Raw genomic sequence first — 72,089 nt, forward strand, 5'->3', positions numbered from 1 at the left:
TGGCTTCCAGTGTGTGGGCGTACAATGATTATAGCCAACAGACAGGTGAAACAATGTCCTTCGTCTGACCCAAATCTTGTCTGTCAGCTCTACCTTGAACACAGATTTCAGTACATATACACAATTCTTTAAATATCATCCATACTTACATCTAACAACGATTAGGAAGATGAGTATGATATAAGCTTTTATTAGATACCTTACATGATATTCTTTAGGGATAAATACAATGAAAGCAGTATGTTAGGTGTAATGAGTTTGGCAGGCCAGATAAGGGTTGCTGTTACAGAACAGTGAATATTTCACTAGTTGGCATTGAGGGGGTTCTTAGGGTCACACAGAGGTCTCCCTTCTTCATGTCAGGTGGCAGGGGTAGTGAATGTGGGGCTCTCACAACCTGGGCTCTAACCACTGAGTTAAAAATTATAAGGTATTGTGCCTGATCAAGTAGGCAGCTTCTGCACACTCATGCTGGATTGAGCCCTGCAGTTGCCCTTAACTGTGACATTCTCTGTCACCAACAATTTTTAAATCAAGACTGGATGTTTTTCTAAAAGATCTGCTCTAAGAATGATTTGGGGACCTTCCATGACCTGTGTTATACAGGAGGTCAGGTGATCACAATGGTCTCTTCAGGCCTGGAATCTATGAATATCTATGGCAATTTAGTATGGTAGGCTAATTTGCATCCTAATGCTCATTGAAGGCTCACATTCAATCTTAGGCTGGCAACAACAGTAGTGTGTGAAGGTAGATCAAATGCAACATCATATTAAGCTGCTCACAGTGAATTGCACAAACTCTTCTCCAGATGCTGCCCCACCCTATCATAAGTAAGGAAAAGCCCAAAGTCAAGGTGGGGCAACTGCCTTGCAGTCTTCTCTGTTAATCAGTAAATTTGGGGTTCTGGCAGACCTTTGTTGAAAGTGTCCTAATTACTCATATATTTGTAGATATTCACTCAACTCTTAGAATAAACTTGTGGCTTCTGATACTTCTTGAAAACCACACCCCTTTTTGTACCTGCTTAAATAAGAAATAAGTTGATCATCAGTATTCTCAAATGGAAAGAGGTTTGGGGGGGGGGGGGCGTTAATAATGTTCAACTTACTGTTACAGCACAGCTCTAGTCTAAAAAGTGACTAGGTAAAATATTAGGTGAGGTAATATCTTTTATTGGACCAACTTCTGTTGGTGAAAGAGACAAGCTTTCGAGCTTACACAGAGCTCTTCTTCAGGTCTGGAACAGGTACCCACAGTGCCACAGCTAAGTACAAGGTGAAAGATTGTTTAGCATAAGGAATTAACATGTTGTAAGAGATAACTCAAGGTGAACTGGGCAAACATCTCTGCAGTCATAGGCCAAAGGAGAGTTAGTGGGTTATAGATTGTGGTAATGAGCCATAAATCCAGTGTCTTCACTGAGTCCATGATTTTTAGTGTCTAACAAAGTTATGTATTTAAGTTCCTGGGATCATCTTTTGAAGGTGTTGTGCAGGTTTCCTTTGCAGGCGAGGACTGAGAGGTCAGCTATGGAGTGATCGTTCTGTGATAAGTTTTCACCCATGGGTGATATGGTGTTTTTATCTGTTGTCATTTTACTGTGTGAGTTCATTCGAGAGCTTAGTGACTGTCTAATTTCACCCACATAGTTATTGAGGCATTCAGTGCAGTGGGTGTGGTGCACCACATGTTGTAATAAGCATATCTAGGATATATGGATCTGGTTGGGAGGTATTGATTGCCATAGCAGTGGCGATAGGTCTACAGATTTTGCATCAGTTGTTATGGCAGGGTCTGGTGCCACTTTGAGTTGGTGTGTCCTGGTCTCTGGGGAGTTTGCTGTAGCTGATGAGCTGGATGAGGTTGGGGAGTTGTTTGAAGGCCAGAAGAAAGAGTTTGGGAAAGATTTCTTTCAGGATGTGGTCCGCATTGAGTATGGGTTGTAGTTCTTTAATAATATGCTGTGCAGGTTCCAGCGTGGGGTGGCAGGTGACAATTTGGGGTGTGTGGTCGGAAGTTTCCTTCCCCTCATATTGAAGCAGGTTCTTTTACGATATTTGGGTGGCTCATTCCATGATAAGATCTACTTCTCTGGTGATGTGTCCTTGTTCAGCGAAGGTGGTTTTTAAGTATGTGTATCCCAGACTTTCTCCTTGGAGCATATTCTGTAGTACCTGAGTATCTGGCTGTAGACCACAGATTTCTTGGTTTGTTTGGGGTGGTTACGGGCTCTGTGGTGATCTCTGGGTTTCTTGTATATAGTTTTCTGCAGGGATCTATTGTTGCTAATAAAATATGGGATCCTGGGATTCCATGTTTGTTTTTCAATCGCATCTGTATCTTATTTCCATCACTTCCACATAAACTGTAACTGGTGGCCCTGCAACAACCACCTGACGTCTGAAAGTCAAAATAATTCTTTTTTTTTTTGTAAACCTAAATCAAAGAATGCCTGTCTGAAGGTCTAGGCAGTTTCACACTTATTTACTAATGCAAACCACACATCAAAAATAAATCCAGCTGTCAGTCCTCACCAGTAACAAGAATGAATTAACCATCCAACTATAAATAGAAAAGATTGAAAATACCCCAACCATCTGACATCCCATTGTTTCAAAAGCTTTAGTGGGGGGCAGGAAGAGATGCGATTTTCCAGCACGCTCTGCAGGTCAACACATTCATGCTATTTTCTATACCAATACACAGTGAATTACCCAACAGCCCCTCATGGATAATGCCATGCCAACAGTCACATCACACTTAAAATGAAGTGGGGTTTCAGCATCTGTGCTGATCCCTCTCCTCACCTTTTCACTTCTGGCTAGCTTAGATGGCTCCCTGCTCAGCTTACTGGCTTCTGTGAATTCCTTTCTTAGACTGCTAACTCCCCCAGTACAATGCATGAGGAGCCTGGGCTCCTAACTTGGGACTGGGAGTTCCACTGGGCAGCAGGCCACCGAAAGTTAGGCACTGCAATACTCAGCACGGCAGTGCCTAAATTCCTCTGAGGATCTAGCTCATTGGGGTCTTCAGGTGTTTCATCCTCACCATTACGCAAAAGCACCAATTTGGAGTAACCCAGTCTTGCAAACTGGGAAAAAGATATAATGTGGAAGAACTGTCTGAACAAGGGCATCATTTCCCACTTTGTCCAGGATGAGGGCTTTGCCTCTTTTCTAACACTAAAGCAAAGCTCTAACCTGACACCCTCAGCAGAGTGGCAGTATTTACAACAAAAACACTTGCTAACTACAGATTGGTCCTAGGACTGTCAGAAGAATTGGGAATCTTGGAAATGCTTCATAAACTCCCCAGGCCCATGTCCACTATGTCTGCTTTACTAATGAAGAGGAACTGGACTGGTTTGGGGTTATTTGTGAAAGAGTGAGAAGGGGGTTATCACAGCCCTTAAAATGATCCTAGTGGCAAGGCATATTACAGAATATTAACAATGTTTCTGTGGAACTCTGGTTACATCTCATACAGCAAAAGATTCTATTCAACATATACCGGATGCCACAAAAGTTGTGCAAGATGCGGGCCTTGTCCTCTGATGTTGTTGGTGCTGTAAATAAGGGGAAAGGAACCCTGGTGCACATGCTATGGGACTGTCCAATAATCAGGGAAAAGAGGTGGACACAAGAGTGACAACAGTGCTTGGCTTCAGCAACCAAACCTCAGCTGAAAGTTATATCCTAGGTTATGTACCTGCTATGCTGGGTTGAACTCCACCACAAACACTTTGGTTCTTGAGGACCGCAATGATTACGAAGCAGATGGTTTTATAAATATGGAGTAGGCTTATACCCAGATTAGAGCAGTGGTATTTTGACCTGGCTGAATAGTGAAAGAAAGACTATAGGTGTATAAGAATAAGAAAGCTTATAGATGTAGAGAGCAATTATATGAAATTTGTCCCCCATTTCTAGATACATTTGGATAAAGAATACCGAGATAGCTCAAATAATATCAGACTTCCTTTCTACCTGACGTCTCCACTGTTCCCCTCCCATTTCCCACCTCCCCATTCCTCCCTATTTATGTACATCTTTTATTATTATTATTATAAACTCCACCATAACATCTTACATCTGTGTAACATTGTCTGATTTTGTATTGCAGCTTTGACAAGTTGTGAAGTTGTGTAACTGCATAATTCTATTGGCAATCCCGTGAAATGTGCAGTATTGGGTGATATAAATAAGCTGTAAGTCATTTACTATTCTGTATTTTTTATTATTCGTTTCTTTATGAAAATTAATGAAAAATTAATCACAAAAAAGTTATGTACAGGGGCAAGTTAACATACAATTCCCAAAAGCAAATGCTAGAATTCCAAAGAAAGGCAACAGAAAGCAAAAATTGCTGTCTTATTTGAAGTTATTTGTGCTAGTGGAGTCCTTCACCTCTAAAAACCATCACTACAATTAGCGTCCTGGTTTGCATTCTCAGCAGAGAGGCCAAGAATTGATTGAAGACGGAAAACAAACTACCCTGTCACCTTAGTGGTTGTCCCACCAAAACTGATTTGAGGCACATTGGCAGCAAGTTCTGGGGAAGTGTACTTTCCTGCCTGGGATGCACTTGTTCGGTTGATGAATAGGCTTTATTTCTAGTACAGTCAACCTAGCACCTTCACAAGCGAATAATTCAAAATGCAGCAAGAATATAGACTTCAACTTCATTCTGAGAGGGTAACAGTTCAATTCGCAGCACAGAATTTACCCTTAATTTCACTAATCTCCATTCTACCTGTGATTGGAACAGCAAAGGATCCACTGGGGATTTCATTCTGTGGTAGCACACCAAATATGGTTCCATGATATGCAAGCTAGGAATGTTAGTGCCAGTTTAAATGAACAAATTCTTAAATGATTCAAACAAACACCTGCTTTAGCGGAGGCTTTGTTTGCAAAAGATCAAAAACATTTTCCTTATGCATTGACAGTTAATCATTTGCGTTTTGTGCTCTGAGCCAAGGCCTGCAAATTGGCAGGCCCACCCCAAACGGTTCCAAAAATGTCCTTCTCCGCCCGCAAGGCAGCTTCTAGTTGTAGCTCTCTTCCTGCTGTGACCACCTTTTTCACAGCCTGAATCACTTCGGCCGGAGCCTTTGTATATTGATTTAGCCATGCTTGGGCTTCTTCTAAAGATCTGGTTTCATCTGAAGACGGCAAAGTTTCCTCAGCCAGCCCGAGATGCACTGCTCTCTCAGGATCCACTTTGAGAGCGCCACTTAGCAGCTTCAGGGCAGCGCCACTGCCAACGATTTGTACTAGCCTGGCAGCTCCACCCCAGCCTGGTACTAAACCCATTTGCTTGTGGACAAATCTAATCTCGCTTCCTGGAGTCATTAACCTATCAGTGAGAAAAAAATATTCAGTGTTAACCTCTACACCTGATTTATATGACCCACATTAGAGTTGAGCAATGTTTACTATTTTTTATCCCAAAAGTAAAGTGCAACTGGATAGCGTGCTTATTACATATATTGTCCAGCCGCTTAAGCATCTTGTACCTGGAATCTCCTAATGCCAGACAGGAACCTAACTAAACACCATGGGCTTGAGCTCCCACTGACTTCAGCTCGAGTTGTGAGGGCTCAGTAGGGCCGTCCTTAGACATACGCGGCTGCGTAGGGCACCCGAAAATTTGGGGCACACCTGGATCTTAGTGTCCACCCTCCTGCCTCTTCCTATCCCTGTTCTGACCCTTCCTTCAGGCTCCCACCACAGCTGGCTGCTGCAGCCTGGTAAGTCTTCCTCTGGAGGGGATCTAGTAACTTAAAAGTAAAAAAAAATCATTCCAGCCTGCCAGACCTATTCGTACAACATTGAAACGGTTAAAGTGGTAATGAAGCCATTTAACAGGCATTTGCCAACCCGCAGGTATATACTGTCGGTTTCTGAATTTACTGACAAAAAGAGTTGTGCATAACTGTAATATTTACTCAGAACATGTTAATCTACAGGACCCTCAGTTTAAAATTTGCTTTAAAAATATTTCATTGGTGTGTTGCTGAAGATTATAAAATCCCATCTCTAAAAAATCCTTGCATAGATTTTTAGATGCACAATCTGAGTATTCATCTTTAGCCTTAAATGCGTGGATCTTCAGACATATAGTTTTTTAGATATATCCTTCAAAAGACCACCCTTATCTAAAATGCACATTTTAATTACTATAGTACAAAAAACTTGCTTCCAAAGTCTTCCTGTCCATCCCTTTCTCCCTTCACCCACCTGTTGAAGAGAGCCCTTAAAGGGCAACACCCCTTTCCTTCCAGATATCTGGACAAACAAGTTTCCCTTTCTTTACTTCTGACTATTTGATGAACTAGTTTTAAGAGAATCCTCCAGCAAAGTCAGTACCTTAGTAAGATATAAAATCCATTGTTATGCCTAAAATCTTTGGAAACATATTTTTTAAAGTTGGTGAAATTTCATACACATATCTATTGTTTTGGAGATCACACAAAGTAAATTAGTGTTCCCTTTTTCTAAAAGCAATGAACATGGTTATAAACACACCAAACCTCTGTGATTGATTAATTTCAAACGTTTATTTCAGTGAGTTAAATATGTACTAATCTGGAATGATTACTTTATGAAGGCTTAAGAGTACATTTAAAATATAAAAATCAGCTTAGAAATACTGATTAAGAAAATGTAAAACAGAGAAGAGCTGCATGATGTATTCCATAATATGTAATTGCTGACTTGCCCTTACTACAAAGTTTTTGCAAATAAATCTCTGACAAACTTCAGGGTATAACAAAAAACCTGTGACTGACATTTTTTATTCCCAAATTTAGTGCTTTTAACTAGGTACTTTCTGCATGTCCAGTCTTCACCATCTGGCATGCAGTAGAAAACATGCTCCATTTTCTTTAGAAAAAAAACTGCAGAAAAGTGTTTTTTTCAAATGTCATTTGCTTCATTTGGATTCAGGGATTTGGCTGGAAGGGGGGTGATCAGGGAGGGGGAGGGAAGAGAGGAGGGAGACAGTGGGGAGAGGGCAGGGCCGGAATATGGGTGGGGCCACAGGCAGAAGAGGTGGGCTGGGGAGCTAGCCAAGCGGCAGCTTCACCCACCGCCCATGAGAGCAGGTAAGAGCGGGTCAGTTCCCACACACCCAGCGCGCACTGAAATCTCCTTAGGCAGGGGCCGTATTCACAGATCCGAACGCGCTGGCGCGGTGCATTCTGTGTGAGGGAGAGGATATGCGGGGAACTGTGACTCTCCGCCGCCATGAAACGGGCCAGATGGCTTGGTATCCTTTGCTACCTCGTCCCTTCCCCGCCCCCTGGCTTTGAGCCTGGGCTGCCATTGGTCATAGGGGCACCATTTTAATAATACTGCGTAGGGCCCCATAAATCCTAAGGACGGAACTGGCGCTCAGCACCTCTGAAATTTGGAAATCAGACCCTATATCCTTCGGCTGCTGTCACACAGCCCTGGTAAAACTCCCTTTGCTGGATACTCACTAGACTACTGTGTTCCGGTCCCCACCATACTCGGCCCGTGTGCCCTTATGCTTCCCATGATCTGACTAGGCTGCACGCCTGTCTCTTTTCTTGGCCTCTACGGCACACTTCCTGGTTACAGGCTCACTGTTATCCTTTCATGGAAATGGGACCACATGGCCCAATTGCCCAAGGCCAGTGCTGATCCCCCAGACTCCCCAGTAGCTTGAGTTCACCCTTTCCCAGAGCTCCAACCTCATGGCACTCTGGGTTTATAGGTCACCTCTTCAGGGACACACGATAGCATTCTTCAGACTTAGTTGAGGGTCCTCGAAGGAGCAGCATCCCCACTCCTGTTCAAAGCTTCTCCTCTCTTCCCCTGCTTTGCAACCTGTTTCCTTCCTCCTCCGCTGGCCCCAGAGATAAAAAGACCGCATGCTGCTCTCTTCCTCTGTCCTGCCCAAGTGTCTGTGAGCCCCTCTGAGAATCTCAGGGCAGGTCTATACTACAAATTTACATCAGCGCAGATGCACTGGTGCAGCTGTGCCGCGTCTGGTGAAGCCACTCTAAACAGATGGGAGACAACTCTCCCGCAGAGGCACCGACTTTCTAATATGCCGGGGGTGCTCCCCTGGCTCCGCCCCAGGCCCTGCCCCACCCCTTCCCCCAAGGCCCCACTCCACCCCACCCCTTCCCGCTCTGCCTCTTCCTGCCCCGTTCCACCCCCTCCCCGAAGTGTGGCCCACCCTCACTCCTTCCCCGCCCCCTCCAGCGCCTCCTGAACGCTGCTGAACAGCTGATCACCGGCATGCGGGAGGCACTTGGGGGGGGAGGGGCAGGCGCTGATCAGTGGGACTGCCAGCGGACGAGAGGTGCAGGGAGGCAGGGGAAGAGTTGATCAGGGGTCTGCCGGTGGGTGCTGAGCACCCACCATTTTTTTTTTCTGTGGGTGCTCCAGGGCTGGAGCTCTCCCATCTGCTTAATAACTCCACCTCCGTGAGAGGCAGTAGTTGTGTTGGTAGGAGAAGCCGGGGGTTAAGGCTGATATATGATATTACTACGTTGCTCAGGGGTGTTGATTTTTCACACCCCAAATGACATAGTTATACCAAAGTACATATGGGCGATCTACGCTACGCTTAAAAGTTGATCTAACTTACGTCGCTCAGGGGTGTGAAAAAGCCACCCCCCCAAGTGATGCAAGTTTCATGCTGTCCACACCAGTGCCACTCTCCCGCCGACATAGCTTATGCTTCTTACCGCGGTGAAGTAATTATGCTGATGGGAAGACGCTCTCCCATCAGCATAGTGCATCTTCACCAGATGCGCAGCTGCATCAGTGCAGGTGCCCCAATGTAACGCTGTAGCGTAGATTTGCCCTATGTGGGGTAGACCAAGCCTCAGGTTCTGTGGCTTTTAAGAACCAGGGTTAACACCTGAATTCTTTGTTCTCTCATTTGGGGATTTCCCCCTTTCCAAATTTCAGCTTTGTGTAGAAACCTGGCTGGTCTAGTTTTCCTATGCTTCAGTCATCCCATTGTCCCAAGGTGCTTTCACTTGAATTGGAGCCATTGTTCCTGGTCCGGGAAATACCTGAGACAACCCTGACAGCAGGTCATAATCACAAAGGTTAATCCAATTTGGAAGTGGATTAAGCTAAAGCAAAAAGTTGCCTCATGATGAGGAATAAGAGTGGCTACATGGAAAGCTCGTGTGGAATAGCTATTTCACTATAATTCCCTGTGAGGTTATGCCCTTATTGGAGTCAACATATCTTCCTTGCTGCAGGGGCACATGTCACACGTACAGGAGGGAAGAGGGCTGGAGTTGAAAACTTTCATACAAAGTCAGTCCTTTCCTCTACAGCGATGGCACTCCTCTTACTGCTCTGAGCATTGGCCAAGCGGGTTGGGATTATTCAAGAGCTGTGTGAGGTGTTTCTTTTGCCACAGGCTGAGTATTTTTCCTGGAGTATTCCCAGCCCCTGCCCATCCCAAATGGGAGTAGTCCAGCTAAGGACTAAATCTGACTCCCCTGCATCACAGCAAGATACTCTGAGGGCTGGTAATGCTTCCCTTGTCAAATAGCTGGCCCAGGGAATGATATACTCAGATTACTGGGGCCGTTTACTTACAAAAACAATTTAAAAACCCTCTGTGGTTACATTACCTAGAATGTTTTATATGAGATTTTACCTCAGGACAAGAAATTTATAATGCAGTGATTTTTGGAGTCTTTGATCAATTTTGACGTAGCGGTGTGCAGCGGGAAGCATGTTATACAGTAGAAATATGCAGTACTACACTAAAATAATTCATCTAGTCAGCAAAGCATTTGATCAGCAGCTTGCAACCTTCACTTTGATTTTAATGACAGAGGTCGAGATACTGTTAGAATTCAATCCTCCAGGGTAAGAGTCTCCTCTAAAAAGCAAATTGGGACTAATTATTCCTTTTACACCTGCATGTTGTTGTATTCCTTCAGTCTCTGTCTGCCCTACCTACACTTTCAATTCATTATCCTGGTATTCTGTAAAGAGATTATCTAATTATCCACAGATTTTTCTGAAATTTGACCATATAACCCTACACTCAATCTATCAAAATTGACCCTTCTTCTCACAACAGATAACTGCATGAGATTCATCCTAAAGAAAGTGAGTCACAATTTCACCTGCTTTTCAGTATTAATTGAATAATTAGTTAGGTTTCTAAAGGGATACAAAAGCCTTGATTATACATTCAAATTACACATTCAAATCAATCAACAGCTTCCAGTTATTAACATTTAGCAGGTTTTCAAACTATAGCAATACTATGGATGTCTCACAGACATGACTTCCCTGCTCTTTCCCACAAATGCTCAACTATATGAATAAACTCTCTCCCTTTTCTGGAGAGCCCTTTGTGTTTTTGCTCTGTGCAAAGAAGGAATAAGGAAATTATGCATTACAACAACTGCTGCTTCACCATTGGGGTTGACAGGAAGCAAAGCAGGTCCACTTTACTTGTAACACCAAGTGAGAATTCTACTGTGAAAATATTGTAATGTTGATATACAAAAGGTTTCTCCTACAGAGTTTTGCTGATTATCTAAGGAGAAGGCTGGTATTATTAAAAAAACAAAGCAAAACCAATTTTGCTCTTCTTGAAAATCTTCTGGTCACAAATATTCATTTGGCTGAAAATGATAATGGTAACCACTCAAAATCAAACTATGCCAAAAGTTTAATTTACAGAGATATATATTTTTAAAAGCCTTCAGCAAACCTACCCCTCACAAGGGGTATTTTTAGCTGCAAGCAGTTCTACAATCCCAAATTTTGGGTCAATGAACAGAAGGTTCTGCAAAGTCAGGTTCTCTCCTGCTTGCAATACACAACTCACAAAGGTGAGCAGCTGAAATCTAGAGTCTTGAAAAAAAGGAACAGGTCTCAGCTACTATTTTAATAAACCAACAGGACAGTGCAGTCCTCATAAATTCTTTCAGTGATTAAAATAATAGCCTCATTAGCAAGAGTTAAATAAGTTAAAATGATATCCAAGAACCCCCCCTTCCCCCCAAAAAAATGAAAAAAAGAAAAAAAAGAAAAAGAAAAAAGTTCTACCTGACAGTCCCTAGTACAGAATGTTTTGGGCACTTCTTCTAAACATCTGGGTCGAAGTGATAGGCTTACTGCCAATATGAGAAATCACACTCATGTTACACTTTAAGTTAACTGTTCTTACAACTCCTTTCCCATGGCCCTACAATGTTTCCAGTTGTTGAATTAATCCATAATATATTTTCTTTAAAGTCCCAAACAACATTTCAAGTTTAAAGTTTAACTTGAAATAATTTACATGAAATAAGCAATGGACTTGTTTCTCTCCCCGATCCCCCAGTAGGATCCTAATATGGAATGTGCAGATTAATAAGAATCAGGGACAAAATTTCCAGTGGCTCTTAATGCCAAACTTAACAAAAGATGCCCAGTTTTCAGAGGTGAGCAAACAGAGTCCAAGTCCATGATGAGGCAGCTACAGACAAGATCATAGCTTAACAATAAGGATTATTTAGAAGATGATTCTCATAGAAGTTGATTATATTTGGGGTGATGTGGTCACATTTCTTTGAACACGTGAGAAGGCAGGCAGCTGCATTCAGCACCTTCTGAAGTCTGGAGAATTGGGGTTTGTGGGACAATAGAGAAGGGAGTTGCAGTAGCTGAAGTAGGAAGAGCTGAAGGCATGGATGGAGGATTTCAGCAAAGGTGGAACTGAGGCAATGGTGTACACAACCAATATGGCAACTGCACTCATAGGCAGATTTTCAGACAAAGAAGATTATAGGAGGAGTCGGAGTTATGAATTCGTAGTCATTACAGCCGATTCATGCTGCCAAGTAAATCTCATTAGCTCCAACCTTGACTCTCTTTCTGAGGGAAAAGGAACTAGTACTAAGGTAAAGCCCTAGGAACAACCAAGCTTGGAAAGAAAATTTAGAATGAAGTTTATGTTTTGCTGTTATTTAAATCTTGATTAAAACCAAACTCTGAGAACTGAATATATTGGAATTCTAGACAATGTGTGTATAAATTGTTCCAAGCAAAATGGGCATTTAACCTGTTTACAACAAAATTAAATGAATACTGGTAGTTCAGGGGGAAAAAAATCCCATCCTTAACACTGTTGTGATTATTTAAGCAGCAGTCAAATGTACCAGACCAAGGAAAATAGCAGCATTTTGAGGGAAATGCTTCCTGGAACTCCGAAGAATCTGAAACTTCTAAAGCTATAAACTGGCTCTTTGAAAATTTGTCAGAAAATTGTACTAACAAACCTCCCAGGGTTTTTAACAAATGTGCTGTGATGCATGGATGTTCAGTGAAATTTTAAAATTGTGCACTGACTTTTTAGGAATATGTACATGGTTAAAATAAATCAGCTGACCTATGGAATATTAAACAAACAGCTAAAGTTACCAGAACCCATGCCTAGATTTAACCAACATTCCTTTTCCTGAAAACGTCCACTGACTTTTTGGATATTTTTGGCCCCCAACCCTCCCCCAGGAAACGTACTGCATCTGGTTAAAAGTACTTTGTCAGATTGGACTTCCAAAGAAGAGCTCATGAATATGCGAATGCCCTTTGTTAAATTCATGTCATGTTCTGCCTTGTGAAAAGAGCTACTATTTCAAATAAAAAGCATCTTGTTTACCTAAACACTGATTCTGATAGAAATACAAGCTGAAATCCTTACACAAAGCAAAAAGTTTTCAAAGAAGCTAATTTAGTGTGTTCTAACATTATGAAACCTACTCTTGGAAAAGCTTGCTTCAGAATACTAATGTCTTTATAGCTTTCTTAGGAGCAAAGAATTATGTTTTATGATTCACATTTTATACCATAAACAATAATACATTAAGCTACATATTTCACAAGAAATACAGGAATAAAAAACACCATATACATGGAACTTGGCTGATTTAACATTGTTAATAAGATATTAGCATTATATTTTTCCTGCTATGGGACAGATTCTGCCACTATCTCTCTCACAGAAGAGAAGGATCACTCAGCAAGTAAGTCCCTCTTTAAATCAATGGTAACATTTATGAGGCAAGGTACTGCTCACCCAAAGTAATGATACGACAACTGGGTTCCTTGTAATTTTAATTGTGCAATATGAATGTTACATTTAACAATTGTTTTAATTGTTTAATTTCCTTTATTTCTTTTATAAAATGAATAGAATTGAGTGGTGCCTAGTAATGTTTGCATTTAAATGATCCCAATTAGACTTTTACACCAAATTCAGGTCAATGTTATGAGGACAGGCGATTTCCCTCCTTTACTGTTGCTGTCATCTGGCTGAAGACAGTTTATCTGAGGTTGGATTAACAGGGCACTGGCACATCTATCCACATTGTGACTGCACGATCTTTGGGGGTGTGTGTGTTAGGGAAGGAGATAAGACAGAGGGCAAAATTTTCAAAAATGCCTAAGCCCTGGTCTATACTGGGGGTGGAGGGGTCAACCTAAGATACGCAACTTCAGCTATGCGAATAGCGTAGCTGAAGTTGGCGTAGCTTAGGTTGACTTACCTGGCCGTGAGGACGGCAGTGAGTCGACTGCTGCCGCTCCCCCGTCGACTCTGCTTCCGCCTCTCGCGAGCTGGAGTTCAGGAGTCGACGGGGAGCACATTTGGGAATCAATTTATCGCGTCTAGTTGAGATGCGATAAATTGATCCCCGATAGATCGACCACTACCCGCCAGTCCAGCGGGTAGTGAAGACCTGCCCTAAGTGACATAGGAACCCATTTTCAAAAGTGATTTAGGGCTAGATTTCCAAAGGTGTCTGGGTGCCTAAGGATGCAGATAGGTGGCAACTGGGATTTCCAAAAGTTCTTCAGCAGGTTAGTCTCCTAACTCCCACTGAAGTCAATGAAAGACAGGCACTATGGTGCTTACAAATTGCTACTCGCTGTTGCTGCCTAAGGCAGCAGTTATGTTCCTTGAGACTACTAATTTGCGCAAATCATCATGTCTTTACTATTAGCTTGTTCCTCACCTACCTCCATTTTGTCTGTTTATTCATCTGATGCATCGTGTCATAATCATAGATCGTTAGCTTTCAAGGGCCCCAATCCTGTAAAGATTTATGTTGTGCTTTACTTTATGAATAGGGCTTAAAATAAGCATATGCTTAAGTCTCTGCAGTCCTGGGGCAGGGAATTGTCTTCATTTTGCATATTTTTTGTAAAATGCATTGATCGGGGCTTTTAGGTGATTTGACAATAGATAATCATTCATGTTTTTCAATGAGTGCTACAATCTCATGTAAAATTGCAAATGCACATTGACTCAGGCAGGGTTTGGGAACAGCAACCTCCAGACCTGTCAAGTTGGCTGGGGAAAATGTGCAATAATGTCACAAAAAGTCCAGCTTCATTAGACTAAACTAAAAATCTTTGATGCCCAATGAGCACATGCATGCGCGCGCACACACACACACACATATATATTTGAGGTAATTCAGTTTAAAACAATAGTGAGGGGACACTAGAATTTTGTTTCTTATTACAGAGATAAAAGTATTTATTTTCCTCAGTTTCCATCACATAAAAAAGATGACGGGATTTTGTTCAAACTTCAGAAACCAACTTCAAGCCTGGTCTACAAACTATTTTTATTTGAATATAACTACGTTGGTTAGGGGTATGATTTTTTTTTTTAATTGAAACAGTTTTACCTGTACCAGCCCTAGTGTGGACATTGTTATACCAGCATAATGGTGCCTTATACTGGCATAGCTTCTTCCCCTTCTCTGCTAGAATAGGATATAGCAGTGTAAGCACCTTTCTAATGCTATAACTGCATCCACACTCGGGGGTTGTCCCACATTAACTATACGGGTATACTTAAAGTGGTACAACTTGTGTGTGTACACAAGGCCCCTGGATAGATAACATACAGAGAAAAATTTAGTTGAGTAGTGAATATTTCAGTAACTTTGAAAATGGAAACAGTTTTGCAGCTTCCAATTTTAGCTTGTACAATTGCCAAGTGCTATAACTTAAAAAAAAAGAAAAAAAAAAAAAAAGGAAGGAACAGATAGTTTACTTGAGAAAACGAATAAACCTCTTTGTTTTCAACGTCCTTAACCTCCTCTTTGACCCAGGTTTTGCCACGGACTTCAGTGAAGCCAGTATTTCACCCCCAATATCACAGAATCATGGAATCATAGAAAAATACGGCTGGAAGGGACCTGAGAAGTCATCTGCAGTAGATTCTGTTTCTCTCTCTAACCCCCTATCCCAATCAAGATCTTGCCTTTGTTATTCATTAAAATCCCACCTGGTGCTTCTGCATAGCTGTTATTTAGTTGTACTGGATTGGGGTGTTGGAAAGTGATGGAAGATGGATCCACAGCTACAGCTATTAGGAGAATTATGGCAGAATATGAAAGGAATTCCAGCTGCCCACTTCCTACAAACTACTTGACAGTGATTATAATTGCACAGTGTATCAAAACTGCATTGCTGCAGTAAGACTAGAGAATATTAAATTGTTTTTTAGAAAGCCAAAAGATGCATTCTGTACTACCAGATGGGACTTATTTATATTACATGTTGTTCAGAGTGTCAAATTAAGGTTAAGGATATTTAAAGCAGGTACATTTATAGATCCATTGATATAAGGAAAAAACTTATCTTAGGTCCTCTTAAGTGTATGCTCCTGTCAATGCGTTATATGTCAAATATTTAGAACTGGGGTCTCATTTTTCTAAGAGCTCTATAGATACTTATAAAGACATGGTTTAGTCTAGTTTCAAGTGGCTTAAGTGAAATGGCTTCCACCTTTTCCTCTGGGAGGCTATTCTAAATTCTCATAGAACTGATTGCCAGGAGGTACTTTCTGATATCCAGCATATACTTTCCTTTGCTCATTTTCATACCATTACCTTTGCTTATAAGTGCCTCTCTGGACTGTCCTAAGCCCCTCCATTTAGGCATTTATGTTTTTCCTCCTTTAGATGCACATGGATAATTCCCACTGATTTCAGAGGGAGCCACCTGCGTTATCCCTTTGCTCCTTGTGCCAGCAAACTGTTTTCACATCCCTGTTAAACATCATTTAACTTAATGACAAATATACAGTTATTTTAGTCTCTCGGTCCCCACTCTGCCTTCAGCCTCTTAATAATTAAAGCCCTGCTCCTTCAGACTGCTTCATGCTGACAAACCCCTGCGCAGCTTGCAGGACTGGAGCCTCGGTTGCTATCCCCTGAATTCCAACTATTGGCATCTTTCCAATATTGATGCACCAAAAACTGTATGCAGCTCCCCAGTACTACAGTCCAGGAAACAAGTGCTTAAAAAACGATCCTCGATGTAACCTTTCATATAACATTAAAAAGAAATGGGGACTTAGCAAATTTTTTTTACTTATGGCAACGGATTCCTCAGCTTGGGTATTTTAAGGGTACAAAAATTCAGCTGCTAGGTAGGGACGTAAGGTGATATGCAATGTATCATACTTACATATCAGGGAGGGGAAGTTTGAACTAACCCTTCTGTAATGTAGAGAATTAATAGTTAAAGTCACTGCAGCGGCGTATCTGAGGGTATTCACTGAGTAACAGACATAAACCAGAGCCCAGAGTGCAGATGAGAGAGGTCACGTGGCAGAAGAAGCACTAAAGGCTGAGCTCTTTTTACCCTAAAATGAAGACCTGTTTAGTTTAATTTATTTGTGTTGTAGTCTGTATAACACTGAGGTAGCATCCTGTTCACAGATATCTGATCCCATCAAGTGAATGAAGAGGTGCTCCCTTGTTTGCCCAGTGTGGGGTGCTTGGCTTGGCTTCATTGGTGGTTATGTTCTTTCCCCCCCATCAGGAGCTGCAGTCTGGAACTACTAGGTAAAGCATCTCTCCTGTTTCTAATGTCGGGAAACCCAAACCTCTCTTCCACACATGGTATACTTACACAGCAAGTGGGCAAAATTACAAATGTCCTGGGGTTCACGGATATGAGTCCTGGTGCATTCTAGGAATCCATATGCAGATATCATGGATTTATTAATTCCTCAGATTTCTATAATAACTGGTGGTTTTAGCGTATTAGTAGAAAGCCATTTCCCTACAGGTTGTAAGACAGTGATCAGCAGCGGAATATAATATCTTAAACATGACATGTCCCACAGAGACAACCATTCAGTCATTGTCACCTGTCTGGAGTCTATTCAACAAGATTTTAATCCTACCTGAAATCACATGCTGTGGTAAATTCTGCTCCACCTCCCAGAGCTTTTCCTTGAACTACTGCAACACTAATCAGAGGCAGCCTACACAAGAGAGAAAGACAGAGGATTTTTGTACCCAGAGTGTATATTTTTAATACCAATGTACAAATAATGAATGGACTCAAGCATTATATTTCTGCAGTAAATGCTCAGTAAACAGAAGTCATATCATTCAAATGCCTTCGATCTCTTGATCTGTGCATGTAAACAGAACAAAACTGATCCCTGCAATATTTATACCATGCTGGAACACCAAGAGAACAAAGCATCTAACGGAATAACTGATTTTTTAGACAAAAGAAATGCAGTAGATCTAATCTACCTGGAGTTCAGTAAGGCATTTGATACAGTGCCACATGGGAAATTTTTAGTGTATTATTGGAGATGATGATGATTAATATGAGAACTGAAAGGTGGATAAGGAACTGGTTAAAGGGGAGACTACAACGGGTCATACTGAAAGGTGAACTGTCAAGCTGGAGGGAGTTTACTAGTGGAGTTCCTCCAGGATTGGTCTTGGGACCAATCTTATTTAACATTTTCACTCACCACCTTGGTGCAAAAAGTAGGAGTGTGCTGATAAAATCTACGGATGACACAAAGTTGGGAGGTATTGCCAATAGTGAGGAGGACCGGAATATCATACAAGAAGAACTGGATGACCTTGTAAACTGGAGTAATAGAAATGGGATGATATTTAATATTTTATGCATTTAGGAACTAACAACAAGAATTTTTACTATAACCTGGGACGTATCAGTTGGAAGTGATAGAGGAGGAAAAAGACCTGCATGTATTGGTCGATCACAGGATGACTATGAGCTTGCAATGCAATGTGGACATGAAAAAGGATAAAGCAATCCTAGGATGCATCAGGTGAGGTATTTCCAGTAGAGACAGGAAAGTGTTAGTAGCATTATACAAGGCACTGGTAAGACCTCAGCTGGAATACAGTGTGCAATTCTGGTCTCCTGTGTTTAAGAAAGTTGAATTCAAACTGGAACATCTGCAGAGAAAGGCTACAAGGATGATCAGAAGAATGAAAAACCCATCTTACAAGAGGAGACTCAAGGAACTTGGCTTGTTTACCATAACCAAAAGAAGGCTTAGGGAAGATATGATTGAACTCTATAAATATATCAGAGGGATAAATACCAGGGAGGGAGAGAAGTTATTTAAATTAAGTGCCAGTGTTGACACAAGAACATATGGATATAAATTGGCCATCAACAAGTTTAGGCTTGAAATTAGACGAAGATTTCTAACCATCAGAGGGGTGAAGTTCTGGAACAGCCTTCCAAGGGAAGCAGTACGGACAAAAAACCCAACTTGTTTTACAACTGAGCTTGGTAAGTTTATGGAGGGGATGGTATGATGAGATTTGCCTTCAGTGGCACGGGGCCTTCTACAACTGCTAGTAGCAAATATCCCCAGTGGCTGGTGATAGGACACTAGATAGGGAGGGCTCTGAGTTACTATAGAGAATACTTTCCCAGGTGTCTGGTTGGTATGTCTTGCTGACATGCTCAGGGTCCAACTGGTAGCCATATTTGGGGTTGGGAAGAAATTTTCCCTCAGGTCAGATTAGCAGAGATCTTGGGGGGGATTTCGCCTTCCTCTGCAGCCTGGGGCATGGGTCATTTGCTGGCTTAAACTAAATACTCTGGAATCTGAAGTCTTTAAATCATGATTTGAGGACTTCAGTAACTCAGCCATAGGTTGTGGGTCTATTACAGGAGTGGGTGGGTGAGGTTCTGTGGCTTACAATGTGCAGGAGGTCAAACTAGATGTTCATGATGGTCCCTTCTGGCTTTAAAGTCTATGAGTGTCACCTTCATTAGTGAAACAATCCACTGTGCTACTGTGAAACGTATCTGCTAATGAATGATACAAAATATTGTTAATTATTTATCTAGCCATGTAAGTGCGTATAGTGCCCTAGAGACAAATAAAAGACCTTCCAGTACCCCAATGAGCGTAAGTGAGGACCTAACATGCTCACAGATATTTACAAGCATTGGAAGTGGTGGTAAGAGAAACAGAGGACATGGGTTACAACAGAAAGGTCATTTTGGTTTTGTTGGAAAATAACATGCACATCTGTCAAGGCTGATTCCCCACTCTGGCACTTCGAATGCAGAAGGTGGGGGCCCGCAGGGACTCTAAAAATTAATACTGGCCACACCAGGCTTGTATTAAACTTCCAAAGTTACAGCTTTTCTCTGACCTTGAATTGGTAGATGCTGCCACGACCCAAGTGCAAAACCCCTCTGAGAACCTAGGAAGGCACACTTGGGAATTCCTTCCTGTGGGGTACCCTCAAGCCCTTTCCTGCCCTCCCTCCAGTGAAAAGCTGAGAAGAAAAACAAAGGAAATCAGCTGTTGCCACCAGCTAATTAAACAACGTGCATAAACCTCTTAGGACACAAAAATCCAATTCTCTTCTAAAAAAAGGTAAACTTTATTAATAAAAAAAGAAGAAAATACATCTCGGACTTAGGCTTTTGCTAGATTAAAAAAAAAACTAGAATAATTAAGCATCAAGAATATCTCTCTTGAGGTCCAGCTTAAAGGTTACATGCAAAACAAAAGCACTTGGGGTTAGCACAGAGGAATCCACAAGCCATAAAGAAATAAAAGGGATAAACTTAATCGTGTCTTTCTAGACATTTCCTGATCTACTTACATATCTGGGGTTTCAGATGAGTAGTTTCTAGGTATGATACTAATAATTTTTCATACCTGGCCCAAGCTTTTCACAGCATAACTGCTCCCTGTCTGCATCTCCCCAAGAACAACGACAGACAGACAAAAGGGGAGTCTTGTTTCAATTTTAAAAAGTTCTAGCCTTCCCACTGGCTCTTTTGGCCAGGTGCCAACTCGCTTCCTTTTACCTATGCATAGCAGTGAGACTTTTTAACCCTTTACAGGTAGAGCACTTAGAGAATAGCTACTAAGAGGGATTTTATAGCTACTAGCTGGCTGGGTGTTCGTAAAAGGGAACTACCCCTCTCCCCCTTTAATTTATCACAACATCTTGAGGATTTCGGTTGAGAGTGCTTTACATGAAGGCTGGGATGACTTTTTTAAAATACTGAATTTGATCCACTTCCCTTTTCCACCAGAAGAAGCCTGGTCCATGGGGCCTCTATGGCAAAAAGTCTGCCATTAAGAAATGGTGGTGGGGTCAGCAACACTAGATTACTGGATGATTTCAGATCAGATTATAGAAAGTGGGCAGGGCTGGATGAGGTGGAGTGTGGCTAGGAACCTAAAGAATGCTGTGATTCAGAATGGTTTCTAGGCAGCCTCTGCCCGCACATCTCCTATAGAGTCTCATTTATAAATGAAACTGCCCTTCACTGGCAGAACTCCTGAAGGGCAGAAGCAGTTTGTAGGCTTTGTGACTGCTGTATCTGCCTGTACCCGCTGGGGGGAGTCTCGTCCCACTGTTACTTCAAGGTCAGTAATACTTTCATTAATCACACTAACCAACTTGAGGTCTACCAGGAAATTGAAGCAATTGGTCAATGCCAGTTTACATTTCTACACAGTAGGTTGTCTCTAATTGCCAGACTAAACGTAATTCAGTGAGTTAATGGACAGTTTATTGTGAGGTTAAACAAGAAACCTAGATGCAAAAATAAACTTCAGAATTCTCCATCATGGGTAGACAGGGAATAAAACCACAGGAGCAGGAACAGGAACAATTTTCAGCCCCAACTGTGCCTAAGAAACATCCCTTAGAGAAGCATTAACGCCTGTATGTCTCGTATTCACAGAGACGAGGCACAAGGAGCTTATTGGAGAAGAAGGACGGTCTTGTAGTTAATGCACTCAGATGGAAATCAGAAAATATGGGGTCAATTCCTAGGTCTACCACAAACTTCCTGTGAGATTTTAGGTAAATCACTTAATCTCTCTGTGCTTCAGTTAAATAATATCTTTATGCCACCATTTGTCTGTCCTGTCTATTCTGATGGTATTAGAATATGCAACATGCATAGAATCATAGAATATCAGGGTTGGAAGGGACCTCATGAGGTCATCTAGTCCAACCCCCTGCTCAAAGCAGGGCCGATCCCCAATTAAATCATCCCAGCCAGGGCTTTGTCAAGCCTGACCTTAAAAACTTCTAAGGAAGGAGATTCCACCACCTCCCTAGGGTAACGCATTCCAGTGTTTCACCACCCTCCTAGTGAAAAAGTTTTTCCTTATGGAGTCCCAGTTCTGCCTGAGACCTCTAAGCAGTGCTGTGATACAAATAACAGGTCTATGATCTCCTGGGGAAGGTTACCAAAAGATGGGGAGCATGGCCGTTAACCCATCTCAATGCTCTCTCATATATCGTCTGGAAATATAGAACCCTTTTATCTTCCAAGTGCCCCCAACAGACATCTTGAAAAATGTTAATGACAAATAAAGGACAGAAACAATCCACAGCACAGACTCATTAGAAATACTATTTCTTGATTTCTAAAGGTATGCTACAAACAAAAGAGAACAAAAACCAAGTATGAAAAACTATCAGTGGTAAAAGTGAACTACTATACCCCTCATCTGCACGTGTTCCTTCCATAAAGTGGCTGACCTAAAAAAATAAAATAATGCACCTGTATAGGCTGTGTAAGTTTTGCCTTCCCACTTTTGAAAGCTCACCAGCCTCCACTGAGTTAACTATAGAAAATGTGAAGACCCAGATTTTCAAAGTGACTTCAGCCTGCTCTCCGAATATAGGTCTGCAATTTTATCTGTGCAAATTTTTGCAAAACCTAAAACTCAGAGTTGTACGTGCAAATCAGATGTAGAGACACACATGTCACTGCCCAATTTGTACACACAAATATGAGATTTTGGGCTCCAAAAGCTTGCACTATTATAAACTGTATATGTAAATTTAGAGACCACTTCTGAAAATGTAGCCAGAAATGCATTGCAGTCCTTGCATGATTTCTTCATGGAGAAGAAGAAAGAGAAAATATTACCTCTTGAGTCTGGTTAAGGTGTTTTGCATAAACATGCACATGTTCATTCCATCCTATAAAGAATTAAAAAAAAAAAAAAAAAAAGATTAAAACCACCCTAAGATACAGTAAAGGTATAGAAAATTCTTTTGCTCTCTTAAGGCCCTGATTCTGATCTCAAACTAGTTTACTCTTGTGTAACTCCACTGATATCAATGGAGTTGCTATTGATTTATATTTATGTGAGATTAAAATTAAGACCAGTGTTGATAAGAGACTGCCAAAGTTAGTAGACTCAAAATATTTATCACAGTTGTAACAAAATATTTGTTAGTAGTTAGTTGACAAAATATTTGTCAAAGATAGTAGACTCAAAATATTTAGAGCTAGTCAAACAATGCCAAATTATCCTTCTCAGGACATTTTTGATTTTATTTATTTTATGAAAAAACAAAACAAACCCCAAGAAATTATCAATTTTCAATTCAATGTTGAGTGTAAATTTTCAGTTCTCAGTATAAATTTTTGCTTTTCAAAAAACCAGAAAATTTAAACCAAGATGAAAATTTTCCATTGAAAATTTTATTTTTGTCAAAAAATGTTTCAATTAAAAAATTCTGACAACATCTACTAGTCTCCCCTTTTATTTCAGCTTGCAAAGTCTATTCACTGAATTGCACATATGTATTTCTAGAACAAATGTTTCAATTCTGCTTAAGAGAGAGTGAGCATGCTAGTTATTCCTATAGCTGTGTGGATGAGACAGAACAAATCTGTGGATAAGAAAAACAGATTTTTGCTTCAGTCTTCCAAGTAAAACAAATTTTAATGTGATGAATAAACAACTCCATTTCACTTACATATGTATTTTTTGCAGACTCAGTTTTAGTGCTAGTTAAAGGTGCTGTGTTGACTGAAGTTTTCTACTCACAGCAAGTATAGCACACGCAGGTCAAGCTTATTTCATACTGCCCTGCCAACATGTCTTAAGTAGTTACTAGAATGACCACCTGCTAGGTGGGAGAACATTTCAGCTACTCTGCCATTTATTTCTGGGCTTCTGAGAGCACAACATGACACCACTGCTCTGTATGAAGTTTAATATATGAGAGCAGATCTTTAGCTAGCGTAAACTGTCATGGCTCCATTTAAGTCCATTTATGTGGCTCTGTCCCATAACAACTCAAAGGTTGCTTGGAAATGGCATTTCACAGTACATATGACTGTATTTTAAAATATCAGATTTTCATCCATTATTACAGGTCTGACTAACACCTATTGAAGTCAATAGCAGCTCTCCCATTCCCATCTGGTGCAGGAGTAAGCCCCTATTTGATCATGTCTAGTATTACTGTGCAAGAAGAAAAAATTCAATATGATTGCAGATATTGATGTTACGACAATGTTCAGGCTCAGACCAGAGTGCTGCATTTTATATGCTATCATCAACAGGATGCAGCCAAACAAATTGTCCCTGACGAATTTGTTTATACTTTATCACGCCACAGTGGAGTCCTTGCATTCAAACTGGCACTTTTGTACACTTTTAATTTCATGCTGAAAGTCAAAACGGAAACTAAAGATTAATCGGGTGGAACATTTTGATAAGCATGTCTGTGATTCAGTAGACAAAAACAAATCTCTCCCTACTAGAGCTTTTCAGAATAACTATCAGGCGGTAGAAAGATTTGTCTATTTCACATGGAAAGACTATGAGAAGAACTCTCAGAAACCTTATCTCAGCTCTGACCAATTATATTTACAGACTTTTCTGATAAGACAGAAAGAAAAGAAGAAGTAGGTTACCAGACACAGAACTTGATCAGAATAAGAAACATGTTCTTTGGAGACTACTGGAACAATCACACTTTTAGCTAAAAGAAAAGGAGTACTTGTGGCACCTTAGAGACTAACCAATTTATTTGAGCATAAGCTTTCGTGAGCTACAGCTCACTACTATCCTCAGAGTAAGAAGAAAACGAATCAAAGTGCACAAAGTAAATAAAAATATAGGAATGAACTATCTGTTGGTACAAAGACAAGTAAGTTTGTTGGGGGAAGGAAAACCCCATTCACAGAGAAAATAGAATATGAAACCATATTGATGGTCTTAGAACATCACTGCTCCTGTAAGAGTCAAATAGCCTAGGTTACGCTCTCAACTAAAGCAAGCTCCCCACAGATCACTGGTAGTCTACAAATTGCAGCTCAGGAATCACTGCCTTACAGCTTCTAGAGAGGGATCAAGACAAGGTGCAAGTTTCCTCCATTCCTCTCACCTGTCCCCTCTAGACCAGTGGTTCCCAAACTTGTTCCGCTGCTTGTGCGGGGAAAGCCCCTGGAGGGCCGCGCCAGTTTGTTTACCTGCCACGTCCACAGGTTCGGCTGATTGTGGCTCCCAGTGGCCACAATTCGCTGCTCCAGGCCAATGGGAGCTGCTGGAAGCGGCGGCCAGTACATCCCTCGGCCTGCGCCGCTTCCAGCAGCTCCCATTGGCCTGGAACAGCGAACCGCGGCCACTGGGAGGCGCAATCGGCCAAACCTGCGGATGCGGCAGGTAAACAAACCGGCCCGGCCCGCCAGGGGCTTTCCCTGCACAAGCGGCGGAACAAGTTTGGGAACCACTGTACTAAAGCTTCCCCTCTGTTTCAGTTAGCTGTATCTCTGTGGTTTTTTGCAGAGTAAGGGTATTGCTGTTCTTAAGCTAGGGTCTGCTCCTGCAGGCAAAGTCACAGAAAAACAAGTTTTTTTTAAACGTGCCATTCCTGCTCATTTGTTTTCTGTAGTTTGGTCAACAAGCCAATGACACCCATGCAGAAAGCACTTTGTCCCAGGAAAGAACAGGGGCTGCCTCCTAGCCAGCGTTACCTCTGTGCTATCATTTTTTATTTTCAGATTAGAAGAGATTAAATAGGCAGGGAGGAGGAGCCACTAGAGGGCATGAAAATCCTTCAATTTTCTGGGCCATCTTTCTGCCTCTCTGTACCAGAGGAAAAATGCAAGATTTGTGCTGGATCTACAAAAATCACAGAAAACAAATCAGAAAATTACTCAAATAAAAAATTGTTTTTCAATAATTGCATTAAAAAAAAAAGAAATGCCATGGAGAAAAGCCACCATGCAAAAATGCAATGAAAAAAGTACTGGACCAGACACAAAAGCTATTCCCCCACCTTCACCATGCGGATGATCAAAAACCTAATGCTCCACCCTTCATTAATGAGTAGAGTTCTGCAAGATTGGATTAAAAGCAAATGTTATTCCTCATGCTATACAGCTTTAGCGTTTTCAGAGATATTCAGTCCCAGTGGATGGATGTTTCAGGGATCGGCAATTTTAAACAATCTCTCACATCTGAAAAATTGGTTTGAATACAGCCAAGGTCATTAAGCCAAAAGTGTATTTGAAGTGTTCTCAGGCCAGCTCCTGTGGCTTTTGTGGTTTTATTTTAGTTCTTGTATGAGATTTGGCTTCTTGGAGAGAAAGTACTTTCTTTGAACAAGATCGTATCAATACCTATCCATTCCATTCCTCTCAGTAAGTCTACTGAGGACCATTTTACATCAGCCTTCCCTCCTGTTGCAGTGAATCCAGTTTGTATAAACAGAATGCTGAATGTCAAAGAAACCTTACATGGAAATAGACACTTCGAGAATTATTAAATATGGAACGAAAGAGAAAGCTTAATCTGCAAACTACAAGAACAAGTTGGCACACATTTGGTTTGCAAAGATCTTTCAGCTACTTTTTACTTATTATAACAACACTCGTGTGACATAAATGGAGATTTCTATGTATAATCGCAGCACGAGCACTGTGGAACATCGTTGCTTGAAAAAAAGAGTTCCTCAGAACATCAAAGATTGCATCTTCTACCAAAAATAAAATGTATATTAATCACTTGGCCACTAATGTGCTGATACTACCGCTGATCACGCTAATATTTTATCGTTGTTTCTTTGCTTACCCACTTGTCTGTATCCATCTGTTGTCTCATCATATACTTAAATTATAAGCTCTTTGTGCCAGGGACCATTTTGTTGTTCTGTGTTTGTACAGTGCCTAGAACAATGAGGTGCTCTTCTATGAAAGAGGCTCCCACGTGCTATGGTAACACAAATAAAATAATAGTAATACATAATAATATAATAATAAACTTGCCTCTGAGCTGGACATTGCTCTGACAGCATTCAAATCAGATCCTGAGCAAAAGGTATTTTCTGCACCATGGATGATAAGACCTTTCCCATCCTTCCAATTTTCCAGTTCAGTTATCCTCTCCTGGAGTTCTAGCATCATAGTGCCTGTCATTAGGGGAGAAAAGCACAACTGTGTCAATAGGGACACAATCAGAGTGTAATCTTACTGAAATTGATATTTCAATTGTGCACCACCAAGAATACCTTATACCAACAGAGAATTAGTAAATGATTGCTGGAAACATTTAAAGTAAAACAACACCTTGAGATATTGGGTCAACGTCTGGCATAGAACGTCAGAGACCTTAAGCACGTGCTTAACTTTGAGTGGTGACTTGTAAGGCACTTCTATGAGATTAATATTAAGCATATGTTATAAATGACATCAAAGTACTACTCACTTCCCTAGAGAAGTAATGACATGCATAGCATTTTTGGTGGACAATTCAGTTTCTGACGTCCTGGGGAATTTTTACTGAAGAAAGGATATTCCACAATGCTCATGCTGCATTTATAGAAAGAATAACTTGACTTTAGTGGAACTACTCATGCTTAAAGTTAAGCTTTTAAGTGCTTTCCTGGACCAGAACCATAGTCAACAGATGAAAGAAGAAACACACAGTCAAAGTCAAGGAGATCATCAGGAAGGAAGCTAGTGATGGTGAACATGGGTCCTCTCCTCCTCCCTAAGGAAATTAAAATGGGGGTACAAAAAGATCAGCACATATACACAGCAAATATGCGTTAAATGAACATCCAGAGGCAGGTTATAAGCAGAATTCATTGTTAATAACTCAGGTCTTGCCTTGGTGAACAGTTAGTGTGCAGTAAGTTGAGGTGTAAATCTACAGAGCACTAGCATGTTGCACACTAACTGTGCATGTGGTCCCTGCTACTGTGCACTAAAAGTCACCTGGTGAACACTGGCTTACTCCTGTTTTGCAGCAGAGTAGATCAATGTGCTAACTTTAAAAAAAAAATCAAATATGATACCATTTTTGGAGTCTAGACAGTTAAAAACTATCTCACTACCCTTACAGCTTGGCTCGTTTCCCTTTCAAATTTGGTCAAATTAGAATTCAACAAGATGTCTGGGCTGCTGAAATTGGTTTCATTAGGCTTAAGCTGATATTATGAACATTTGTTTCCAAAGACCATTTCAAACAGGAGGCTATCAGATTCTAACTAGAAAAAAAAATAGCAAGACTATATCCATAGTGCCCATCAGCTATTTGCCAACATATTCTTGCTCAGCTTTCTGTTCCATGAGTTGTTCAAGCACAGAATAAACATTGTTCCTAAGAGACAAAACTTGCTGTATAAAGTAAATGTTTGGCAAACAGTTTTTATGCTACAGTTTGTTAGTGATATTTTTAAGCTTTCTAACAAAAGTGTGCATTTTATATATATTACACACACATGTATGACTATTTAGAGAAGCCAGGTATCCAAGGATAGGCTCTTTCTGACAAGACCTTTCTGGGGCAAGGACTATAATTTACTATGTTTGTAGGTTGCTTAGCACAATGAGCACTGGTTTCTTGACAACTCTGCACTACCATAATATAAATAATTACAGACACACAAAAAAGGAATGAAATTTGGAAAAAATATGTGAGCATCTAATCAAAGACTGTATCATAATCCATACACAGAAGGGGGCCAAATTAAGGTTGCACAGACAAGCATAATTCTGGCATTTCCTAACTTTTCAGTGCTTGATTTTGCAACCTTAACAACATAGATGTGTACGTGTAATTTCCTAGGGTTTTAAAAAAGCAAACTGAAAAAAAAAAACCCAGAAATTGTATCATGCTGGCATCATATTACCATTGATGTCAGTTATCAGTGGGGTTGGAACCTTTAGATCCATGACAGAGCTTCTGCTCTGTCCTCTCTAAGCAGCTCCTGTTCCAGCCTTCTCTCTTCTCCATCTCAGACTCCTCACTCTGGTCCTATTCTCCTCACCTAGGTAGGCCCATTTCCATTTGTCAGGCTTCTATTCCCAGTCCATTTGTCCAGCCATTCCCAATTCCCTCCACCATACAGCCCGTCCCAGTCTCCCCCCAGCTCCTCAACTGATTTCAGTCTCCCCTCCCACATCTATCAGCTCCCAAACCCTATTTCCCTCTCTGGCTCCCAAGTCCTAGTCTCCTAGCCCAGCCAGTCCAAGCCTCCCACAACACCAACTCCAAGTCCTAGTTTCCCACACCCTTTCTCACCCGCAGCATCCAGTTCCAGTTTCCCTCCACAGCTCCTGTTCTTTGTCCCCGATTCCAAATCATGCAGCTTCTTCCCCCAAGCTGCCAAGGCAGAGCAGGGTCTCACAGAGTACCTGAGAGAAAGGCTCCCTTGCCCTCAGTTCAGATGCCCAGACCTGGCATGGCCTGCTACCCAGAGCTGAAATTGCATGGAAAGTTCTGCTCATCTCAAGGCTGAAGCATGCCAAGGGTAGACAGAATCCTTGGGGAATTTAGCTGCTAAAATCAAAGAAATCCCTACTGAGCATGTGCAAACTGCATTTTTTTTTTTTAAGGCTTATAACTCAGCCATATTTGGGTGGATTTTAATGTGGACACCAAAAGGCATATCCTGACACAAAGGCCGTCCTCCTCTATATTTCAAGTCCCTATTCAAAAGCATGGGGGCACGAGAGCTTTTCAAATAAAAAGTAAAAAAATTTTAATGTGGACAAAGCAACATTTTTCCCTAGCTTCATTCTCTGAAATGGATGAATTGTTTTGACTGAAATTTTCAAAAATAAAATAAATAATAATAATAATTCAGCCTGAGGCTGACAAGCAAAATTACAAGCAACCAAAAACAGTCTTATAATGTGGAATGTTGGACCAACTTAATAATAGTTAGAACAACCAGTCCCGCCTATTGTAATACATTGTAGTGATCAGCAAATAGCTAGTGAATTAAAGAGCTGCAATAACATATTCCACTCAGCTGAAGGCGAAGGACTGAATTAACACAGAGAATGAATTAACTGTCATCTCATCTCCTAGAGGGTCTTCCTTGAGGTGAGGATTTGGAGGCACACTGGTGGGGAAGCTTTCTAGCTGTGCCTGTTTCATGGATGAATACAAATTTCCAAGGCTGTCAGTCTAGAACCTTTCATGCATATTAAATTGGCTAAAAATAAACATAATGTGCCTACATTGATATATTACATAAAAAAATTAAGAGAACCAAACGTTAGGAAATGCCAGATTTACGGGTATCCATACAACCTTAATTCAGCCCCCTTGTACGTCCTGGATGTACTGAATGAGGCAGGGATCCTGTGAAAAACACAGCATATGATTGTGTAATTAAAGTCTGTATTGTGATGTATATGCATAAGGGGGCTGAACTGTAAGGCTTAGCAAGTCTCAAAGCTAGGGCTACAGAGCTGTCGGCAGCAAACACCTCCACACTGCCACCCAGCAGCAGCAGCCCCTGCTCGCTGCACTATCCATGACTATCTACATACACAAACCACAGGAAGTCCTGCCTCAAGGGGTCCGACAGGCAGTAGCTTCATGTCTCCTGATTGACTCCCCGCCTTATATAAACCCAAATGGTGTTCCACGAAGTGTCCAGGCAACAGGGCAGATCTTCTGTAGTTGCCATGACCTTAACTTCTGCTTTCTGCTCTTAACTCCTGGTTTTGACCTTGGCTTAATTTGGACTTCACTTCCTGACCTAGACCCTGACACCTGACTTGGACTCTAACCTTTGATATCAACCTCGGCCTGGCACTTGACTTCTAACTCCTTCACCACTCTGAGGCTCGGGTTTGACACTGCTCTGACCATTAGCCCTGAATGCCTTTGTCAGGATCCTGACATGAATTAAGGTTGCACAGACAACCTTAAAACTGGCATTTCATAACTTTCTCCTAATTTTCTAGTTCTATCACCTACTCCTGCTACTAGTGATCCTTCAGCAGCTCCCAGGCATTCCCAGGATTATGGCTGTTGTTACTGCTTCTGCAGTGATGTGGGCTGCCTTTAGAATGTTCATGTGATCATTATTATTTTTTTGGCACATTTTTCCCAGGGAATGCAAATGAGAGAAGAGATAGGGTAAGTCTGTAAGGATTTATATCCTCATTTTAAAAATGGGGAATTCAGACACAGAGGGTTAATGACGTGCCCATGGGACACACAGCAAGTCCATGACAGGGATTACAATAAAGTCCACAAGTCTTTAACCCAGTTCCCTGTATTATCCACTAGAGTAGCACCACTAGAATGTCCTGTTCTGAAATACGCTTAAATTGACACAGTAAATAGACGTACAGCCCTGTTCATATGATGTCAGACATACTATGGGTATAATACCGTATATGTTGTACGTACTGACTGATGTAGGCTGGAGATACTGAGAACCGTAGGCTTTAGTCTGAAAACTCCCTTTATTAACTAATCTAAGAATAAAGAATATAATCTGCAATTAATTTGCCCAAATGGAAAGTTCCTCATGGGAGAATCCAGAGTTCTACGATAAGAGTAGGGGCAGACAGACCATAAGGATATATGAAAACAACTTTTAGGATGTTTCTAACTGGGTTGAGAATGTTCATCCTTTAATAAATAAGTTGGTATGTTACGTGTAAAACTGATGGAAGAAGAAAGGGTGGACAGGTTGGTATATGTGGCTGGAAAAGGCCAAACTATAAAGTGCTCGGTGATGGAGAGTAGAAAGCAAGTTGGAGAAACTACGTTCAAGTCCTCCTTGCACCTCAATTTCCCAATCTACAAAATGGGCATCATGATATCTGCCAACATTTGTCAAGTGTTTTGAGTTGAAAGACACAATTATTTTTATTTGCTTCTAGAACAGCTGGGATGGATGGAAGGAACAAAGTATAAAGAGAAAGAGCAGGAAGGAAGGATTGAGCTGACTGAAAAAAGGGCAAGCATGTTCTGACAGATGGCTTTGTCCGGTGTCTAAAGTTTCTTGTGTTTTTATGTTTATTACGGAGTTATCGTGCAGAACAGTAATCAGTTAATGCATCTCTTATCAAAAGTCATGACCTCTTATTTCTAACTGTGACATAATTATGGGCATAATTTTTCAGAGTCATATAGTTAAAGACCCAAAGGGACCACTAGACCACTTAGTCTGACCTCCTGTATATCACAAGCTACCAAGTCCCCCCAGCACCCGCATGCTAAATCCAACAACAGAAACGAGATCAAAGTGAGACCAGCAAAACTCTAGGGTAACTGCAAAAGAAAAAAAAAAATCCTCACACATTGTCAGTACCTGTGAACGCATTCATTTGCTTTGGGTTGTTCAAGGTCAGGACTCTAATGCCATGGTCTTCCTTAGAAAGGTTGATGGATCCACCACCAAACTGCTGAAGTTTCTTCTTTATCACTTCTTCCTCAAAGCCATGGACACCATTATAAAGTGACACACCTCTTTGCAGGAACAGTCTACTCTTTGTGGTTTGGAGTAACCTTTTCCAAAGAGAGACTGCCATTTCTGGAAGGAAACACACAGCAGAAAATGGTCAAACCTCAGCTATTTTCTCCCTTTCAGATCCAATCCAGTTCTTCAATAGAGAAATGGGATCTTGTAAGATTAACCTTTCAAGTGAAACAGTCACAGAAAAGCCACAGACCTGAAGCTGGATACTTAGGAGATTTGCAAAAGCACTCAGGTTTCATCTAATTCAGCTCCCACTGACTCAATGGGTTTTACCACAGATTTCAATGGGAGAAAAGTTAGGCCTACGCTGAGCATGTTTGGAAATTCCACCCTTAAAGTAATTTAAGAACCCTTAGATGAGACTGGAATGACCTGCTCAATAAACATGGTTAATTACTGAGGTTTTCTAGCTGTTTACTCTACACCAGTGTGAGGAAAAGGACTTCTCTTCCAGAACAACTAATAACCATATATACGTAATTATAGTGGCCGATATAATTATAGTTGCATACAAAAGCATCAGTATTGTTATGGATATATCAGGTCTTTCTATGATGAACCCTTCGTTTTACAGGTTTCCTATTGGTTGCAAGAGTCTTCTCCAGTTAATCTTGGTATACAGATTTTAGAGTGTTAGCCGTGTTAGACTGTATCAGCAAAAAGAACGAGGAATACTTGTGGCACCTTGGAGACTAACAAATTGATTTGAGCATAAGCTTCCGTGGGCTAAAGCCCACTTCATCAGATGCATGCAGTGAAAAATACAGTAGGAAGATACATATATATATATATACACACACACACACACACACACAGAGAACATGAAAAAATGAGGGTTGCCATACCAACTCTAACGAGACTAATCGATTAATGTGAGCTATTATCAGCAGGAGGAAAAAAAAACTTTTGTAGTGATAATCAGGATGGCCCATTTCAAACAGTTGACAAGAAGCTGTGAGTAACAGTAGAGGGGAAATTAGCATGGGGAAATAGTTTTTAGTTTGTTTCAGAGTAGCAGCTGTGTTAGTCTGTATCTGCAAAAAGAAAAGGAGTACTTGTGGCACCTTAGAGACGAACAAATTCATTTGAGCATAAGCTTTCGTGAGCTACAGCTCACTTCATCGGATGCATGATGAAGTGAGCTGTAGCTCACGAAAGCTTATGCTCAAATAAATTCGTTAGTCTCTAAGGTGCCACAAATACTCCTTTTCTTTTTAGTTTGTGTAACGACTCATCCACTCCCAGTCTTTATTCAAGCCTAATTTAATGGTGGCCAGTTTGCAAATTAATTCCAGTTCTGCAGTTTCTCGTTGGAGTCTGTTTTTGAAGGTTTTTTTTGAAGGATTGCGACTTTTAGGTCTGTAACTGAGTGTCCAAGGAGGTTGAAGTGTTCTCCGACTGGTTTTTGAATGTTATAATTCTTGACATCTGATTTGTGTCCATTTATTCTTTTGTGTAGAGACTGTCCAGTTTGGCCAATGTACATGGCAGAGGGGCATTGCTGTCACATAACGGCATATATCACATTGGTAGATGTGCAGGTGAACAAGCCTCTGATAGTGTGGCTTTTGTGATTATGATGGTGTCCCTTGAATAGACATGTGGACAGAGTTGGCAATGGGCTTTGTTGCAAGGATAGGTTCCTGGGTCAGTGTTTTTGTTGTGTGGTTGCTGGTGAGTATTTGCTTCAGTTTGGGGGGCTGTCTGTAAGCGAGGACTGGCTTCCTATCGTATTTTCCACTGCATGCATCTGATGAAGTGGGCTTTAGCCCACGAAAGACTATGCTCAAATAAATGTGTTAGTCTCTAAGGTGCCACAAGTGTTCCTCGTTCTTTTGGTATATAGAGTGTCTCTTCCTGGGAGCTATATTTTATTGTGTTCGTGTATGTGAAAAACAACCAGACAGTTACAACTGTAACTTTACAGCAACCCTGTATTTTTACTGACGAAGATCTAAATCTAAAAATTACAGAAAGTTCCTCCCCATGGAAAGAAGTTTCTAACAGGGCATAATTGTCCACAAATGATTTCACAAGGACCTGGGGGGAAAGATCTATGTTAGCTGGAGGCAGCTAACCTGAGGAAAAAGTCTGTTGGATGCTGTCATATGAGGTCAAGAAAACTGTTCCCAGGAGATCTATGGAAAGGGTTTGAGTATGATTATTGCTTTATAACTTCCTAGCTCAGTCCTGCCTTTGCCCAAGAAAACTCTGGAGTGTCCCGTTGCCACACAGAAGACATAACACATGTTTATACCATTTTCCTGCAAGTGCTTTTAAAACCACAGATGCCTGTTAGACAAGAACCAGTATAAAGGGAACAAGGAGAGGACCATAAGAGACTAAGGCTATGGCTACACTAGAGAGCTTACAGCAGCATAGGTCCACCAGTGCAGCTGCGCTGCTGTAATCTCTCGCGTAGCTGCTTTAATGTGACGGGAGAGAGCTCTCCTCTTGACTTAATTAATCCAACCGCAACAGCAGTAGCTATGTGGGCGGGAGAAGCTCTCCCGCCGAGATAACGCTGTCCACATCGGCACTTAGGTTGATGTAACTTATGTCGCTTAGAGGGGTGGCTTCTTCACAGCCCTGAGCGACATAAGTGCTAGTGTAGACATAGCCTCAGAAAGACCATTGAGAGATGTGCTGCAATGTTTCTCTTCTCAGAATAGGACAAAAAGCCAAAGGAACTTTTTGTCAATCCTAAGGGTTCTTTCTGGGAAAGCAGCTCTGATCTGAACCCGAACCAAAGTTTATTCATAATAAAGAGAATTTTTGATAGCTGGCTTTTAAGTCGTGTATAGAGTGAATGGACATGTATTTGTTAAAAATACAGCAAATTAATAATTATATATGCACATACTTTTCAGAACCTAAATAAAAAGAGTGAAGGGTGAACAATGCTGCTACTGACATGTTTGTCTTTCATAGCTTCCAATGTCAGAAGTGACCATTGAGATCTCAACCAGTGGCTCTCAACCTTTTTGGGCTCATCTGTAAATGTTTATGACCTGTTGTGACCCAGTAAATAGTCTGGGGGAGGAGGCCCTGGGGCAGTTTCAGTCAGGTCCTGCATCTGGGGGGCGGGGTCCTGCCCAGCACTCACCCCACAGTGGTGGTTCCTACAGCACCTGTGCTGTGCGTATGGCTGGGCTTGGCTCTCCATTCAAGGCATTGCAACCTCCAGGGTTGCAGCGCCACTCAGGTTTGGCCCCACTCTCCCTCACGGGACTAAATTTGTGAGAGTAGAATTGTGACCTGGCTAATGGGGTTGCACTGCCCCTCACTCAAATTTGGCCTATCCGGACTCTCGTCATCATGATGGCTGGGCCAAGCTTGAGTAGCAGTGGGACCACAGAGATTGCAGTGCCTGGAGTAGGGAGGCGAGCCCAGCCCGCCCTGTAGGACAGGAGGCACGAGAGCTGCTATGCAGTGCTGTAACTAGGCATTTTAGTGCCCACGGCGAGCAAGCATATTTATGCCCCCTACTAGCGCCCTGCAAGGGACTATTTTTTTAATCCTGCTCCATCCCCAGAGTACCCACTCCTACCTGCTCCCTCGTTGTTTGTTGAATTTTTATCTCGCTCCCGCTATTATGACAGTGGGATAAAAATTCAACAAACAATGCAGGAGCAGGTGGGCATTGCATGGGTGGGGCAGGAGTGGGATTAAAACATTAGTCCACCTGCGCCACAAACAACACGAACGCCCCAGCCAGCAGCCACCTCGCTCCGGCCACCCAGCTGTGAAGGCAACACTACCACTGCCAGCAGTAGCGCAGAAGTAAGGGTGGCAATATCATACCCGCTGCAGGGCTCTACCCCCATTGCATTTTTTCTGGCATTCCCTCTCACTGCCTCAGCTTTACGCCCTGGGTGGCTGCCCCACTTGCCCTACCCTGGTTATGGACCTGCTGTCATGCGACCCTTTGAAACATTTTGGCGGCCCAATTTTGGGTCCCGACACGTGGGTTGAGAAACCCTGATCTAGTCTAACCTCCTGTATAACACGGGTCATAGAACGTCCCCAAAATCATTCCTAGAGCAGATCTTTTAGAAAAACATCCCATCTTGATTTAAAAATTGCCACTGATGGAGAATCCATCACCACCGTTGGTAAATTGTTCCAATGATTAATTGGAATCACCATTATAAATTTACACTGTTTCCTGTCTGAATTTGTGTGGCTTCAACTTCCAGCCACTGGATTGTGTTATACCTTTCTCTGCTAGAGTGAAGAGCTCATTATTATATATTTGTTCCCCATGTAGATATTTATAGACTGTAATCAAGTCACCCCTTAACCGTCTCTTTTTTAAGCTAGATTGATCTTCTTAAGTTTATCAGTATAAGGCATTTTTAAAAATCCTTTAATCATTCTTGTGCCTCTTCCCAGAACCCTCTCCAGTAGATCAACATCCTTCTTGAATTGGGAGCACCAGAACTGAACACTGTATTTCAGCAGATGTCATACCAATGCCAAATGCATAGGCAAAATAACCTCTCTACCCCTACTCGAGAATATCCTGTTTCCTGCATCCCAGGATCGCATTAGCTCTTTTAACAACAAGGTCACATTGGGATCTTATGTTCAGCTGATTATCCATCATGACCCCCAAATCTTTTCCAGAGTCACTGCTTCCCAGGACAGAGCTCCCAGTCCTGTAAATATGGCCTGCATTCTTTGTTCCTAGATATGTACATCTACACATAGCTGTTTTAAAATGCATATTGTTTGCCGGTGACCAGTTTACTAAGAAATCCAGATTGCCCTGTATCAGTGACCTGTCCTCTTCATTATTTACCACTCCCCCAATTTGTGTGCCATCTGCAATCTATATCAATGAAGATTTTATGTTTTACAGCCAGCAATGTCACCCTTTACTGAGTGGCCAACACCAGTTCACCTGTGAGCTCTAAGTCCATTTCTGACTTTTCATGGTATATTGAAAATAGCTGTAAGACTTCTGAAGCCATAAACCTTGTGTTTGCTTCTTCTACCCTAAATAAATAAAAAGAGGTTTGTGTGTGTGTGTGTGTGTACGCATGTGCATGCACACGTATATATATTCTACAATGACACACACAGCAGCAGGGAAAGGGTTCATTTTACAGGGATAGCTATGGAAAATTTCTCCTAAAATACCTCCAGAGACAGAATTACTCGCTAAGTATAAGGTGTTATCTTCATCCATGACAGACTATTTCCATCTTACATTAGAATATAACAGAGAGAGGCTGTTTAAAAAAAAAAGCTACCAAGTTGGTGATGAATTAATTTGTACTTCTTGTTCTGAGATCAATCTTTTATACGGTTTATAACTCCAAACTCTATTTAAATCACAAACCTCCTTCTGCCCATGACATTTCAATAATCACATTTTAGAATTGTTTCAATTGTTTTTGTGCTCCAAGTATAGACTTAACAGATTTCCAAAGCTGTTTTTTTTTTTTTTTTTTTAATTAAGTTGCTTTTCTGTCTGGTCTTTTTGATAGATCTTCTGATTTCTGTTTGCACAGCACCTAGCATAATAGGCCTTTCAGGACTACCATAAGACAAAGAAGAAGAAGAATACATAACACAAACGTACGTAACAAAGTGGACTAATTCACTAGTTTTTCATTATGGCAACCTGAGTTCACAGATGAAAATAGGTTGATGATCTCAACCTTCTGACCCTTCTATAGTCTATACTGGACATGCTACCACATAATAAAAGCTACTGCACAGCTGCTAGTCTCTGCTCAAGAGAGGACAGACTAGAGAAGCAGGGATGATCCAGGTGTGTTAGCAGAGCTGCACGGGATAGCTTGCACTGTGCTTTCCTTTATTATGCTTGACTTAATGCAGTGCCACTAGTCCCCCACTTTCACAGACTCAAAATTTCCACAGTCACCACAAAAAACAATACACTATATTTAACTGTCAGTGCAGCCAGTGACTGCCTCCAAAGCATAAACTAATAAAAAGAGAGGTTTGGGTTTTTTGTGTAACTTACTGCCAAATTATACCTGTATGATCACGTTTGATATTTTAAATTTTGTCTGTTAAAAAAAAATAAGTTAAGAGCAAAATAGACTCAAGCTATGGAAATTTTATTCCAAAAAAAATCTGACAATTTAAATTGTGTGTGGCAGTATGCATTAACAGCCTTTTTTTACTATTATTGCTATGGCAATAAAGAGCATCAGCAAGTGAAAGATTAGAAAACAAATTGGACATCATTGCCTGCTGATCATTAGTAATGATCAATGACTCATACAAGACAAGGTATTATCATGGAATTATTTTTCACCATCCTCCATAATACTGGTCACTGTACAACATTTTCTAATTCAATGAAAAAAAGAGATTTTTTAACAGCTCAGTCTGAGAAAGATAACCACCTAGGACAACAGGACTTGAAAGACCACTTAGGACAAGCATGGAATTTAAGCATTTAGCTCTTTCATACCAAAGGAATTTTTGTTGATCTCTAACAAACAAAAAGCAAAATTTCAGTCAGTGTGGAGCACTTGCAGCCCACGGAATGGCTGGAATTGATTTTTGCAGGTTCTTTATGGTAAGAGTACAACAGACTGGAGTAAATATAACAAATGCTGTTTGGATTCTTTAATTATAAATATTCTCTGTTAAACCAATCAAGTAAAGTTGCTAAATTCTTGGATTATAATATGACTATACAGAACCAACTGGCCAACAAGATAGAACGGCCCAATAGGACTTGAGAGATCCAGGTTCATGTGTAAAATGGGGACAACTACGTTAAAGATTGTGAGGTGCTCAGAATGGTGGGGGACATATAAGTATGTGAGATTTACTAGGACTTTGTTAGTGGAAGTATAGTCTAACAGGGTATGCTACACTCCACTATTATCTGTACCATAATCAGTTTATAGAATAACTTTTTCAATGACAAACTTTCCTGTAGAAGTCACAGGTGGTCAACATGGGAGTAATTACCGTTGGGGCCTGTTCGTATTGTTGGCATGTTTTTAAACTTGCCAGAGCTCTGGCATATTGCAAGTGATCACTGATATATATCTACACCAATGGCTGGTGATAGTTATCAATAAGGCTAAGATTTTGACATGGTTATTTTTAGTAAAAGTCACAGACAGGTCACAGGCAATAAATAAAAATTCACGGAAGCCGTGACCCGTCTGTGACTTCTGCTGCTGTGGCTCCATGGTTTTCCCCACCACCGTGGCGGCTGGCAGCTGTGGGGTTCCCCCTCCATCCTGCGGCCGGGAGCTGCAGGGTGACCATATATTCCAAAGAGAAAATGGGACACCCCAGCCGCTCGCTAGAGGCATTCACCTCCCCCGACGCGAGGCTGTAGCCCATCGCTGGAAACCTGAGGAGGGCCCCCCTCGGGAGTCTGTCACCTGTCGCTGGAACCTTGTAGGGGACCCTGTCACTGCTGTTGCCGGAGGGCCCCACTGGCTGTCAGATGCAGAGTCCTGCAGCCCCTAGGGCTGAAGCAGAAAATGTCATGGAGGTCTCTGGAAGTCACGGATTTAGGGTTTTGTTTGCCCTTGGACTTTCATATCATGGATTCATCTGAACGCATATCCAGTGTTGATACTTAAGTTCAATGCCAGAGGAGTGCTATGCACTGTTAGAGGTGCCAGCACACAGAGGAGCTGTTGTATCTTTTCTGAATGTCTCCGGTAACTGTCCAGGTGAAAGTTAAAGATATGACAGCTATTTTCAAAAAAGATAAAGAGAAAACTCCAGAATTGCGTCCAAAATTCCTTCTCTAAACCAGGCAATTCCATGCTCCAAGACCAGGTGGGAGGCTGTGAGCTATGATTCATATTTGCCATATTTGTCCGGGGCATGCAATCCCATTCTGTTAACCCAATTTCTTTCTCCCATCTGCAACAGCCTGGCACACTGTACTATTTGGGAACTGTTAGGAATAGTACTAGATGCTGCCAAAAGGGTGATGGGCCTGCCAGTGACCACTGGTCCAGCTTCCCTCCTGTTGCATATGGAGAGGGGAGAAAAATCTCCAATGACCTCCTCCTGGGCATATCCTCATCTCAGCTCTCCTTTCCTGGTATGTGGGGAAGGGAGCAAATAATTCAAAGGCTTTCTGAAAGTCCAAGTAGACAATAGCCACTGGATCACCTTTGTCCACGTTTGTTGACACCCTAATAGATTGTTGAGGCATGATTTCCCTTTACAAAAGCTGTATTGACTCTTCCCCAACAAATCGTGCTCATCCATGTGTCAGATAATTCTGTTAGTCACTATAGTTTCAACCAGTTTGTCTGGTACAGAAGTTAGGCTTATCAGCCTGTAATTGCCAGAATCGCTTTTGAAGCCTTTTTAAAAAAAATGGTGTCACATTAGCTATCTTCCAGTCATCTTGTACAGAAGCTGATTTAAATTATATGTTACACACCACAGTTAGTAGCTCTGTAACTACCTCTGATTTCCTTCAGAACTCTTTGGCGAATGCCATCTGGTCCTGGTGACTTCTTACTGTTAACTTTACCAATTCATTCCAAAACCACCTCTACTGACATGTGACTCTGGGACAGTTCCTCAGATTTGTCACCTAAAAAGAATGGCTCAGGTGTGGTAATCTCCCTCACATCCTCTGCAGTGAAAAACTATGCAAATAATTAATTTAGCTTCTCCACAATGGCCTTATCTTCCTTGATTGCTCCTTTAGCACCTTGATTGTCCAGTGGCCCCACTGACTGTATGGCAGGCTACCTGCTTCTGAAGTACTCACAAAAGTTTTTGCTGTTAGTTTTTGAGTCTTTGGCTAGTTGCTCTTCAAATTTTTTTCTGGCCTGCCTAATTAACTAATTTAACTGACCCTTCCCACATGCCTCTGAAATACTATGACATCTAGCCTAAGGTTGGTAAATAAAAGAGAGCTATGGATAGGAAGTATGTAAGGACATTCTTATACATATATAAATCTGTAAAATGATTTTAAAATACTTATTTCACAGGTATGTTGTGAGGCTTAAATCATCAACAGATATAAGGATCTTGCATGAAACGTGCTATAGAAGCACATATTATTAATTCATCCCTTTTATAGATAAATAAGATGAAGCACAGCGAATTTAAGTAACCTGCCAATGAGTCATAGGGAGTGATGAAAATAGAACTAGAGTCCTGGTTCCCAGTTTCCTGCTCTAACCACTAGAAAACATTGCTTTCTTAGCTTCTAGACAAGTAAACTTGTTGGCGAAGGAGGATGAACTAATATAAGTAGCTTCTCAATGAACCACTGATCAACTAAAATAAAGGAATGAGAAAAGTTTAAACTAACATTACAATACTAATTTAAAACTACTATTTTTTGCCTTTTGCTGTGCTTAGTATTTATTCCACATCCCTGTTTTCATCTAATTTTTTTTCCTGCAGACATTTTTGAACAGCTCAATATTTTGGATGGAAATCCAAGTGTTTTCTAATGTATTTGTTCTCCATTTGTTTTTGTCTTTTTTACATTCCTAGCATTCAAGCTTAGACCAGTACTGCCTTTCTGCTTTGAGCCAATTGTCTTCTGTGATTATTTTAATATATTTTTAAGCTCATTTCCATTTTCTTCATGCAATCATCCTGAAAGCATCTATTTCACTTGCTGCAGTATGTTGGAAACCACATTCTTATTCTAACTCTTCCAGACCATGGTTGCAAATGTGTATGAATATAAAGGAATGTTTATTACCAGAAATGTTGGGCGGGGGGGAGGGGAGAAGCTACATTTCCTCTCCCTTTATCTATTTTTATGTGACTGATTACTGCTGTGTTGGATGGCAATCTCTGGATTTAAGAATGGATGTTCCTTTCTCATAAGATAGCAGCTCTCATGAAAGCGCTAAGCAGGATGAATGGTCTCTCCCAGGTGGCTTCTATGAGCTGATGCCAAAGCAGCTTTGGTGCCATAATAGGGTAGTACACACACTTGAATTAAACCCTTAGATTTAAGGTAACAAACAGTAAATGTTTTTATTAGCCCAGACTTTTCACTGGTACACTGACAAGATCAGTCAACAAAGAAATCACAGCAGGTAAGCACACAACTGCAACCGCTGTGGAGACTGTGGCCCTCAGGAATACTAAATAGCCGAGAGACCGCCCCCTTCCCTAAAGACACAGTTGAGCTCAGGCATGGCATTCTTTCTAATAGCCAATCCCTTTATGAACACTAAGCTCTTGGCCTCAGTGGTGTCTTTTGGCACAGAGACATAGGCGAAGGTGTGGGGAAGTCTATCAGGTATGCTGCATAGTAGGCCACATGTACTCTTGCAGCGGGACTTAGCATCACAGAAATGTTGTACAGACTGCCCAGCTGCTGCCTGAGCATGGAGCCCTCTCTGTTCATAGGCAGCGCTCCAGTGACTGATGTTGTAGCAACAGCGGAGAGAGGCAATTTTAAAGTGCCACCCATTGGTGTCCCTGGCTATGCAGGAGACAATGGGCTCCTACAGCTTTCACTGCATGCACTACACTGTGGCAATAGAGGAGGTCTCTCCCTGTCCCCAATGATCTATGTCAGAGGGGACGAAGGTGTTTCTGACAAGAGAGAATGACACAGCCCATCCCTGTCCTTCTGCAGACAGGGCCCCAGTAAGCTCATTAAGAGCAGGAATCTTCCTGGAAAGTTGGCTGTGGTTCCTTCTATAGTAAAGTCAACTGCGTATGCTGTGTTCTCATTCTGTACTACAGCAGGAGCCTTGTTGTGGGGACACAGTGTGGTCTAGTGCAGTGGTTCTCAAACTGTGGGATGGGATCTCCAGCTTAGACTTGTAATCCCCAGTCTTCAGGGAGAGAGAGACAGACAACCCAAGCCTGGTTTAATGTTCCTGAGCTTGTATAGTATGATTCGTAAATATTATGGGCCAGACGTAGCCTCTAAAAGTGAACCTGCAATTTTCTCCATCCAAGGTGTTTGGGTTTTGGGTTTTTTGTTTTTTTTGGTTTTTTGTTGGGGGGGGGGGAGAGAGAATATGAGAATTTAATTCCCCAACTCTGCAAGTAAATTGGCTCTGAGGGAGGAATAAATGCAACATTCTTATCATACCGTAGGGCTCAAAATGTAACTGTAAAAGGGGAATCATCATTGAACAGGTTTATTTCCCGTGAGTAGCTCTACGTTATTTAACATTTTTATCAAAGACCTGGAAGAAAACATAAAATTATCCCTGATATAATTTACAGATGACACAAAAATTGGGGGAGGGATAAATAATGAAAAGGACAGGTCACTGATTCAGAGCTATCTGGATCATTTGGTAAACTGGGCACAAGCAAACAATGTGAGTTTTAATATGGGTAAATGTAAATGTATACATCTAGGAACAAAGTAGGCTGTCCTTACATGATGGGGGGACTCTATCCTGGGAAGCAATAAGTCAGAAAAAGATTTGGGGATTGTGGTGGATAATCATGAGCTCCCGGTGTGACGCTGTGGCCAAAAGAGCTAATGCAATCCTGGGTACATAAACACGAAATCTTGGGTAGCAGTAAGGAAGTTATTTTACCTTTGTATTTGGCATTGGTGCAATGTCTGCTGGAATACTGTGTCTGGCTCTGGTGCCCACAATTAAAGAAGGATGTTGATAAATTGGAAAGTTCAGAGAAGAGCCATGAGATTGATTAAAAGATTAGAAAACCTGCCTTATAGCGATGGACTTCAGGAGCTCAATCTATTTAGCTTAACAAAGAGAGGTTAAGGGATGACTTAATTACAGTTTATAAGTATCTACATGGGAAACAAATATTTAATAGGGGGCTCTTCAATCTAGCAGAGAAAGGTGTAACACAATCAAATGGCTGGAAGTTGGAACTATTTAAATTCAGACTAGAAATAAGCTGTAAATTTTCTCTACATATTTTCTATACAAAACTGGACATAGTACTCCAGCTGAGGCCTAACCAGCGGCGAGTAGAGCAATACTAGCACCTCCCCGTGACTTGCATGCTATGCCTCTGTTAATGCAACCCAAAATTGCATTTGCTTTTCTTCCCCAACAGCATTGCATTGTTGACTCATGTTGAGGTTGTGATCCACCATAACTCCCAGATCCTTCTCAGCAGTGTTGCTGCCAAGCCAGTTATCCCCCATTCTGTATTTGTGCATTTGCTTTTTCTTCTTCGTCCTATTACATTTTGTAATCTCTAGCCCAGTTCTCCAATTTATCAAGACCCCTTTGAATTTTAGTTCTATCCGCCAAAGTGTTTGCAACCCCCTCGCTCAGCTCTGTGTCACCTGCAAATTTGATCAGTATGCTCTCCATTCCTACAACCAGGTAATTAATAAAGATGTTAAACAAGACCAGACCCAGAACAGATCCCTGTGGAACACCACTTGAGACCTCCCGCCAATCTGATATCATTCCATTAACAGTTACTCTTTGTTTGCAGTTTTTTAATCAATTATGTATCCACTTAGTGGTAGTTCTACCAACTGCATTTCTCCAGCTTACTTATGAGAATGAAGAGTTTGTTTTGCCTGATTTTCTTCATTCTCAAGAAAGCAGGATTCCCCAAAAATCTTTTCCAAAAGTTAGAAGAGTTTCCTAATGGTCCTCACTTCCCATTCTCTCTTCTGAAACAATTAGATCTTAGAAATACCAAGATCCAAGATTTTCAGAAGTGACTTGTGATTTTAGATGCCCCAATTTTTGGTTGCCCAAGTATGAGATACATTAAAGGGGCCTGATTCTCAGAAGTTGGGTATTGAGTACTTTCTGAAAATCAGATTTCTTTAAGATGTCTCAAAGACAGATACCCAAATATCAAGTCACTCAAAATCACTAGTCACTTTTAATATTTTTAGTAAAAACATTTTTGTTTTGTTTCTATTTGTTATGCTGAGGTAGCTTAATCAAGGAGGAGTATCTTCAATAGCAGAAGAGGGAAGGGACAATAGTTATTGGGACCTGATCCAAATCCCATTGACTTCAATAGGAGCTGGATCAGTCCCCTACTTACTAAAGAGATGGAACAACTTAAGATACTAGCATGATCCCATGCAGGGATTATACTATTCATATGGACTGTTAAAATGGGTCAGATTTACCATCACATTGCACCTTAGGTTGTCTGCACCCATAGTCAACAAACCTTCAGTACAACATACCTCCATTTTAGTCCATGACTCTTCACTGATAATTGACAAACTTATTCTATGAGCATCACGTTAATAGTGCCAAGATGTCCAGACTAATAAATATATCTTTTAGAAACCAAAAATCAATATCAAATGTCATAGATGTTATTCAATAACGTAAGGAAATTCCTAGACAAAAGGCTTCATCACTGATGGAGCTAAAGATATAAATATTAATTTTAAAATCCCAAGAGAACATTGTTGTTTCGCCAAATCCACAAATGTTAGCCTGGTATTTCAAAATTCAGAGTAAAATATAACAGTAGAAGCTATGGAAATACAGAGTGTAAGAGAATCATATGTTCATTATGATTACTTCTTAAGGACCAACAAGATGCTATACAAAGTGAAGTATAAAGAAAGACCCTGCTTTTAGCAGATAAGTCTGATCTTGCAAACTGGATCCCTCATGGATGCAGGAGTACATCTGCATAGAACAGCATGTAGGATCAGGGCCTAAAGAAAACAGTTAAAACAAGGCATATTGACACACCGAGAGAGAGAGAGAGAGAGAGAAAAGCTTTCTTGCTGACTGTTTAAAATAGATACAATATTATCAGAAGCTCAAAATCCAAAATATTTCACCATCCCAGCACACGGTATTAGCTGATCTTGGGGAAAAAATTGATGGGTTGCTTTCACAATGTTCAGAACCACATCAGTGACTCTGAAAATTAAGAAGTGAGCTTATGTCTTGTTGATGGACTGCTTGGGCACTACTTTATATTTAAAGGACTTAGTCAACATGATTTTTTAATTGACTAATTTTTTAAAAGATTCAGTCTTCTGATAGATCATCCTTTAATTTTAAGAAAAAAAAAGATAGAGCATTTGTTTTAATCTTTAGGCAAGTTTACAGGAGTCTTTGAGGTGGGCTCAAAAGTAACACCAAATTCAGTCACGTGTATCCCACCTTCCCTTTCTATCTTAGATACTTATATCACCAAGTTACCTGAGTGCCTTACAATTTATCTTCACAAGGGATTTATCCTTCCTTGTGAGGTAAGGAAGTACAACTATCCCTATTTTACAGATGGGCAAGTCACATAGTCTCTCTGTGCTGCAGTTCTCAAGGTCACACCGGAAGTTTGTGGCACATCAGAGAACTGAATCCAGTCTCCCAAGTACTAGGCTAGTGTCCTAATCACTGGACCATCCTTCCTTTCCAAATGTCTATCTGTTCACACACCTGTCTACTGCCTCTTCAATTTCTATTTTGCTACCCTCCTGCAGAGTATTCACTTGACCCCTGTCAGGCAGTGCATGACAGTGATGCAACTGATCATCTGCAAAAATGACACTGCCAAAATGCACAAAGTACACAAATTTAAAAACCAGAGAAAAATAAGTATTTTCTCCAAGCTCTGTTCTACTAATCTCAGAGGTTACTGTAACAACAGTAGGTTCAGCTTTTCAGATAGAAGTGTAATTTTCCAGACAACAGCGTCCCTTTAATCCGAAATGCACCTGCCTATTTAAGACACACCAAACTGTTCCTGCCTGTGTTAACACAACACACATTTCTGAAAAAAGTGACAGGTTTTACAACTCTTCACCGAACGTTACTGGATTCCAGATAATTCAGGACAATTCCCCCAAAGTGTACTGTACATAGTATTAAATGTAAAAGCGTTATATTTGCAGTGTTGTTCCCAGAATATTAGAGAGACAAGGTGGGTGAGGTCATATCTTTCATTGGAGCAACTTCTGTTGATGAAAAAGACAAGCTTTTGAGCTACACAGAGCTCTTCTTCAAGTGTTGTTATGACACTTAGTATAGACATGTAGCTGCCATATCTAGAACTACAAGCCTCTAACAAACATTTAATAGCTCACATGCCAGACACACAGTGAGGTGAGATTACATTTAGGTATCCTAGATACACTTGTGGCACCTTAGAGACTAACCAATTTATCTGAGCATAAGCTTTCGTGAGCTACAGCTCACTTCATCGGATGCATGCTGTGGAAAACACAGAAGATGTTTGTTTTTATACACACAAATCATGAAAAAATGGGTGTTTATCACTACAAAAGGTTTTCTCTCCCCCCCCCCCCACCCTCCACAGTATGCATTCGATGAAGTGAGCTGTAGCTCACGAAAGCTTATGCTCAAATAAATTGGTTAGTCTCTGAGGTGCCACAAGTACTCCTTTTCTTTTTGCGAATACAGACTAACACGGCTGTTACTCTGAAACTAGATAAACTTGTATTATACCCAGTTCATGTACCCCAGAGCTCCTCACCTTCTAAGTGGATTTGAAATGTCTACAGCCTGCAAACACCTTAAAATCATTATCAAACCCTCCTTCAAAAGATCTCTGTTTTGCAATTTAATGTGTATGTGAAGGAGCAATTCAGCAGGTGTTACAGATATTATATTGTGGCAAGACCTCCTAACAGGGTGTTAATAATCAGCAAAGCTTAGCATTAAAAAGGAACAGGGTCTGAACACTATTAAGTGACATGCAGACAGAAAACAAGCAGCCTCATGAGGCTACAGAAAGCTTCATACCAGAGAATCTCCTGGGGCAGGGAGAGCCAAGGAAAGGTCATCAGCATTTCAAAACTCACAGCATTTGACCCACTCCAACAACTAAGATTAAAACCCCATCCTAACGCTAGGAAGATTTAAGATTGTCCAGGTGACTCTGACTGTGCCTTTGCATATATTTCTAGTGTTTGATTAGCAGTTTAACCTTAGCTTTGCATTTATTCTGGTAATATTCACTTTCTGTGAAAACTAGAGCTTCTCTTAAGGATTTTTCTCTCTTAAGTAACAAAGATATTTATTACCCTAGCTTCATTTTAACTGTCAGTTTGTAAAGATGCCAGAGGAGAAACAAACAGAGATCTGTGGCAAGTCTTAGAATAATCACAGATTTATTTGAACCAAAATAATGGTTTGCTTTTAAATGGTGCCTGAAAGTGCCTAATTTTCTTTGAATATTGCACATTGCCATGTCACTATCAAATCACATGTCAGATTTCTATAAACTTTTACAACAGTCTTCCAAACAGCTTATCAAAATAAACATTCAAAAAAACACCACCAAACCAACCAACCCACCCACGCTCACATTTTGTATCATCGTTTAGAGTTGCCTTTTTAATTATCAAAGGCAGGAAAAACAAACTGAAGCATTTTCTAAAACTCCATAGGGAAATATATATAAATATAGCGTAGGAGGGGAAAGAGAAAACAAACTGACCAGCATTATCTGGTTGGGAGTTAAATATCAATTTGGGGGGACAGTATGACAATATGGGGGGGGGTTGGGGAGGAGGAGATGAGAACCAAACTGGTACTAACGTTACCTTGGCGCAAGGGGGAGCGAGACAGAGAGGAGACCCCGAATCCCAGGGTTCACACTGGGGGAGGAGAAGAGACGCCAACCTGGAGGGGGTTAATATCAGGGATAGGGTGGGACAGATGAGAACCTACACTCCCAGGGTTAATTTGGGGGCAGAGGAGAGAGACTGCAAGATCCAGGGGTTAATTTGGGGGAAGCACGGAGAGGAGCCACCCCAGAGGAGGGGGGCAAGCTGACATTCCCCACGCCGGGGTTAACAGGGAGTTCACCAGCTCCAGCCCAGCACGTCACTGACCTGCTCCAGCTTCAGGACAAGCAGCACAGCGCATGGTGCGGCGGGGAAAGAGGCCCGCCCAGGAAACTAGCACCGTGTGTAAAAGGGCCCAGGCAAGGCGGGAGAGAGGAGCTGGGACTCTGCGGATGTTGTGTGCGGCACCGTGACTAGGGCTGGGGCTCAGGGGAAGGCAGGCAGGCAGTGCCGCAGAGGCGGGAGGCTGTGACCCACTCGTGATCTAGAGTGGAGAGGTGTTAAAATGCTGCCACCCAACTACAGGCAGCCTTGGCTGATCACCTTGTCTCTGCTTGAGTGTCCCTCTCCTCCTCCTCCTCCTCGCATGCTGCTAAACCATCCCTGCCAGAGAGAGTTTATCTCTAGGGCTCATCACACTACTTCTGGAGAGCAATAATTTTGCCTTTGGGATAGACCAGATTGCCCCAAATGAGACATATTTTCAAAGCCCTAATTGCTTAGTGAGAATATGCCTGAGGACACCCACTCCCCACCAGTGATGTCACCCTCGTTGTGTGTGGGGTACTCTCAATATGCTTACAGTATTTTGTCAGGACCAAAGGTAAGTTTGTCAAAGTATGAAAATTTATGGCAAAATACGGCTTAGTAGAAATGACTCCCTCCTTAGTTTTGGTTATTCAGTCATTCTGTTATTTAGTCCTTCAAATATATAACACTATCTGTAAGTAGTTTTGCTTAAATACGTTTGCACATGTTTGTTGTGCACATATGTGACAGGGATATCAGTTTTCTTTGTGTTACCGTCTTTCCCCCCTCCCCACCAGGATTTTGCTATATGTATTCACATCCCTGCTTGGGATTGAGGTTTGGGGGGCACTGAGGGGCATTTTGCTACATTTTTTACAGTGTCTTGCTAGGAAAAAGGAAATTTTTCTGTGTCTGATTTAATTGGACACTTACAGTCTCACACATCATTTTATTTTTAAATCTTCTTGCTCAATTATCTCTCACAGTGTGAGACTGTACCCTGAGGAGTCATAGCAACTAACATGATGCTAAATGTAATTTGTCACTCGGTATAAAGAGGAACTCCTGTGCTCACCATTATATCAAATGGTTGTGGTTCAAGGTGGGAATACAATGTTAAACGTGACAGTCCTTGTTTACACAGAGGCCATGTCTACATAAGGAGGTTACATTGGATAGCTCTAAAGTGCAATTTAACTTTATAGAGCTGAATAATACCTAGCTCTTGGATAGCACTTTTCCTCAGTAGATCTCAAAGTGCTTTACAAAAGAGATCACTATAATTAACCCCATTTTACAGATAGAGAACATGAGGTAGACGGGAGAAGTGATTTACCCAAGGCCATCTAAGGGTATGTCGACACAGAAATTAAACACCTGTGGCAGCTGACTCGAACTTGTGAGGCTGGAGGGCCTTAGAGCCCGGGCTTCAGTAAAAGCCCAAATGTCTGTACCACAATTAAACAGCCGGAGCCAGCTGACATGGACCAGTCGTGAGTGTTTAATTCCTGTGTAGACCCACTCTAACAGGCCAGTGACAGACCAAGGATAGAACCCTTGCAGAACTCTATCCACTAGGCTATGCTGCTATTATACCAGTTTAAAATACTGTACTTTCCTTGTTCATCATCGCATCCACACAGCTCTGCTTTTCAAAATTAACCACTCAGCATCCTGGACAGATATCCCCTGGTGCAATTGTAACCCACTTGTGAATGTGTGCTACAGGGCCTCCTCTGCGCCAATCTGCAGAGAATGTGCATTGTTATAGAGATTTGACTCTTTAGTTCAAGCTTTAGCAGTTTATGCATTTATCTCTCAAGGTCACTGGTTGAATTTACGGTGTCGCTTCGCTCTATGCGCTGTGATTTTTCATGCAGTGGATTTTTAGAATGCCTCCTGGGAATTACAGGAATTCTGCAACTGGGGAACAGACTAACAAACTCCCATGATTACTCTCCTGGCAGCTGTTAATTTTGCCATTACCATTTTCAAACTGCTGTCAGGCAGCATGGAGGATCCAATGCTGAGCGCTCTGATCATGACAGTCATTAATACAAACAGGATGATGCACGTGCATTTCCAGTCAGACTGATGGATGGATGCAGCTTAGTGGTTTCATAGGGCTGTTGATGCTATGGGTGTGGCTAATAGAGGAGGAGGAGGAGGAAATTGTGCAGTCAGTTCTGCAGGGTATTTATCTGGAACATCTTTACTTAGCAGAGCACTGCTTCTGGATTCAATCAATAGAAGTGACTGATGTGACAGTGTAGTGATTCAAAACTGTACTGACTAGCAGTCGTATCAGCACTTCAGGATGACAAAGGACACTTTCCTGGAAACCTGCACAGAGCTCTCCCTGGAGCTTCAGCACCAGAACACCAACATGAGAGCTCCTTTCAGCATGGAGCAGCATGTTGCCATCCCCAGGCGGAAGTTACCAGTCAGTAGCTAACCAATTTGATGGTAGAAGATGAACTGTCGGGGCTGTCGTCATGGAGGATTGTAATGCTATGAGGAGAGTGCCATCGTGTCAAAAAGTGCGGTAATGCACAGGAGGTTACCAATGGCTTGCCAAGGATGCGATTCCCAAACTGCATAGTGACTAATGACAGAGGATGCATGCCTATTTTCTGCCCCCCACACCAGGCCAAAGACTTTATCAACAGGAAGATGCATTTCCCATTAGTGTTGCAAGGTTGATCACTGTGGAAGATTAATCTTGGTGAATGTGCAGTGGTCTGGAAAGGTTCATAATGTCACGTAGGGTTGCCAGGTGTCTGGTTTTTGACCAAAATGCACGCTCAAAAGGGATCCTGGCGGATCCGGTCAGCACCACTGACTGGGCTGTTAAAAGTCCGATCGGCGGTGCAGCAGGACCAGGCAGACTCCCTGCCTGCAGTGGCTTCACGTGGCTCCCGGAAGCAACAGCATGTCCCCCCTCCAGCTCCTATGTGTAGGGGCAGCCAGGGGGCTCCACACACTGTCCCCGCTGCAAGAGCCGGCTCTGCAGCTCCCGTTGGCCGGGAACCACAGCCAATGGGAGTTACGGGGGCGGCACCTGAGGATGGGGCAACACGCAGAGCTGCCTGGCCAAGCCTCCATGTAGGAACCGGAGAGGGGACATGCCGCTGCTTCTGGGAGCTGCTTCAACCTGCAGCCTGAACCCCTGACTCCCTCCCGCGTCTCAACCCCCTGCCCCAACCCTGATCCCCCCTCCAGCCCTCCGAAGCCCTCAGTCCCAGCCCAGAGCACCCTCCTGCACCCCAAACCCCTCATCCCCAGCCCCACCCCAGAGTCTGCACGCCCAACCAGAGCCCTCACATCCCCCCTCGCCCCAGCCCAGAGCCCCCTCCTGCACTACGAACCCCTCAGCCCTAGCTTGGAGCCCTCTCCTGTACCCCAAATTCCTCATCCCTGGCTCCACTCCCTAGCCTGCACCCCCAGCCAGAGCCCTCAACACCACCCCCGCCCCATCCTGGTGAAAATGAGCAACTGAGTGAGGGTTGGGAGAGCGAGCAACAGAGGGAGAGGGGATGGAGTGAGTGGGGGTGGGGCTTCAGAGGAGGGGTGGGGCAGGGGTGGGGCCTCAGAGGAGGGGCAGGGGAAGGGTGTTCGGTTTTGTGTGAGTAGAAAGTTGGCAATCCTAATGTGAGGATATTTAGAAATTCACACCTGTTTGCTTGATGAGCAAGGGAGTGTGTGCTCCCCAGACTTCTATGGCTGTTAATGGAGTTATGATTCCTCTTGTTAGTCTGGGAGACCCCGCTTACTTTCTGCTTCCCTGATTTATGAAGCCTTTCACTGGCTGCTTGGACAAGAGAAAGGAGCAGTTACCTTTTTCCTGAGTTGTTGCAGAATGTTAGGGGAATCTTTTGGCAGACCTAAGGGAAGCTGGTGGCAGAGACCATGGAGAATGGATGGGAGCAGATGGTGGAGTGGAGAGACTTTTTGAACATTATGGACACCCAGAGATGGTGCCTCTGGAAAATGTCTCAAGTAGTCAAAGAAACAGGGTCAGGGATGTATTGTGCTGGAACCAGGGGGGTAGTTATGGAAATGAATGTACTGTAATCAAGGAAATGTGTTGGTTTGATTTTCATGGGGAATTGCGGGGGGAGAGGGAGGGAGAAGGGAATTTGTTGTCATTTATGGTATTTCAGGGTATGAATACACTGCAATTAGACACTCACAACTGGCCTGTGCCAGCTGACTTGGGACTTGGGCTAAGGGACTGCTTAATTGCAGTGTAGGCTTCCAGGCTTGAGTTGGAGTACCCTGCAAATACTGGGGTCTAGTACCCTGCAACGTGGGAGGGTCCCAGAGCTCAAACTGCAGCCCACTGCAATTGCGTCTACACTGCAATGAAACAGCCGCACATCCAGACTTGAGTCAACTGGTATGGTCCGGCCGCAGGTTTTTATTTGCAGTGTAGACATACCCTGGATGACATATTTGAGTAGAGTTGTACCAAAATGAATGTACTGAGTTAACAAAAAACATAGGTAACGCATTTTTTCTTGGATAAAAACAAAAGTAATTTAAATAAGAATGTGGAGCACTGGAACTCCGGCATACCCATCTTAAGGAGTGCTCACAAACTCCTGCAGGTGATACAGTTGAAAGGGTTCTCCTTCATCTCCTGGAGGGCTGATTGTTGTGGGAAGGGCTTGTAATTAGAGTCACTGAAACGGTAGTCGGTGTGGTGTTTTCTCTACAATTTGCAGGACATCAGAATGTCAGGAGGCGTGGCCTTTGTAACACAACGTGCCCTATCACAGCTGTTTGCTTCTGAGTTGTCTGCATTGTGTTCCTTTCCAGAGCCAGGCACTCCATTTCAGTCCTTTGAGACTGCTCCAGGAAACCATCCCTCCACACGTCTGCCTTAATGGTTGTCTTTTGGGATGAGTTCACTAGCTCCTGGAACATATCCTCTCTTGCCTTTTGATTGTTTAATCGGAGAGCTTTCAGCCTCTTCTTTGCTCAGGGGGTAAGGCATTACAATTGCTAAGAGAAATCAGAAAAAGCACAAATACTTATTGTCCCAAAACCAGTCTCCATGCCAAGAATATGTTTCTTTTCCCACCGTTTTGGAGTACCATTCCCATCTTCTCTTCCCACGCTGGGACTCCTGTTGCAATGGTAAGATGTTTTCCAAAATAGTTCCCCTTTGCATAGGGTCCCTGCAGCAAAGGATGGGTGTTTGGGTAGCTATGCTGGTTTCAGATGGATGAGGGCTGAGAGTGGGTGGACATTTGGATGGCTGTCTTGGTTTTAGGTGGGTGGGGGGCAGCTGTCTGCAGGTTAGTAATTGCATGTGGCCCCCTGCAATCTGCCTTTTCATTGGATGGTGTTACCCAAAGGCAAGTCCCCTGGAGCAGAGGGATCTTGTTTAAAAAGGCAATGGGGCAAGCCAGCAAGATATGCAGTGCTGCTGGGTGGACACACAGGATGGTGTCCACCCAGCTGGTGCAGGAGTGAAAGGGAATCACTAGCTATATGGGCAGTCCCAAGACAGTCTCTTTACCTTCCAGTGCATGTGCCAAAAAGACACCACTATCTTTGCTTTACATTCCCTTTTATGCTGTAGATCAATATAAAGTTCACTGGAAAATTAGTACAATTCTGCAGTAACTGCTCTAAACCCAAATAGCTAAAGATCTCTATGCGTCTTGAAATGTCTCTGTAGCCTCATTTGGGCCATTTGCCTAATGAAATTTCAACTGTACTAAAAGCTGAGTGCCTTAATGAAACCATTAGACAAGGTAACTTTTCTGTTTCCTATTGCATTTTCTCTTTCTGTATCTGCTGCTATGCATTTGCCGAGCAGCACATTTGACTTTTTAATCCCCATGGTGCTGACATCTGGAGTGAGGTGGGGGAAGGCCATGGAAGAGGAAGAGGAGGGGGAGAGAGTGAGCAGGCAGCAGTTTGGGCTGGGGAAGAATGGAGGTGGCAAGTGTATCCAGTGACTGTATATGAGATTCCAGGGTGCAATCCAGACCAATGAGGGACTCTGTCACCACCTGCCCTGCAACCTGAGGTGCCTCGCAATACTCTGCTGCCATGGCTCCAACGTGGGCCCTTCACAAACAACCAAATGGCATGCCTGTCACACTAAGAGTGTCTGTATAGCCATAGCCCTGGTCCAGCACTTCTGATGCCAGCAACCTGTTAGCAAACACTCCAGTCACTCTCTGGCTTCCAGTAGCCTTGGTTACCACATGCAGGGTGACCACAACACACTCCCAGTCCCAAAGTTTTCTCTCCCCCCACTCCCCAATACATATGTTCTGCACTGTCCAGCACTCTCCTAGGTCTGTTGCCCCTCTAAGGGGATTAAGATACAACAGTTTGCCACCACAGATGGAGTTACCCACAAAGTCCAACACCAGATTGATTAAAGAATAAAACATTTATTTAACTACAAAGGGATGGGTTTTAAGTGAGTGCAAGTATAAGGCATTAAAGTCATAAATAGTTACAGGAAAAATAAAGATAAAACGCAAAAAGAAAAGGAGTACTTGTGGCACCTTAGAGACTAACCAATTTATTTGAGCATAAGCTTTCGTGAGCTACAGCTCACTTCATCGGCTCACGAAAGCTTATGCTCAAATAAATCGGTTAGTCTCTAAGGTGCCACAAGTACTCCTTTTCTTTTTGTGAATACAGACTAACACGGCTGTTACTCTGAAAGATAAAAAGCTTTCTAAACTTAACCAGTTAGACTTGGTTCAAGGTGAAGTCTCTTGCCACATGTTCAAGTAACATTGCTGACAAAACTCTCAGGCCAGGATGTGCTCCCAAGGTCCAATAGCTGCATCTTTTGGCCTCTTACGTGAAAAAGAGATATGGATAGAGAACTTGGGGTGTTTTTGCCCATCATTTTTATGGTCTGGCCCGCCTTTAAAATGCATTTTCCTGAGAGTGACCCCTAGATAAAGTTCTTTCCAGCTGAGAGCAAAGAAACAGGGAATCTGGTGGAGGAAATTCCATGTGGTTTCTTTTCACCTTTGCATGCAGAAATGCTGACCTCCCTTGTCGCTTGCCTTACCGCCTGTCCAGGCCAAAGAATGTCCACTTGATAGGTGATGTCATCAAAGTTGATAGGTCATCCGGTGAAGTGAGCTGTAGCTCACGAAAGCTTATGCTCAAATAAATTGGTTAGTCTCTAAGGTGCCACAAGTACTCCTTTTCTTTTTGCAGATATAGACTAACACGGCTGCTACTCTGAAACCTAGCACAATGTAGTTTCCCAGTGTAAATAAGCCTTCTGCCTTGTTAATGCTACCTCCCTCTCCCCTATCTTCTCATTGACTTGTGCACATCTGATTTGACATAATGCTTTCTTAAATAACTTTTGGAGTGAAATCCTGTCTGCATTGAAGTTAATAGCAAATCTAATTGATCTAATTGTTTAATTGTTCCGTTTCTCAGTTCATGTTTGCTGGGGAGAGACTAAAAGTATTTTTTCAATAAAAATACTTCTAACCCCCCCTAAGTTTTCAAAGTGCAATACAGAAGTATACATACGTACAAGACAAACAGATGGCAAGAACATCAATAAGAGAAATTGATATTGCTCAGGCTATGTAATCCCAATAATGGTATCTGCATACAGATACCCACAAGCATTATAAAATCAGCCTAGAATAAAACATTTCAGCAAGAGCAGACATTTACCAGATCCCAGATTGATAAGAATTTAGATTGGACATACTTTTTGCAGCTCTAGCGATCTGGGTTACTAAATATAGCCACATTTCAAAGTCAATTTAATAAAAGGGGTTAATCTCTCTTTCATTCTACAACAATAGTAAAACTAGTTCAGAATATGATGCTTAGTTCAGCCTAGAGAACACAGACCAGAAGTGGAACAGCTGTTCATTAGTCACTACAATATTGTTCCATTGGGATGTTAGGGTTTCATTCTCATTCTGATGTTTATACCCTGTTGCTCCATTCACTTCAATTCACATGATTTACACATAGTGTGAAGAGACAATCTAGTTGTTTTGTATTCAGATATGTGTGTGTTGGAGATGAAAATACATATACTTAGTTCTTACATAGTACTTTATATTTTCAAAGTGTTGAGCAAACATGAACTAATTCTCCCAACGGCCCTTTATATCCGTGCTAGTACACACTACCAATAGTTCCCTGCCGTTCTCCTTATAATTTTAATGTGTTTGTTGTGGTGGAAGGGTTGCATCTACTTTATCTTTACATTTTTTAACACTGTTTTTCAGTCCAGGTGTCAAATACAAATGTTCCTGACATTGGTCTTGTTGATTAAATATGATGATTTAAAACAAATATGTAGGTGATATTTTGGCATTATTACCTAAATGTTGATTTTAGGTGTATAAAGTTTGAATGGATGTTGCAGAGAAGAGACACAAAATAGCCAAATCATAAGGGACTTCAGTGAAAATGTGCATTTTGAATTCATTCTGGGTAGAATTTTTTCTCATCTGAATAGATACCCCCAAATCTTTTGTATTGTTAAAAAAAGCACTGGTTAGGTTTGGTGAGAACACTATCGAATTCCCTTAGGAAATTTTAAAGAGAACACTACTATAGAATCATGGAATCAATAGCCTAGTCTCAAATTGTAATAGCCTCCACAACCAAAGGGTTAATTCCTATTAATTCTGGTAGTAGAAAGGGAAAAACTGCAGTGGTGGGCCTATGACCCCTTCTTTGTTTTAAGGGAGTCTTTCCCCTTCTATTCTGAGGGTACTTCCCCCCATTAATAGATACTTGGCTATAGCATTTAGTTCTACATCTCTTTCTGTAAAACAGTGAACCTAATTTAGAAATCTCCTGAGTGGGATGTGGCTTTCTGTAGGTCCTGCTAGGAGAAACAAATCCCTCCTTGGGAAAGGGAATAAATAAATAGGACAGGATCTATGGCAAAGTGACAGCTACGCCTTAAACTGCAAATCTCATGGTTTTCTAGGTAGCATATTGCCACCTAGCAGCAGTTAGGGTAAGTAGCACAAACCTGACCATTGCTTCATAAACAATACTCTGTGGTAGTCTGGTAGGTCCTGGTATTGTTTTGTCACATACAGAACTATGTGGCAGATAATGGAATTAGGAATGGAAGAACATGGATAGAGATTAATGGCACTCCTGTTTTTGGAATTTAAGATATTGATGACTTCAGGTTTAGAGTCTCTTGAACAGGTTTTGAATCTATTTTCTGTACATTGCATTATGACAAGAGAAAGACTCTAAAACAATAAAATCATCAGATAGGTTAGTAAAGGATGTGAGTCTGATCCAGCAAACCTTAGTGTGTGTAGCTCTTCACTCATGCAAGTAGTCCCATTAATTTAAATACTCCCATCTTCTCCTTTTCAGACTGCAAAACCAATATAATTATGGGAGTGAGGTCATCATCTCAATTAACTGAATTCCAACTGCAGGGCCATATTCACCATCACTTACACCTGAGCATCGCCATTATTACTGCTGATGGCATACCAGCCAGAAAGAACAAAGCTCGACTTTCAGATCCCCGGTGAAGTTTGCAAGGCTGCCAGTTAGAAACATTATTGAAATACAAAACACATGGAACTTTGTAATGCTATTCTTTGTAGTCACTTTTCAGAATAGAACACTATTGTACGTAGCAAGACAGTGGTAGATTCGGGCTTAGCTTCATAGATTCCAAGGCCAGAAGGGACCATTTAGTCTGTGATCATTTAGTCTGACCTCCTGTATAACACAGGCCATGGAATTCCTCCAAATCATTCCTAGAGCAGATCTTTTAGACATCCAATCTTGATTTAAAAATTGTCAGTGATGGAGAATCCACCACAGTCCTTGGTAAATTGTTTCAATGGTTAATTACTCTCACTGTCAAAAATGGATGCCTTATTTCCAGTCTGAATTTGTCTAGATTCAGCTTCCAGTCATTGGATCATGTTTCACCTTTCTTTGCTTGTTTGAAGAGCCCAATATTAAATATTTGTTCCTCATGTAGATACCGATAGACTAATCAGGCCCCTAACCTTCTCTTTATTAATCTAAATAGACTGAGTTCTTTGAGTTTATCACTATTTGCATGTTTTCTAACCCTTTAATCATTCTCGTGCCTCTTCTCTGAACCCTGTCCAATTTATCAACACCCTTCTTGAATTGTAGGCACTGGTACTGGATACAGTATTCCAGCAGTGGCTGCACAAGTGCCAAATACAGAGGTAAAATAACCTTTCTACTCCTACTTGTGATTCCCGTTTATACATCTCAGGATCCCATTTGCCCTTTTGGCCACAGTGTCATACTGGGAGCTCATTTTCAGCTGATTATCCACCACAATTCTCAAATCTTTTTCAGAGTCACTGCTTCCCAGGATAGAGTCCCCCATGCTGTAAGTATGGCCTACATTCTTTGTTCCTAGATATATACATTTACATTTAGCCATATTAAAATGCATATTGTTTGCTTGTGCCCAGTTTACCAAGCAATCCAGATTGCTCTCAGTGACCTGTCCCCTTGTTATTTTCCACTCCCCCAATTTCTGTGTCATCTGCAAACTTTCAGTGATGATCTCATATTTTCCAACTCATAATGTTCAATAATGTAGGACAAAGAACCAATCCCTGCAGGAGCCTACTGTAAATACACCCACTCAATGAGGATTCACCATTTAGAATGACATTTTAAGACATATTAGATCTCTAGAATTTCTGGGTTCCAGTCACATTACCATATTCGGTTCACTAGGGAGGCTACTGACTGTCATCAACTCTGTATGGAAATATATTGAGCACATTAAAATACATACAGACATACACACCAAGTTTGAGTCTCTTGCATCTCTCTCCTCCTTCCTCACTTCTCCTTCTATGTTCTACAAAACTTTCAGAAAAAAAGTGCACCCCACCTTTTTCTTCAAGAGCATTAGAACCACACAGAAATAGGCCAAGTGATAATCATGCATCACTTTGCTCCATTGCATAAATGTCACTTTTTAATTAAAAGCATTCCCTGAAAATAGGCCATTAATTAGGGCAAGTACAGATTCTCTTTATGCATTCTAGCCAACCAGTAAATAAGATCATAACTGCAGACATTCCTGCATTAATAACAGGGTGTTGATTCATTTGCTATTTTTGATTTGTCTGTTTTTTTTTCCCCAAATTGCACATAAAAAACACAATTGAAAAAAGCTAACACATTTTGTAACTCACCAAAGACATTGTTCCGTCATTTAATGGTAAAGGGTACTTAAAATAAATAAGTTACCACGGAAATATAAAAAACATCATTACAATAGAGAACGCTTTAATATCAGATCCAGATGTTTATAGAAATTATATAACCTTCGTAAAAATAAACAAACACGACATGTTACAAAATACAGCCCTGATCCAGCAAACACTTAATGAAGTGTGTAACTTTACTTACAAGTAGCTCCACTCAAGATAATAGGACTATTTTTGTGAGTAATATAGCCCATAGACTTAAGCGTTTGCAGTGTCAGGGACATAGAGTACAAAATGCTCTCCCTTTGAAATCTTCATGAGCCTCAATTAATTATTAAGGGATGCACATGCATTGACAGAAGATCCAGATGTTGCAGACTATGGTTATATAATGCTCCTACCACCTACCCATCCTCACTTGCTCTCTTTGGTCCTGATTCAGCAAAGCACTTAAGCACATAAATAGTCCCATTGATTCTGGTGGAATTTAAGCATATGCTTAAGTGCTTTTAGAATCAGGACCCTTCTTCCTGCTAAACTACCTTCCTTCATTCCTCATTCTATTCCTGGTAGTTTATTAAATATTTTTAAAGAGCAGTTATTACAGTTATCTGTATGTTAAGTTTTAGGTCCCAATCCTCAATGGGGTCCATCTGGGGTAGGCTCATTGTAGGTGTGGGGCTTTAGTGATCTGGATCTCTACAAAACACCACCAGTGCTATAGCATTACATGAGCAATATTAAAACACATGAACAAAAACAAAATGTATTTTACAATAAGAGCTCTTAGCATATGGATCTCATCTACTACGACTAATTCTGAGCGAACCCTTAAAAAAGTTTTGTATCAGCTGTTGCAGAGAAGAACATCTCAGACATTCTCATGTCAACACCTTCAAAAGACGACCACAGGCGCTTAAATTCATAACTTTGTTAGACACAAAAAATCATGGGCTTAATAAAGACATTGGATTTATATTTTATTACAACAATCTGTAATTCTCTAGTCCTCATTTTTTGTGTGATGACTGCAGAGGTGTGAATGGGCACTTCACCTTGAATGGTCTCTTATAATATGTTAAGTACTTATGCTAAACGAGTGGTTCTCAAACTTTTGTACTGGTGACCCCTTTCACATAGCAAGCCTCTGAGTGCGACCCTCATAAATTAAAAACACTTTTTTATATATTTAACACCATTATAAATGTTGGAGGCAAAGCGGGGCTTGGGGTAGAGGCTGACAGCTTGCGACCCCCCATGTAATAACCTCACAACCCCCTGAGGGGTCCCGACCCCCAGTTTGAGAACTCCTGTGCTAAACAATCAGTTCCACCTTGTAGGTAGCTGTGACTCTCTGAGTGCCTTTCCCTGACCTGAAGAAGAGCTCTGTGTAGTTCAAAAAGCTTCTCTCGCTCACCAGGGGAAGTTGGTCCAATAAAAGGTATTACCTCACCCACCTTGTCACTCTAATATCTGGAGACCCATACGGCTACAACATGTCTAATGTAGGCGTTTTTAATAAATGATATGCTGTAACTTCTAGAAAGGTCACTAGATGGCAGATGACTGAGTTATATGAAAGTACTAGTTGCTTTGGGTGCAGCAGGAAAGTGTTTACATTAATACTAAGAACTGAGGCATTTTCATACAGCTTTATTGTGCTAGCCTACTCCCCTGCCGTGTTCAGAGATTCCAGGTGAAATGGTAAAAGAAAAAATTCTGTGATACTGAGATGGTCACTGACAGTGACAAAACTGAAAAATCCCTTAACATATCCCCTTCTTTTTTTACTCTTTGTTGTTCTATGTTCCTTCCTTTTCTGCTCACTGTTATTTTGTTTCTATTATCTCCATAGTTCAAATTTTATAAAAAGGAAACAATCTCAACAGGCAGTTATGAACCAAGTAACAATGTTAGCTTCATCGCTCTTCTTTTTGGACCCGGCAATTGAACAAGGTGTTTTCATGGTATACAGACATGCCAACTCTCATGAATTAATCACGAGAGATGCGATTTCTAAGATCAATGAAGCCTGACTCATGGTCGCACGACAGAACTCTCACATGTCAGGATTTTTTTTTTCAGATGCACCTGACTCTGGGACTGACAGCGGGAGCCACAGCTATCTGGGGCTGACCTTGGAGCCCCTCCTTGTGTGGTGGGCTGACAGTAGAGCCCTGGTGCAATGAGTAGACTCCCACTGTCAGCCAGTCCCAATTGGCTGGAATTCCCGCTGTCAGCCCCAGCTCCGGGGCAGCCAGAGCTCTTGCTGTCAGCCTGGGAAGTGGGAGAGAGGACCCCACTGCAGCCCCTCCAGGCCTGCAGAGGGTGAAGAACCCTCAGGAGCAGAGGTGAGGCTAGGAGGGCTGAACTATGGTCTGGGAGCTGCAGTGGGGGCTGACGTGAGTATGGTGGGAGCTGATGGGGTTTGGAGGGCTGTATTGATGGTGGGTTCTGAGCAGACGGGGTTAGTGCTGGGAGGGTGAAGTGAAGGCAGTGGGGGTTGATGGAATAGGGGGCTGAACTGATGGGGTGGTGATGTTGGGGGCTGGGGGACTGAACTGATGGGAGGCTGAATTGAGGGGGGTTGGGTGGGGACAGAAATGATGGGGAGCCTGGGGACAGGATTCATTGCTGGGCAGGAGACGTGCAGATGTGGGGGTGAGAGCTCCTGCAGCAGGGGTCAAAATCACCTTACCTAGTACATGTGGGAGAGTGGGTAGGGGGAGTTCAGCAATCAAGAGACTGACCTAAAAAACACAATATCATCCTTTTAAAAAAATCTCATGATCTTTGATCTTCTGAAGTTGGCAATAATGTATATATAATTTGATATACACGTAGCTTCAATTTTTAAAAAGAAGCAGGCCTGGATCCTCACCTGGTGTGAATCGGCATAGCTCCATGGACTGGTGTAGCCCTCTCTTTGTGACCTCAATGGAGTGACACCAGTTTACACCAGCTGAGGATCTGGCTCCAAGCTTATCATGCAGTAGTTTTGATGTAGAAGCCCAGTGTTTGGAAATGTTGTAATATTAAAAGGAGCATGCTGTTAATAGTAATAGGTTTAACTGTCCCTATGGTATAGAGCAGGGGTCTCAAACACGTGGCCCGCAGGCCGCATGTGGCCCGCGGAGCTATTTGCTGTGGCCCACCAAGCTCCCCGCGCCCCCAGCAGTTATTTCCTGCGGCTGCCAAGCTCCCCTCCCCCGCCGCCCCCCAGTGCACCTTGTCCCCGGTTCTCTACCTACCTCCAGGCTCTTCCCGCCACCAAACAGCTGTTTGGCAGTACTTAGCGGTTTCCAGGAGGGAGGGGGAAGGAGCGGGGAGCCACATGCTCAGGGGAGGAGGCGGAGAAGAGGCGGGGCAGGGGCGGGGATTTGGGGAAGGGGTGGGAAGGGGCGGGGCCTCATGGAAGGGGTGGAGTGGGGCAGCAGTGTCAGTGATGCGGCCCTCGAGTTTGAGGTCCCTGGTATAGAGTTAAAAAATGTTTTAAATACTATTAAAGAATTGCTGACATTCCAGGAAATACTTTCTAAAAGGTTTTATTTAGAGACAAATCAGTGTAGGCAGATTTTCTGTATTTTCCTACCCTGTTGTTGGTTTTACATGAGCAAACAAATTGTTTATTAATTATCCTGGTTATTCAGATTAAAACTCAATAACATTTACATTAAAATATTTTTGTTTAGAACTTAATCTGCTCCTGCAATTTGTTCCTCAAGTGAAATTATAATCCTATAGGTCTGTGACTTCCAAACTGGTTACTATGACTATGGTGTCACAATTTTCGGTGTCTGTAGCTGTGAAATAAAATCAAGAGCAGAAGGTCTTTGTAGCTGGAACAAACCTGTTTTCCTGTAAGTGCCATTCGTATATAAGTTGATTATACTTTTATTTCTTTTGCTATCCTGTGTCTTATTGTTGTGTGAAGGATAACAAATGGATGACTGATCTACAAAAATCAAATGGAACTTTTGGAGGTAGATGTTCCAAGATGAAATAGTAGGTAAACAGGATTAGAAGTAGATCCTGTACCTGTGAGATTTTTCTGGGCATTCTGATTCTGTTTGATAACAACAGTCCAAGCATATTTAATCTAATTGTGGTATATGTAACTGGTTGGTCCTCCCTATCACTGCCACAAAATCACTGCTGTGTCAACTAAATAATGCACACTGTGGGCCAAAGTCAGCCCTAGCATAAGCAGGTGCCACACAGAGGGTTGCTCTTACTTATGTCAAGGGTGATTTTGGCTCTACAATTGAATGGCCTTTTCCAGGACTTCATTGTGGACTCTATCTGAAAACACTACTAGCCTAGGGAGAGCAGCTGTCAGCACAGCAGACAGATATAGCATAAAAATATTTGTGCAGATTACCATCTTGCTGTAACACATCTAGCCATAAGTTCTCAAAACATACATAAACAAAATAAAATTTAACAGGGTCATTGAAGATATGCATCCGGACTCACTGCGCAACATCTCTCTGACTCTAAGGTAACACTTATTTCACATTATCAAACTGAGAAAGCAATTTTCACAAGCTTCTTACAACTCTGCGGAGGTGAACAAATAATTCACACTGAATAATGCATCCAATTAATTTAACTTATTTTTGTATTCATGGAAAATCTGTGAGCAGATTGCAATTTCCATTAATTTATTCATCATTTTAGAGTACTTGATGGAAGGGGTTTGGGCAAAGTTTTCTCCACAAGTATTTCTTTTTTATCCAACTTGTGTTGGTTCATTGTGGTTGGTCAGATAAATTACAGTGTTGTTTCCGCTGCTTGATTGCATGAGCACACTAGGGATTCTGACATGAGTGCTTATGATTGCAAATTCAAAGTTTGGGGGGCAGATCCTCATTTGGTGTAAATCCACATGAAGCCAGTGGGGCTGTGCCAGTTTACACCAGCTGAGGATCTGGTCCTGAGCTTCTGATAACGTTTACACCAATAAAAGTAGAATACACAAATGTTCACAGAGAATGAATAGAAGGGTTCTTCCCAAGGGGAGAGCACAGCTAAATCAAATTCATTTAAAGTGTGTTTTATTTTCTCCTGTAATATGGCGATAATGCTACTGACCTCCTTTGTAAAGTGCTTTGAAGTATACTGAGGAAAAGTACTATATAAGAGCTAGGTATTGTTATAACTAAAATCAGAGTAGATATTCATGGAAGATATTTGCATTGCTACAGCTCTGTTAGGCATGCCACGCTGTGCTGAACTCATTCTTTTCTTGTTCAAGCAGGAATAGATAGGTGGGAGCTTAATCAAATTTTCCATAAGAAAACTGCAAATTAAAACAAGCTTAAATGCATCTTAATCCAAACCATGTGCAGATACACAGCTTGGGTTACACTGATGGAAGCTAGGCTGTGGCCCCCTAGGGGTAGAAATCTGCTCAGAATCTGGAACACCAACAGCCTGAACATCCTGCTTGGCCAAGAACTTCAAAGGAGCCTACAAAGTGGCAGAGCCTGAATGGGACACTTGGGAGGCAATATGAATCAGCCTATTTCACATCAGCATCCACTAGCAGGGCTCCTATCCATGAGCACGAGGTAGCTGCATGACTGGAAGCTGGTGGACAGTTTCACCAGCCAGGGATTGGAAATAAAGCTCCAAGCCTCAGTACTTTTAAGGCCCTTTCCCCAGGGCTTGTTTAGTATCTACCAAACAACTACAAAAAACAAAACCAAATCAACTGAAAAACCACCAGGCAATGCTTCGCCACAGGCTTTCCTTGCTCCAACCACTCCTTAGCCTCCCTTTGAGCCAGCTTCCCCTTCCTTTTAGACTCTGCCTCCAAGCAGCCCTGAGACCAGCTGGGGCCTGTTAACCCTTTATAGGCTGCAGTGTCTTTATCTTGTCACACTGGCCTTGAAGGGAGATTAGAATGGTGATTAATAACGTTCCCATTCACACTGAACTGTAACGTTTAATTGAGGCTTTATAGCGGACTAGGAGAGAAAAAGGTTTTGTAACCCTGGCTGGCACAACAGTTCAGAAATCATGGGGTAGGCCCCCAAATCAGGAGATTAACTTAAAAATCATGAAATTATGTTAGACGTAATAAATCTTGAGTGTTTGTTTTTTATTTCTCGTCTGGTTTTTGAGCCCATAGGTCATACTCAGGTCATTTTCAAGCCTTTCTCTGCAACCATGAGGGTTAGAAACTTATTTTTTAAAATGAAAGCTGAGATTTTCACATGACAACTAGACGGCAGAAGCCGGGGCTTCAAGGCAAAGCAAAAGTAAATATTAGGAGCCGACAAATTTGCAAAAAGTGTCAACTCTGCATGGTAGTAAACCTGTAAGAAATACACTTATAAGTTCAAAAGAGGGTGCAAAAGGGAGGTTTCACTAAGCCTCGCTGAAGTAGAAGCTGGCGTTCCTGCTCACTTCTGCCTGGAACAACTATTATTACTATTTTTTACACTAGCTCCTCCATCAGACAGCTTATGCCATTGCTTATGGAGTTTACAGGTGTTCTCCATACAGTTATATGGCCAGCCAGGGTTACAAACAAAATCTTCTTCTTTCCTGGTCTGTTAAAGAAACATAGCAGTTTAAAAACAACAGCATTTTAAGAACTATTACTGAGAAAACATAGTAAAGGGGGAAACCTAAACTAACACAAAGCCAATCTCTTTCACATATTAAGGGACAGTTTCTGCCCCATGAGTTCCCTGGTGTGGCAATGTGTTTTGGAGGGGCTCGTTCACATCCCCGGGCACTTTGGGATTCATTTCCACATCCAATCTTTGTGGCTTAGAGGCATCTGTAGCTTACAGCTGTTTGTGTCCGGGGGTAGCACCAAGACTTTTTGCTACAAAGCCATTTCTATACTGTACTGTGACTCGTACAATTTCTGGAATAAGCAGCTCCTTTTAGCATTGATCCACCACACAGAAGACCAGCATGCAGTTGTTGCATAGCCGTTACCTGTTAGCAGAATGTGCTGGTGGAGGAGTTTTATTATTGTAACATCAGGCATTTGTCCAAGATAGTCAGAACCGTCTCTCTGAACTCTGCCACACTTTAGCAGCTTTTATGGATCACATGAGATGCCTACACTTGAGCTCTCTTTTTGACCCTCTCAGCCACTCGATGGCTGCCTGGGAAGTACAGATGCACTGTTCGGGCTGCAATGTGGAAGCAGTGAGTTTTTCATCCCTGAACAGTAATAACATTTATTTTTTTTCCAAGGGGCTCTTTCTTTGTTCTTTCCATATATAGTAAAGCCAAGGAAGAGCGGGAGCAAGAAACATTAATAATAATGGCAAGTTTATGTAGTGAAGGCAGAAGGTAAGTGTCAGAAGAGTGAAAAAAAAGAAGCAGAAGAAGGGAGGGAGGGGGAGGGGGAATCGGATTGCTGTGGTGTGCAAACAGTGCTTGTTTCCGCCTGGCAAAATGAGAGATTCCAATCCATTTGCCAGTTGTTTATGATAAATCATCAGTTTGGATCCAAGGCAATAAAAGGAATCCTAAGGTTTGCAGCGGCTGAATCTGTGTGCCTAAGAAAACGTTTATAGCTTAATAATATCATCATCATCTATCAATGCCAATTTCTCATGGGGATGGCTATTTGAATTAGGTCAGAAATTAAGAAGATGGTTAAGTAAGGAAACCAAAATGAACCTACCTAGCATGTCACATTTCTTCTCAAAATGGTGACCTGCCTAGAGGGCACAGTAGGATGTGATCACTGATAAAAATATAACAGGAATATGGACCAGCTGCTCCTTTGTATGTTTCTTCCTGAGAGTGAGACATTTTGATAGTGGTGAGTCCCCTGTTCCATTTAGCCCAGCCCCAGGATAGAACTGAAAGTCAGACTTATACTGTTCAAGAATCATCTTAGATTTAGTTATAGATATACTTAAAAAGCAGCCACTTAGTTAATGTTACTGATTATGTCCTTTATGTTCCATCCTGCAGTGCTAAGGAAAATGAGTTGAGAAGGCTCAGTTTAGTGCCAGAGCCTCTCAGAGCATATAAACAAGATGATTCATTGCTAAATGCACCAGGGAGTCTGGTCTTAGACACAGCCTAAATCTGATCTGGCATGGAGATTGCATTACCCTCAGCTTCACAGAGAGACATCTCTACAGCGGTTGTAGACAGTGTGGGAAAGCTACCAGTGCAACTGCCCGCACTTTAACTAGGCAAGAAACAGAGAGAACCTCAGATTCCACTAGTGCCAGTAGTTGAACCATTGTGATAATAAATATTTGGTTACTTTTTTAAAAAATGGAGGAATTGCCTGGCGGCTCAATATTTCTTGCGGAACAATAATAATGATTAGTAAATAATAATAAATGTTAATGTAGGGCACCTGAAGTCTCTGATCAACGCCTTAACAAATCATAACAGAAACATAAATTACATATAGCAACAAGCCCAAACATATGCCCAAAGGGGAAATAAAGAAACCGGAAAACCAAGTATCCATACAACAAATGTACTAAGTAAAATATTACATTAGGCCATACCCTCAGCTGGTGTATATTGATATAACTGAAGCCCATGGAGTTATGCTGATATACACCAGAATCTAGGCCAGCACACACAAAACAGACACACTGTAAGAGGGAAACAACAAAGTCTTACATGGAAAGAAGCCACAGGTTTACTTCAGGCTATACACTTCAAGAGACAGGCCCTTGATGGAAAAGGCTCTGCCCTCCATCCTCTTCTCTCCAGATTATACTGTGGGATTCCACTGAGTTCAGTTGTCAGGACAGTTAGGGTAACAGGAATTTCCTCAGAGAGACTAGTTCTATACTACTTAAGGCTTAAATACGAGGTAAAAAGCCTTATTGAACACATATGCAGCCAGGTTGTGAAGCTTGGGCAGCGCTGACTCTTGTGGGTGAAATCCCTTGAAAAGTTGCACTGCTGCGGTCGGCACTAGTCACAATCTACAAGTGACTTGACTTGATTATGGGGTATCAGTATCTTCATGGGGAGAAAATATTGGGGCAATAAAAGGTTCTTCAATCTACCAGAGAAAGTCAGAACAAGAACCTATGGCTGAGAGCTGAAGCCAGACAAAAATCAATTTAGAAATAAGGCATATATTTTTAACAGTGAGGGTGATTAACCATTGGAACAAACTCCCAAGGAAGTAGTGGATTCTCCATCTCTTGATGTCTTCAGGGCAAGGCTGGATACCTTTCTGGAAGATATGCTTTAGCCAAACACAAATTATTGGGCTCAATACAGTGCTATCTAGATGAAATTCTGTGGTTATATGCAGGAGCTCAGACAAGATGATTTAATGGTCTCTTCTGGCCTTAAAATCTATGAATGTAAGAGTGCTTTCCGAGCGCAATCCCAAATAGAGCACATTACAGTAGTCCAGCCTAGAGGCCAAAAGGCACATATCACTGTAACAAATTCTGAGTCTAGGAGAAAAAGCAGGTACTTCTGAACATTTTGGTGCGTGTGTGTGTGCGCGCACGTGTGAATAGAGTTACTTTTAACGAAACCTAAGTCAGTCAGCATTGTCCCAAGTTGGCCAGGGCAAATCCCATCAACAGATAAAGCAGCCACCAAACAAGTGAGAATCTTCAGATATTTCTCCACAGTCAACAATAGTACAGGATAGTATCTCTCACCTGTCCAATCTGAATTTTAGTCAGCTGTTCCTGATTCACTCCTGCATTCATAGTCAGGCAGCTGGACAGCAAAGCATTATATCAGCATAATTGGATTGGGCTGGGTATAATCATCAGACTGGTGATAGCTCAGTCCATACTCAGAGTGATCTCAGATGCCATCCAATAGAAGATCCATTAAATGTCCTTTATTTCTGTTTTGGGAGAATGTTCCTTGTCTATTGTTCCAACAGTGCCCAAAAAATTAGTTCGTGGCCAGTTATTTCCAGTATGCACTATGCTGGAAAGGGGATCAACCCATTAAATAACCTGGGGGTACAAAGGTGCTATAGACTTACATAATGTAGCAACGGCTACTTTGTGTCTCCAGGTGAAGGGGCGTCGTAGAGACAATTCAAAAAGTATCTGATAGTTTTAAGATGAGTTTGCTCTAAGATTAGCCTTTCCCCAGCACACTTCTTGTGCAGGTGTTTTGGAATACCTTACAGGAGGGGAGATAAATAGGAAGCTAATATGTCTGTAAAGCTCACAATGCCAAACTATAATATGTACTAAGTGCTTATAACAGTGCTTTACTTTTCCAAAGTACTGTTCCTGGGAGGTAAATGAAAGATATTTGTACAGGAGGAGGAGTATAAATTCGAAGTTAACAACCACGATAGTATTTTCTTGATGCACCGTTACTTTGGATGTTGGATCATATTAAAGAAGTTTTGTATTAAAATCACAAATGAGTTTGATTCCCCATAGTTTAAATTCCAGGGTATTACTAATTAAGAGGTCTCTTGGTTTTTGGTACTGTTTCTCTCCCTCTGTGTGTGAAACTTGCAAGCTGCTAATTGCGTTAGTACATTCTAAGACAGAGTCTGTTCTCAAAGCAATTCACAGAGAGAGAGACTCAAAGCAATACTCTAACAACAGAAACAGCACCCAGAGACTCCCCGCCCTTTTGTTGTATTAACAATTGTGATTAAAATAGAGATAGAGGATGTATGTGGATGGATGCTTGGTGTGGATAATAACTGAATGATCAGGGAGGTGCCAGCCTAAGAATCCAGTGTCCATCGGCTGAAGAAGGCATCAAGTGGAAATAACCAGAGGATCCCCGGAGGGCAGACTGGAATCCACCCAACAGCCTCAAGAATGGGAGAACCAAAGAACAAGATAACATCTTGGAGCCATCAGGAATGTGCCATCTGCTGATTGATTCAGCAACAGCATGATGCAGCAATTCCCATAGACTGGCATAGGAAGAAATTCCTATAAAAATAGACTCTAAAAAGTGAGAACTTTGGGGTCTGATTCTGCAAACCAACTTCCAGGAGCATCAGATGAGCATCTGACAAGGCCCTGCTCCCTCCTCATGTCCAGGCCACCTGGCCATGGCTTGGCATGAGCAACTCTAAGGCTGGTAACTATGATAACAACTTTGCAGAACCTGTGTGTGTGTGTGTGTGTGTATGAATGAATGTGTGAATAAAGATGAGATTGAATGGAACGTTACAGCTGTAACTAACTGCTTACTATGATTCTTTCTGTATTCACAATAAATGTGGTATTTTGCCTTTTTCCCTTTAATAAGATCCTGCTGGTTTTTATTTTATTGGTATAACATGGACACATAGTTAACTCTGAGTTTGATTTGTCTTGCATTTGGTGTTGAGTAGGATGATATTATGCAGCAATACCTGTGACAGGGCTGAGCAACAAAGTTCAGGTCCAGATACAAACACTGCTAAAATTCAGGGGTGTTCAGAGGGTTGTGCACAGACCCATATCGACAAATAACTTCTGAACTGAAGCCCTGCTGTGCACATGATGGAACTTTTGTATTCTCCTTTCTGGTGTTCTGTAAAACCAATATGGAATCTATATTAACAACTGTTGTGGTACTCATGATGCCTGCAGTTACACAAAGCAGATTGTCTCTGTCCATCATAATATTGTGTAACAATAATCTTTTCCTTCTCAGCACTGGTAACCCCAAAGTCCATAGCTCATGACTGAGGCCTCAAAAATCATGAGATTGGCTTAAAAATAATAAATGCCAGGTTCTTTGTGTTTGCCTTCTTGTTCTTGAGCCTTTAGAGTTCATGTTTTCAAGCTTTTGTCTGCAACCCTAAGGGCTAGAAAATTACTTTAAAAAAATCTGAGCTTCTGACTTTAATCACATGAGTGCAGGAGCTGGGGTTTTATGGAAAACACCAAATATCACAAGCCACGATAAAATTGCAACAGCTGGCAATATGGCCTTCTTGGAAGACGAGAAAGGAAAAAAAGCTACAAATCAGCACAAGCCCATTAGATGCTGTTTAGATGTTTACTGTTAGAATGAGAACTGGAATTCAGGGAAACCATCGCTCTTTATTGAAATAAAATAATGAACTTAACAGACACAGGTAAGGGACAGAAAGAAGGTGTACGGTTCTTTCCATGATTGGAATTATCAACACCGTAATGTCTCAGAATTCGCTTAATAATTTACTTGTATAATATTTACTTTTTCTTGATTAACCTCCATGCCCAGAAGTTACACATACATGACATTTTGACACAATATGATACCCAGGTAACTTATAGGCAAAGCGCTATAAATCAATTCTGAAGAACTTGGCAATCAATTCAAGGAGGCCAAATCA

General features: G+C 41.7%; 1 protein-coding gene across 4 annotated transcripts; it reads right to left on the reverse strand.

The window, feature by feature from the left end:
- Positions 1 to 4,218: 4,218 nt before the first annotated feature.
- Positions 4,219 to 48,854, reverse strand: ECHDC1 (ethylmalonyl-CoA decarboxylase 1). Of its 4 annotated transcripts, XM_043542875.1 has the most exons (7): positions 48,333 to 48,605; positions 33,931 to 33,992; positions 31,685 to 31,906; positions 26,385 to 26,527; positions 22,245 to 22,297; positions 17,221 to 17,301; positions 4,219 to 5,361 (listed from the first exon to the last, which is right to left on the reverse strand). In XM_043542875.1, the coding sequence occupies exons 3-7, from the start codon at positions 31,902 to 31,904 to the stop codon at positions 4,956 to 4,958; spliced, it is 903 nt and encodes a 300-aa protein (XP_043398810.1). In that variant the 5' UTR covers positions 31,905 to 31,906; positions 33,931 to 33,992; positions 48,333 to 48,605; the 3' UTR covers positions 4,219 to 4,955. The 4 variants fall into 4 exon arrangements, with proteins under 4 accessions (XP_043398810.1, XP_007064460.2, XP_043398811.1 ...); XM_007064398.4 differs by lacking the exons at positions 33,931 to 33,992; positions 48,333 to 48,605 and adding an exon at positions 48,612 to 48,854; XM_043542876.1 differs by lacking the exon at positions 33,931 to 33,992 and having other exon boundaries at positions 31,685 to 31,910; positions 48,335 to 48,605.
- Between the last annotated feature and the right edge of the window lie 23,235 nt (positions 48,855 to 72,089).

This window comes from Chelonia mydas, chromosome 3 (genome assembly GCF_015237465.2).
Source record: "Chelonia mydas isolate rCheMyd1 chromosome 3, rCheMyd1.pri.v2, whole genome shotgun sequence".
In the NCBI taxonomy this organism is placed as follows: domain Eukaryota; kingdom Metazoa; phylum Chordata; order Testudines; family Cheloniidae; genus Chelonia; species Chelonia mydas.

What these genes read in the sequence shown, in the direction of transcription:
- ECHDC1 (XM_007064398.4), bottom strand. Translation starts at nt 48,645, where the DNA reads ATGCGCTGTGCTGCTTGTCCTGAAGCTGGAGCAG. An exon ending in TTGTCCTGAAGCTGGAGCAG is followed by an intron (nt 31,907 to 48,611) that starts GTCAGTGACGTG and finishes GTTTCCTTCCAG; the next exon opens with AAATGGCAGTCTCTCTTTGG. An exon ending in ACCTTAACCAGACTCAAGAG is followed by an intron (nt 17,302 to 22,244) that starts GTAATATTTTCT and finishes TCTCTTGTGTAG; the next exon opens with GCTGCCTCTGATTAGTGTTG.